This window comes from Dermochelys coriacea, chromosome 1 (genome assembly GCF_009764565.3).
Source record: "Dermochelys coriacea isolate rDerCor1 chromosome 1, rDerCor1.pri.v4, whole genome shotgun sequence".
Lineage (NCBI taxonomy): Eukaryota > Metazoa > Chordata > Testudines > Dermochelyidae > Dermochelys > Dermochelys coriacea.
The window spans coordinates 214,717,048-214,789,136 of NC_050068.2; the positions used below are offsets into that span (position 1 = coordinate 214,717,048).

Consider the following 72,089-nt stretch of genomic DNA (forward strand, 5'->3'; position numbering starts at 1 on the left):
TTTGTAACTCTCTTCTTCTTCTTTTTATTAGTATACCTTTAGTTTTTAGTTGCTAAAGGATTGGCATCAGCATGATTATTGGTTAAGATCTGAGTTATATATTGACCTTGCAAAGTGACTGATCTCTTGGGATCGAAAGACATGGTATACATGGTGAAATTGGTTCTCTATAACTACTCATCATAAAGTCCAGTGTCTGGTGATGAAGCAAGGCTGGGACGCCTAAGAAGATCACATTTTTGACTTCTGGTTAACCAGTGTGGTGAGACAGAAGTTTACTTTTGTTACCGGCTTGGTATAATAGAATCATAGAAGATGAGGGTTCAAAGAGACCTCAGGAGGTCATCTAGTCCAACCCCCTGCTCAAAACATGACCAACACCAACTAAATCATCCCAGCCAGGGCTTTGTCAAGCCGGGCCTTAAAAACCTCTAATGATGGAGATTCCACCACCTCCGTAGGTAACCCATTCCAGTGCTTCATCAACTTCCTAGTGAAATAATTTTCCTAATATCCAACCTACACCTCCCCCACTGCAATTTGAGACCATTGCTTCTTGTTCTGTCATCTGCCACCACCAGCCGAGCTCCATCCTCTTAGGAACCCCCCTTTGGGAAGTTGAAGGCTGCTATCAAATCCCCCCTCACTCTTCTCTTCTGAGGACAAAACAAGCCCAGTTCCCTCAGCCTCTCCTTGTAAATCATGTGCCCCAGACCCCTGATAATTTTCGTTGCCCTCCATTGGACTCTCTCCAATTTGTCCACATCTTTTCCGTAGTGAGGGGACCAAAACTGGATGCAATACTCCAGGTATGGCCTTATCAGTGCCGAATAGAGCGGAATAATCACTTCTCTCAATCTGCTGTGAATGCTCCTGCTAATACAGTCCAATATGCCGTTGGCTTTCTTGGCAACAAGGGCACACTGCTGACTCATATGCAGCTTCTCATGCACTGTAATTCCCCAGGTCCTTTTCTGCAGAACTGCTGCTTAGCCAGTCAGTCCTCAGCCTGTAGCAGTGCATGGGATTCTTCCTTCCTAAGTGCAGTACTCTGCACTTTTCCTTGTTGAAACTCATCAGATTTCTTTTGGTCCAAGCCTCCAATTTGTCTAGGTCACTCTGGACCCTATCCCTATGCTCCAGCGTATCTAGCTCTCTCCCCAGCTTAGTGTCATCTGCAAACTTGCTGAGGGTACAATTCATCCCATCATCCAGATCATTAATGAAGATGTTGAACAAAACTGGCCCCAGGACCAACCCCTGGGGTACTCCACTTGATACTGGCTGCCAGCTAGACATCGAGCTGCTGATCACGACCCGTTGAGCCTGACAGTCTAGCCAGCTTTCTTTCCACCATATAGTCCATTCATCCAATTCATACTTCTTTAACTTGTTGGCAAGAATACTGTAAGAGACCGTATCAAAAGATTTGCTAAAGTCAAGATATATCACATCCACCACTTTCCCCATATCCACAAAGCCAGTCATCTCATCATAGATGGCAATAAGGTTGGTCAGGCATGACTATCAGGTTGTAGAATAATCACCAGTTTGGGGTGAGTCTGCCCATCATAAATATAAAGGGAAGGGTAAACACCTTTAAAATCCCTCCTGGCTAGAGGAAAAACCCTTGCACCTGTAAAGGGTTAAGAAGCTAAGATAACCTTGCTGGCACCTGACCACAATGACCAATGAGGAGACAAGATACTTTCAAAGCTGGAGGGAGGGAGAAACAAAGAGTCTGTCTGTCTGTGTGATGCTTTTGCTGGGGACAGAACAGGAATGGAGACTTAGAACTTAGTAAGTAATCTAGATAGATATGCGTTAGATTATGATTTCTTTAAATGGCTGAGAAAATTAAGCTGTGCTGAACAGAATGGATATTCCTGTCTTTGTGTCTTTTTGTAACTTAAGATTTTGCCGAGAGGGATTCTCTATGTTTTGAATCTAATTACCCTATAAAGTATTTATCATCCTGATTTTACAGAGGAGATTCTTTTCACCTTTTCTTATATTAAAATTCTTCTTGTAAGAAATTGAATGCTTTTTTCATTGTTCTTAAGATCCAAGGATTTGGGTCTGTGGTCTATGCAAATTGGTGAGGATTTTTATCAAGCCTTCCCCAGGCAGGGGGGTGCAAGGTTTTGGTGAGGATTTTGGGGGGAAAGACGTTCCCAAACAACGTTTTCCCAGTAAACCCAGTCGAACGTTTGGTGGTGGCAGTGGAAGTCCAAGGGCAAAGGGTAAAATAGTTTGTACCTTGGGGAAGTTTTAACCTAAGCTGGTAAAAATAAGCTTAGGAGGTTTTCATGTAGGTCCCCACATCTGTACCCTAGAGTTCAGAGTGGGGAAGGAACTTTGACACTGCCCTATTTCTATTTCAGCAATTTGTCCTGAATTTGGCATCCTCAGCTGTGACCCACTGAGGCAATGGTAACACAGGTGTAAATACTGAAATGTAAGGAACTGTAGCCCAAATTAAGTCTTGGTGTAAACTCCACTGATGTCCCTGATCAGATGTGAATATAGTGTCCGATATCTGATTTGAAGCATTACAATTTTTCAAAGTAGCAATTATTTAAACAGACATTTAATAATGTCATGAGTGTAAATGCATGTAAAATAGTTGGTATTCACATTGAAGAGAGGAACTGCTATCAGCTTGCCATGAGTGGGTCCTAATCACCTGTGATTTTAGTTTTATAGAACCTGTAAAACATGAATCAGCCACAATATTTTAGTGTTAGTCAAAGTTAATTAGGATTAGTGTTTAAAATGTTGGTTATTTATCCAAACTCTAGTGCATGAACCCATGGATATTCAGCTGACTTTTCTTCCCTTTCTCCCACTCAGAGCTCTCCCTTCTCCTGACAGAGTCCAGATATTCCACCTGCTGCTGTATTGCTGAGAAAGGTCTAGTCACCTGCTAATACCTATTGAGTTTTTAAGGACAGACACTCTATCCTCTTTCCTCCTATCCCCCAATTCCTATCACTTCCTACCTATTTCCCACAGAAAGAAGCTGTTGTGTTGCTTTTCACCTTCCTCCCAAATGAAGAGCGGGATGGAAGACTGTGACAAACTCTTCCACTGTTCCCTGTCTCTGCTAATGGAAGATGAAGTTCTTCTTCTGCTTCCAATGTTTATGCTCTTCCACCAGAATGCTAGAAATAAGTCATTTACAGCTACATCTTTTGTCTCATATTAAGTTATTCTCATGTAAAAACATATTTATATTAAAAAAATTCAAAATATATAAAGTGTGTGATCACTGTGTATAGTCATGTCCCTTTCTAGTGTCTGTCTGCCCTATTTAAAAATTAGGAACCATCTACTTTCAAAGTCACTGGAATTACCTCATCAGCTCAACTTGTACTTTTGGTGTTTAAGATCTCATTTTATCCCTACAGATCATCTCTTGTGCCAATAACTAAGTGGCCACAAGTTCATTACCCAAATAGCAAATTATATTTTAAAGAAGTATTTAATGTTTCTTTTATTTCTTGCATCATCAAAGAGAATCCAAAACAACAGACGTGTTTCTCTTTGTGTTCCTATAATGAGTGGAAGAAAAGCCATAGTATTGTTTAGTTTGACAAAGCATATTTTAGCATAACCTTATGATGAATATAAGTTTTCTAGGTGTCCTCACTAGTGAGCAGATGGCTGGAATTGCTCACTTAGGAGTAGAAGATTCTGAAAGCTCAGAGTAAAAATTGCTCAGGGATTCACCATCCACAAACTAAAATATTCTGTCAGGAGCTATACCATACAACACTGAAGCTGAGGGTAGCTTTGTGGAAATAGCTGTTTCCTCTGGGCTGTTTTTTTTTAAGAACATTATACATACATTACATTGTATCATAAATAATTCCAACCCAACCTCTACTTTAGGATTTCTGATGTGTGCACATAAATGGTGTTAATGTGAGCAAATTGGGTAATTAGAATCAAACACTACTCAGCTTGCAAATGCAAAAGACCTTGTGCCTTTAAATCTGAGATAGGCAGATGATTAAATGGAACTAGCCATCCAACACTAGAAGCAGATTCTGATGGCCCTAAGCCGTCTGTTAACTAGCAAAGAAAAATGATTGGGTACAAAGGGGCAACATTAATTCTTGGCTGCAGTTGTGATGAGAGTTTAAAGAGAGGAGGGTTTTTTCAGTTTGGAAAAGAAAAAAGCAGGAAGAACTGTGATATATAGACAATAATTGATGATACAGCAAAGTCAGTCAGGTGCTCCTCTCCTGTATAACACATGTACATTCTCTAGAGTCTAGACACTGGACAGCAATAGGAATATGTAAATCTAATTCTAACCAAGAATTAGGATGATGGGGTATGAATGCCTCATGGCAGAGCAATGGTGGCTCACTCAGCAGGTAGTACATTACACCATATTCAGTATCAATCAGCATCAGCATATGCATTCTCTTTTCAAGGCCGCAAATGCAGTCTTTGCCCAGATAATTGGTTCTGGCATTGAAAAGTCTGTTACCACTTCTCTACTGAATGGCAAATATGACAAGGAAGTAAAGATTATTGTTCTTCTCATGGCTCCAGACTTCTTAAGATAGAAAACAAGGAAGAATTGGTAATATCTTTTCCTTCTTCACTTCCATAGATACCAAACCAGGAATGAACGCAACAATGAGTCTGGATTTTATATTGCATTTTTATACTGGCATTGATAAGATAACCCTCTAGCCCACATATGCATTGTATTCTTGGTCAGCATCAAAGGAAACTTGGCAGACAATGCATTAAATTAAAGAAGGAAATGAACAGATATTTAAAAACTAATAGAAGGAATCAGTGGCAATGCAATTTGAATGCAATGTGCACTGCCACATACAGACATGGGTACCTCACTTTCATATGACCAGCAAAGGCCAAGAATGCTATGGAGGTGCTATATCCTGCCTATCAAGCCCTATGGTTGGTTGCTATCATTAACCGGGGGAAACCCATCCAGTCTTCAAGTATGCATGAGTAGAAGGAGTGTAGCTGTAATTTGAGCTCTTCAGGAAGAAGGTGGGTCTTAAAAAGAGGGGAAGAAACTTGGTTTTTAGTAAATCTATTGGAAAATTTCTTGAGGAAAACAAGTGTGTTTGGTTGTTTAGACATTTTAACCCAGGAAATGGCATAGGATGGAATTGAAATGAAATAATTAATAGTTGTTCCCATACAGGGTTTCATAGTAACATTGTCATGTTGCTTATGGATTGGATTATCCCATAATGTAGCAAATAGGACCTAGATGTGAGAGAATGGTGCAGCACTTCCCACTCACTTGTAATCTCTAGAACATCTGCAAAGTTCATTTGTCTCTTTGTTTCTTATCCAATCTGGTACATAGATGGGGGAGGGGGGAGGAGGGAGGGAAGAGTAAAGAGGAAATTCTGCTGCCAAAGATCAGAAATTTCTAACCTTTCACAAGGAACAGTGAGTTTTGTGACCATTCATTCTAGTCCCAATTTATCCATATCAGAAAATAACTGCACCATTTAACATGACTTGGCGATTTGTGCACAAGAGGTACCATGGGATAGGAGTATAAGAAAGGTCTGCAGTTCAGAACTGATTTTCAGATGCCGAGCTCGGGGGGCTGGGAGGGAGAGCAGCCTTCACGACACTCTGTATTCTGTAGCTGACCCTATCTGTGCTATTATTTCCTCACTTTCATAAATGTCAACCTCACTCTCACATTGTTAAAGAGCTCCCAGCTCCAAATGATCCCAATGTTAACACTCTCTGATTTTAACTTATCAGCAAGTGATTTGCACAACTAAATGTAAACTGTGTCTTTTGGATTTCAAGTCAGTGAAAATTACCATGAAGGAGACTGTGTGATTTTGGAAGATGGCAGAGCTTAGAACCTAGAAATCATTAGAATCATCTTCTAGCAAGTACTTTGCAGAATGATTATTCCAAGATTTCTCTATGTCCCTAGACTTCAAGGAAATGACACTAATTTACACCAGCTGAGGATCTTGCCCTATGTTTACTATTAGTGTAATTTACCTTTAGTTCTTTTTTCTTTACTTTGGTCACAGAAAACTGCTGATGAGTTTGTTATAGAAGGGCATGGGACTTGGCCATTCCAAGTGGGGAGTAGTTTATGGGGATAAACCCCAACCATCTGGAATACTCATCAGTCAGGCAGGGTTCCTGTTCAAATGACTAAGGAAACTTTTTGATTAATGATAGTGTGTCTAGTTGTTAGAGCAGTGGAATGGGTTCCATTTCCTGCTCTGCCTCTTTCTCTCTGTGTGGTCTTTTGAAAAATTACTTAATTTTGTGCCTCATCTTTAAAATGGGGATAAAAATGAATTCCTATTTTATGGTGGTGTGATGAAGATTAATAAATTCATATTTGTAAAGAACTTTGAGGCTCTGGGATAAAAACACTGTGTATGTGTGGTTTTGTTAATATTACATAGTAAAAGCTATGCAAACTTCACAAATGATGCTGATGCTGATGAGGATGATTATTTAATATCTGCATTATGATAGCACCGAAAGGCTACAAGCAGGCAGAGCCCCATTGTGCTAAGCACTGTATAATTATACAAAAGGGATGGGCCCCAATGGTACAACAGGAGCAAAGTTCATTTGGTTACCCCTAGGATCTGGCTAACACTGGCTTTTCCATTCCAGGGAAAAAGGGAACAGGTAATGTGGGGTCACCTCTTCTTTAAACAGTCCCTCTGGAGAGGGGTGGGGCCAGCGCTGGAACAGATCTCTTGTTAGAGGGGAGGATGCAGATAGGTGGCTCCTAGCTGGAACAAATCTTTCCTGCTGTTACTCCTTGGCACAGGGTGTGTGGACATTCTAAAGGCAGATCGGTCTCAGCTGGTTTGCTGCCCCAAGTGGAGAGACTGAATTAAGTCATGTGACTTGGTCATGTGAAAAAGCCAGGCCTCTGGGAGGGTAGAAAAACTAGCCTGTGGACTGTCAAAGTGGGGCGGCCACAGAGTGAAGCTGCAGGCAAGAACTCCCATGTAGTTGTACCTGAGGAAGGGATACGGGGTTGGATAGAGAGTCCCAGCGTGATGCTCCGTACCTCAGGGGGACACCCTACATTCCCATGTTCATCTTTATAAAATGATTGTGTGGTATCCAGTGCAAAGTTTGTCATGTTGAGTGTCTTCAGAAAGCTTATGATTCATGACCATGGTTGTTATAGTGATGTTATAGTAAGTGTTATAGTAATGTATCAGAGGGGTAGCTGTGTTAGTCTGGATCTGTGAAAGCGGCAAAGAGTCCTGTGGCACCTTATAGACTAACAGACGTATTGGCGCATAAGCTTTTGTGGGTGAATGCATCTGAAGAAGTGGTGCCACAGGACTCTTTGCCGCTTGTTACAGTAATGTTATAGTAAGGGTGTAGGTTATAATTTCATGTATATAGTTATGAAGCTGAAAATGTATCCTCATGGCTTAAAGCAAGCCCATGAAAAACCTCTCCAAGAACAGAGAGGCAGTTCACCCCCTGTCAGGGCATGGATGGGACAAACCCAGCCCAGCCTCACAGGAACAATGAACACTGGCTTAGGCAGCAACAAAGGAATCTGTTAGACCCCCAAGGGAGTCGCCCCCTTTGGGACTGCGATGAGGTAATGCTCACCTGACTCTGAAGGGGGGGGAAGGCAAGAGGAAAGAAAGGACATGATAAAAGGGAGAAACATTTTGCCATGATCTCTCTCTTCCACCTACATCTACAGACATCACCACCACCAAGAGACTGAACCACTGATCAAAGTGGAGAGCCTGGCTGAAGAGCAACTAGCCAGCCTGTGTCAAGAAGCATCTAAGTTTTTAAGGACATTGAAAGTGTTAACATGAGCTTAGAATGCATTTTACTTTTATTTAATTTGACCAAATCTGACTTGTTATGCTTTGACTTATAATAACTTACATCTATCTGTATAGTTAATAAATCTGTTTGTTTATTCTACCTGAAGCCGTGCATTTGGTTTGCAGTGTGTCAGAAACTCCCCTTGGGAGAACAAGCCTGGTACATATCAATTTCTTTGTTAATTTGACAAACTTATATAAGCTTGCAGTGTCCAGCAGGCATAATTGGACACTGCAAGATGGAGGTTCCTAGGGTTGTTTCTGGGACTGGAGTTATTGGCTGGTGTCATTTGCTTGCAAGTAGCTGGGAGCAGCTTATATGCCAGAGGCTGTCTGTCAACAGCCCAGGAGTGGGGGTTCTCACAGTAGAGCAGGGTAAGAGTCAAGGATTGGAGAGGTCTAGCAGATCACCCGTCCGGATAACACAAGAGGGGCATGTCACACTAGGGTGACCAGATGTCCCACTTTTAAAGGGACAGTCCCAATTTTTGGGTCTTTTTCTTATATAGGCTTCTATTACCCCCCGCCCCAGTCCCGATTTTTCACATTTGCTGTCTGGTCACCTTACGTCACACCCAGCTAGAAGTTTTGTTTTCCTTTTTGGGAGAAGGCCAAGAAGGCAGGCCAGGCCATGCATCTTCTCCAATGGCTCAGAGAACAGAGGAAGGAACAGTCCCTTAGGGTGAAGGAGTTGTCCCCAGCTTAAGGCTGGGTGGAAGACTTTTGGGGTTTATTTGGAATTTTATGATAATAAAATCAGAGCATCAAAAGGCTGTTACTGGGCTTTTGAAAGCCTCTTTCTTGAATTACTGTGGAACCAGAGAGGAAACTGAGGCAGGGTGCCGCAGAGATGCCACTGATCATCAAATAGTGTGTGGAAGGAGGCCAACCCTGCTACACTCCTCCTATGGAAGGGGAAACTGGAAACTCCAGCAGCTCCCCCATTGGGGTAACAGCTCCTCCTGACACTTACAGTTCACATTGCCACGTTTGATGAGTCCTCATTTTACCACCCCAGGAGAAGGAAGAGCCCTGGGAAGCATCACTCTCTGAATCCAGTGCAATGTGAATCAAGCCCTCTGCTTTCAATACAATATCCCATGGGCCACCAGGAGAACTCACTGGCCCACACAGGAATGCATCCATTACTAATATCCTCCTCCTCCCCATCCCTCTGTGCTCCTTTCAGATTGACTTGTAACACAACCCCTCCCCAAAACCACGAGAGCCTGAAAAGGGAAAATAAAAGGAAGGAAAGACTAAAGCCCATCACAAAGGGGATCCAGGAAAATGCACATTTTTCCAAAGCAATATATGCTTGTGTGATGTGGTATACAAACCCCGCACCAGTAAAGAAGGAGCTAAACGGCTGCTCTGGGCCCAGACATCCACCACCCTCACCCCCTGCATCATATCTCCCAAGGAGGAGGATCTCAAAGGGAGAGCAGACCAACTCAGTTGGGGTGGAGAGTGGAAGGGAACAGGACTATGCTCTGAGCTCTTGGGAAGGAGAGCTGCAGGAGGGCCTGTTGCCTGAGTTCTGGCAACAATGACCTAACCAAGCCTACCCCCAAGGGGAAACCAAGTTGGGAGAAGGCCCTGAACACAGAAGGGTCCAGACCACAATTGCCTGACCTAAGGAGAAAGCCCCAAAGCCTTTATAGGCATCTGAAGACTTCCTCATTATTGCATTTTCTTTCGTATATCCCACAAGGTGTGGAGTAGAACACATGACCTTGCCTCAGGGCCTAATCATGGAAGGGCTGTATCATCACAAGGCCAGAGCAGCTGTCTGATCAGTGTGTGGTGCCAGAGGTGAATGATCCCTTTCAGACCTTGCCATATATCATTTCATTTAGATCAATTTAACACCAGTCATTAGTGGAAGGATAAAAATCAGGCCAATGATGGGAAGTTAGCTCTAACTATGGAGCAGCAATGTGTCTCCCCTTAACAGCAAGATATTCAGTCAAATTAGTACAGCTCTAGTTCTCTGGCGAGGCCAATGATCTAGGCTGCTCAGATGATGTGCTTTCTAACCCAGCACACATTTTATAGGTGGGTTTCCTGTTCTTCAGCCAGGTCACCTGGCCAGTCTCTTTCCTTAACAATTGTCTGTGCCTGGAGACAGAATTCCCTCTTCTTGAAAAGCCTCCTGTTCCTCCTCTCCAGCCTCTAATCTGAAGGTAAGTGACATAACCAAGAGCTCTGACCAGCGTCCTCTCCTCGGATTCCTAAATGAAGAGACCACTCTCTTACCTAGCCATCGCACCTAATTTAGTTCACATCTTGCCACAGATAAAGTATAAATGCACATAGTATTCTATTAGTCTTCTCCCATCAAGCTCCACTGGAAAATTTTAGGCTCAGATATTCATTTATCTCTTGATTAAGGTTACCTTTTCCCAACAGAATATAATAGTTGTAGGACCATCCCGAGCCAGATCTGATTACCATAATGGGAAACAACACAAAGAGAGCATCCAATCATTCATTTGCATTCTCCTCTCAGAACTGCTTCCTGGACCAAACACCAGCACTCACCCAGCCAGTGCAATAACTTTGTTATGAATGCTCTAGTACATGAATATATAAGGATGGCAATGTCTGAACCTCTTTTGCCTGGAAACATCCAAGGGAAAAGTTTGAGAGGAGCACATGGAAAAATGAGAGAGAAAAATTGGGAACAGGATATAGAAAAGAGATAATGGACAAATGTTTGATTATCATTCAGGCAAAGACTGGGGATTGTTCTTGTACCTAAACCTCTTCATCCCACCCCAGGTTCCAGAAAGGGGAAGTGGCTTGACTGTAGTCAGCAAATCCTTGGGAGAACCAGAAAGAGCAGTCAGGTCTCCACTGGAATAAATTTGCCTCCCTCGTAAGGCAAGTAGGGAACATGAACAGAGGCCATGGACTAGATTCTGATCTTATTTACATCAGTATAAATAGGGAGTGAATGTATTCACTTCAGTGGAGTTACTCTGAGTTTACACCAGTGTAACTGACAGACAAATCTCACCTGTGGTTTAAGAAGTGCTTAGACACTAGCTCATCAATTGTTGTTTAGGCAACCTTGTTTAATAAATTCAATATTTAACTGACCTCAAGCAGGTTAAATTTAACACCTTAGGCCTTGCCTACAACTACAAAGAGAGAAGATCCTGTGAGCGCTTTGTGCGGGCGCAGCGCACTTCAAACTAGCAGACTGAGAACTTCCTGTGCAGTTTCAAATGCAGCATTGCAGAGTGAATAATTCTTCCTCTCTCACCTCCTGTTGTCCATCTCCTTACAAGGCAGTGAGAGGGTGACCCCGGACTGTGTCTTTCCATCCTCAAGGGATTTTCATGAAGGACATTAGTGGCACTTCAAAGTCTAGTTCCTGCACTCCAGCCTCCTGTGAAAGAGCTACAAAGGTATAATCTCCACATTCTTCAGGGGCTGTCATTTGTAAAGTATATAGTTGTTATAAGAGGTATATACTTTATCGTTTTTGTATATTTCAAGAAATAAGTGATTAGTTCTCCTGAAATGGACATAGATCTGCAAACTTTACTATATTTTTCTTCTGATTAAAATTTAACAGAGACAGTATGGAATATAATTCTATTTTATCATTATTTTTAGTAAGAGATTCTGAAAGGATTTATTATCTCAGGCAAACCCAGTGTTAGAATTTGATATATTTGTATTTTATTCAGCTCTGGTCTAGTATGTAGACTTTATAACTGTATTCACCAAACCTGCAAGATCAACATAAACTGGAGAAGACAGGAAGTTGAAGTACTGTGAACCAAGAGTAATGATAATTAGAAATTGACTGAGTTTAGTGGCAGGATCTTTGTTATCTTCATAAATATTCTGGAAGCTGGACTAAATAGCCTGATAATGTAATGTAAATTAATGTAATGTAATTTTCAGATGGTACTAAATGGAGGGGTGTTGCAAACACAAACAAGATCAGATAGATAACCTGACGCAATTTGGAAAGTTTAGCAAAATGAGCAGAAAATAAAATTAAAACTATTACGTCTGGTGTAATAATCCAAAACTTTGCTACTCAGTGATAGTGAGAAATGGAAAACAGATTAAATATATGCTTGCAATGCAGTAGTTAGCAAAAAAGTAATAACATTTTGTGGATAGGTGGATGCATTGAATTATAGGACAGTCTCTTTCTCTATGGCACTGATGAGAGCCTACCTAGAATTCTACACTCTGTTCTGTTCACTTCCATTTTGATACACTATTATTAGTATTTTATTACTTATTTGTTGAACACCTACTATGTAGCTTGCTGTATGGAACACTGGGAAACTGGGCCAAGATTTTAAAAAATGGATGCCTAAACTTAGCCTCTTATATCCATATGTACTCACCTGAAAAACTGATTTATGTTAAAAAATATTGAGCATCCCTCAGCCCCCTCTGAAATCTATAAGACCTACTGGCTGCTCTGTGCTTTTTAAAATCAGGCTGCTTAGAATGAGAAGCCTAAGTTTTAGCACCCGTTTTTGAATATTTTGGACCATGGACCCAGTCCCAAGGGTTTATATAAACATGACTTATAAAAAATTAAAAAGCAGAAAGTGGTGGGCAGTTTTGAACCAATTCAGAGAAAAGACATACACTTTATTAATGGGGCTGAAGGGATTGATTTATAAAGAAAGACTTAAGATTTAAAAGTGTGTAAGAAACTTTGTTCAAACCATGACTAAAAGGGAACACACAATAACTGTCTAGAAATATAGAAAGTGTATCAACATCAAGGAGGGAAATGGGTGATTGGGGTGGTGTGAAGTTGTAGATTTAGGTGTACAGGGAGGGAGTTAAGACAAACAAAATTTTCCCAAGGTCAGGGGTGGAAATCCTTCTGCAAGAAACATTTAAAATTAGACGGGATAAAGCATGAGGTAAGTGGGGTAGTGGGATGGGAGGAAACAAGGAGGAGGGTACAAGATGGGAAGCCTCCTGATTCATACTGAGAAAGAAGGGCCATCGGCTAGTTATCTTAGGTGCATATACATGAATGCAAGAAGCCTGTGAAACAAGCAGGAAGAATTGGAAGTCCTGGCACAATCAAGGAACTATGACATGATTGGAATAACACAAACTTGGTGAGGCAGTTCACATGACTGGAGCACTGTCATGATTGGGTATAAACTGTTCAGGAAGGACAGGTACGAGAGGAAAGGTGGAGGAGTTGAATTTGTTAGTCTCTAAGGTGCCACAAGTACTCCTTTTCTTTTTGCGAATACAGACTAACATGGCTGCTACTCTGAAACCTGTCATTTTATGTAAGAGAGCATTATGATTGCTCAGAGCTCCAGTTTGAAACTGGAGAAAAGCCTGTTGAGAGTCTTTGGCTTAAGTTTAGAGGCAAGAGCAACAAGGGTGATATTGTGGTGGGTGTTTGCTATAGAGCACCGGATCAGAAAGATGAGGTAGACAAGGCTTTCTTGGGACAACTAACTGAAGTTTCCAGATCACAGGCCCTGGTACTAAGGGGGGACTTCAATCACCCTGACATCCGCTAGGAGAGCAATACAGCAATGCACAGACAATCCAGGAAGATTTTGGAAAGTGTTGGGGACAAATTCCTGGTGGAACTACTGGAGGAACCAACCAGGGGTTGTTCTCCTCTTGACCTGCTGCTTACAAACAGGGAAAAATTGGTAGGGGAAGTAGAAGTGGGTGGCAACCTGGGCAGCAGTAACCTTCAGATGATTGAGTTCAGGATCTTGACAAAAGGAAGAAAGGAGAGTAGCAAAATACAGACCCTGGACTTCAGAAAAGCAGACTTTTACTCCCTTAGGGAACTGATGGGCAGGATCCCCTGGGAAGCTAATATGAGGGGGAAAGGAGTCCAGGAGAGCTGGCTGTATTTTAAAGAAGCCTTATTGAAGGTGCTGGAACAAACCATCCGGAAGTGCAGAAAGACTAGCAAATATGGCAGGCGACCAGCTTGGTTTAACAGTGAAATCTTTGGTGAGCTTAAACTCAAAAAGGAAGCTTACAAAAAGTGGAACTTTGGACAGATGACTAGGGAGGAGTATAAAAATATTGCTCAAACATGCAGGGGTGTAATCAGAAAGGCCAAGGCACAACTGGAATTGCAGCTAGCAAGGGATGTGAAGAGTAACAAGAAGTGTTTCTATTGATATGTTAGCAACAAAAAGAAGGTCAGGAAAAATGTGGGACCCTTACCTAATAGGGGAGGCAACCTAGTGACAGATGATGTGGAAAAAGCTGAAATACTCAATCCTTTTTTTGCCTCGGTCTTCACAGACAAGGTCAGCTCCCAGACTGCTGCACTGGTCAACACAGTATGGGGAGGACGTGAGCAGCCCTCCGTGGTGAAAGAACAGGTTAGGACTATTTAGAAAAGCTGGATGTGCACAAGTCCATGGGTCCAGATCTAATGCATCTTAGGGTGCTGAGGGAGTTGGCTGATGTGACTTCTGAGCCATTGGCCATTATCTTTGAAAATTCGTGGTGATTGGGGGAGGTCCCAGATGATTAGAGAAAGGCAAAAAAGTGCCCATATTTTAAAAAGGGAAGAAAGAGAACCCAGGGAACTACAGATTGGAGGCAGGGGATTGGACTACATGACCTCCTTAGGTCTCTTCCAGCCCTAATATTCTATGATTCTATGATTCTATTATTAGACAGAATCCTACATTAAACGTATGAAAGTATAAACCTCAGCCTGTGACTGATATAACCCATCTCCATTGACAATGTGTGTGGTGTGGGGGGAGGTGTCTATTTTACCAGCCTGGGAAGGCAAGTAATCTCCAGGCCCAAGTCCCTTTTCATGCCCTTCTTTATTATTTACAATAATGTGAACAAACAAAATGGGAACAAAAAAAAAGAAAAGAAAACACACTCAACTGAAAATATTGGTCATAGTCCCCAGAGGCCTTTCTGCCTCAGCCAGTCAGGAAGAGAGAGACCCCCTGGCCCTGTGACTTCTCTGAACTAAGCTTCCTCTTTCTGACCTGTCATGTGATAGTCATGGATCCCTTTAACCACTCCACACTGCTGTTTTACCCTTGTCACAGACTCCCGCAAGATGAATTAAATAACATAAAGTTGGGAAAGACGCCTTGACTTCTATGATTTTCTGCACCATGGCCACATTCTGACTTCATTTGGAAAATGTAAATTTGAAGTAACACCCACTGACTTCCATGGAATTAGTCCAAATGTACACAAGAGTGTCTCTGAACAGAATATGACCCCATGATTCTGTCTATACTGAAACTCAATGTATATTATGCTAAAGTATAAAGAAAAGGAGTACTTGTGGCACCTTAGAGACTAACAAATTTATTAGAGCATAAGCTTTAGTGAGCTACAGCTCAAAGGGAGGAGCAAGTGGAGGAGGTGCATCACTCAAGTGGCAGTACTTGGAGGCACCGGAGACTAAAGTTCTCCAAAATCTATATTTAGGCACCTGGGGTGGTGTTTTCAAAAGTCCCTGAATTATTTAGGAGCAAAAGCCCTATTAAAGTCAATGGTGTTACAGTGGTATAAAACAAGTGGAGAATCAGACCCAGAGTCTCTAGAAACCTAAAGGGGAGAGCAGAGAGGATCACCCCTTGTAATGTTGCACATTTGACATGTGCTGTAAGCATTTCCCCCAGCACAGCCATCCCTGTCAGCAGGAGGAGAAGGTCACCATCCAGTCCTCTCATTACCCCCAAATTGACTCACCGGGGATTCTTTTGCTACTGGCAGAGCTAACGCTTCCCGATACTATCGAGTTCTCCAGTATTAGGAGCCAGATTGTGTCCAGCCTCCCTCCACTGCCAGGGCACATGAAATTGTAGCTTTGTCTTTTAAACTCTTCTCCTGAATCTGTCCTGCCAGGATTTTATTTGTTTGTTTGTTTTTCTTTTCTGAATCCTTCTATTTTGCTGGTGTGTATTAAGGTGTCCCGCACCCAGAACTATGTGCCACATTCAAGGTGCAGTGAGAGGGAAGCTTGGTTCTTCCAACCCACACCCTACAGTTTATTCTGCTGTGAAATCATTACAGTTGCTGTAGTTCCTTAACATAAGTATCAGTTTCCAACAGATCCCATTGTACATCTCAGCCTACTCAATCCAACCTTTCTATCCCAGAATGCACCAGAAATGAGTGAGCAGGCAGTGACCTATGTAGACCTAAAACTTCAAACTCCTTCCAAGCAGCAGAGGAAAAAGATACCTAAGAACACCAGGGACAAAGGTGCGGTATGTTTGTAAGCATATGAGAACATATCTGCTATTACTGATAGTCTATATTCCATGTTAAATCTCTTCCTTGAGCTGTACATATTGTATCTGACTTTATCAACTTATATTTTTACCTTTTTCTTCAGTGCCAGGAACAGTTATTTTAGGTAATTTGTTAATATCTATGAAGCATTGAAATGCCCCTACAATGGTACACAGTATTCTGGGCATGGGAAGCAAAAGTTATTGTATCTCTGGAGCCCTGGAACACAATTCTTTTATTTATAGAATCATAGAATATTAGTGTTGGAAGGGACCTCAGGAGGTCATCTAGTCCAACCTCCTGCTCAAAGCAGGACCTAATCCTCAACTAAATCATCCCAGCCAGGGCTTTGTCAAGCCTGACCTTAAAAACCTCTAAGGAAGGAGATTCCACCACCTCCCTAGGTAACCCATTCCAGTGCTTCACCACCCTCCTAGTGAAATAATTTTTCTTAATATCCAACCTAAACCTCCCCCTCTGCAACTTGAGGCCATTACTACTTGTTCTGTCATCTGCTACCACTGAGAACAATCTAGATCCATCCTCTTTGGAACCCTCTTTCAGGTAGCTATCAAATCCCCCCTCATTCTTCTCTTCTGTAGACTAAATAATTCCAGTTTCTCAGCCTCTCCTCATAAGTCAGGTGCTCCAGTCCCCTTATCATTTTTGTTGCCCTTCACTGGATGCTTTCCAATTTTTCCACATCCTTCTTGTAGTGTGGGGCCCAAAACTGGACACAGTACTCCAGATAAGGCCTCACCAATGTTGAGTAGAGGGGAATGATCATGTCCCTCTATCTGCTGAGAATGCTCCTACTTATACAACCCAAAATGACGTTAGTCTTCTTGGCAACAAGGGCACACTGTTGACTCATATCCAGCTTCTTGTCCACTGTAACCCCTAGGTACTTTTCTGCAGAACTGGTGCCTAGCAGTTGTGTTATCGCAAACCATTCCTTGAAAATGGATGTTGTTGATTTGCCCCGTATTCAAGAGACATTGTCTATTTATCATGCCTTGTTGTGGGAAGATTAAAGGAGGTGATAGCTGAATTCTACTCTCCCTTCTGAAACCTACTCATACCCAAATAAAATACCATTTTCTTTCTGCTTTGACTGATTGTAATAGTCAACATCATGAAGTCATTGCTGATCCTTAATTGCCCACATTTATTTACCGTCCCAGAGCCTTAAAATCATTTCTGTCCAGCAGAGGATTTCCTGAGCTTCCAAGAAGTTGAGCATTAGTTTTAGAGAAGATGACATTTTAAAATGCTCTTTAAAAAAAAAACAGAAAGAAAACATGATCTCCATCTAAAAGAGCATAATACCTAGTGGCTTATTTCCACTGAAGTTAATTAGCGTACAGCTATCGACTTCAATGGGAGCAGGAGCAGGCTTTAAATCAAGAAAATAGTCCTGGATATGTTGAATGAGTTTATAAATATGTTTTGTAGATCACGCTGTAAAAATCAGGATAGTAAGTACCTTACAGATCAGATTCAAAACATAGAGAATCCCTCTAGGCAAAACCTTAAGTTACAAAAAGACACAAAAACAGGAATATACATTCCATTCAACACAGTGTATTTTACCAGCCATTAAACAAAAGGAAATCTAATGGATTTCTAGCTAGATTACTTACTAACTTACTTCACAGAGTTTCTGAGACTGCATTCCTGATCTGTTCCCAGCAAAAAGCATCACACAGACAGACAGACCCTTTGTTTCTCCCCCTCCAGCTTTGAAAGTATCTTGTCTCCTCATTGGTCATTTTGGTCAGGTGCCAGTGAGGTCATCTTAGCTTCTTTTGCCTCTGACCAGGAGGGATTTTATAGCACTGTATACAGAAAGGTGGTTACCCTTCCCTTTATTTTTATGACAAGATGCATGTGCTGAATTCACAGATGTTGGTTGATCCCAGTACACTGACAGCGTACTGTAGACCATTGTACTGTGGGACTAAACCTTTTCAGACAAAAGTCCTGCCATGCCCTACGTACTGCAGTGGTAGTCTCATAGCTCCATTGGATTTTAATAAGATCCATCTACCTTGTCAGTGCATTGAATGGAATTCACTATTTCTATACCATAACTCACTAGAAGGAAATGAGGAGGTGGTGACCTATACAGGACGGAAATGCAACAATGCTTCTGAGCAGGAGAGGAGAGAAAGGACTATGAACTCCCAGAGCAAAGGTACGTATGCTACATTCTGCTGACTCCATATTTACTGCTGTTTAACTGTCTAAAGTCTACCTTGAATTGTATGAGAACATTAAAAGCAAAACTCTGCATAAAGATTCAAGACTTAAATATCCAACATCAAGACATTCAATGGCTGAGATGCCCACAAGCATTATCCACCTGGCTTCCTTGCACATTCTTCATATTAAGATATAAAGATAATTCTGAAAGTATGTAGTATGGAAGAATTGGGGCCAGATGGATCTCAGCCACTATATGAATGTTTGAGGGGAGGAGAGTGGTGTGTGCCAGGACTTCCCTGCCTTCTACCCCAACCGCAGTGGCCAGGCATTTTCTTCCTAGTTGCAGGGTCTGCTCCCCCATAGAATGCACGGAGGCATTGGCCACCCCATGGTGAGGGAGACAGAGCTGTGGCTTTATCTAGCATCCTCCTGTACTATGTAATTCGGGCGGAACAGCTACACTACCCTATAAGATGGTGTAGTGTGTGCTCTCCCTTTGCACACTTGAGAGTTTAGGGAGGGACTGTTCCCCAGGGGAGACAATCCCCACCTAGGGGGAGGTTCCACACTGGCCGAACATAGGACAGTTCCTAAAAGGCACAGCTGAGCCCTTAATGCTGTTTTAAGGTGCCCTGGATGGTGAGACTTCCAAGAGGGAAGGGGGAGCCCTTTAAATTCTTCCTAGAACTCTTTGTTTTGAGCTTCCTTTTCCTTACCCTACCTTCATGAGTGTACATGGTACTAGCAGTGAATGAATATAATGCTTCCCCTCTTTTACAAATTGCTGCATAGATGCAGTTTGGGCCACTGCACAGGGCTTCAAGCTAACAGCCCGGATCATTGGGTTTTATTCACTCCCTTGATAAGTCTGGGCAAAGCACTTCACCTCTCTCTGTTTCAATTCCTCCATCTTTAGAATGAGGATAAAACTTTCCCACCTTTTTTTAGTGCTACAGTTGAAAAGCTCCATATAAGTGCTAAGGTGGAAGAAATAGACCTTAATGGTGTTCTGCTAGGACTCCAGGACACTGTTTTGTTGCCAGCAGGTCCCATGTAATACAGTCCGCCTCCTTACTATGGCCTCTTTAAAACTAGATCCTGCTATTCAGACATCCTGGCTTGTAAAACCTTGAGCATGGAAAGAGTTTTCATTCCATAGTTTGAGAGTTCTGATGACCCTGTTCTGACACAGCTGAATTGGGGTGCGGGTATGGGGAGGTGAATAGATAGGTGTGTGGTCAAGCTGTGTTTCATTAACAAGGAGAATAGGACCGAAAAGCAGAACAGGCCACTCTTGTGGATAAATCTGATACAATTTAAGAGAAAATAAGAACATTTGTCCTGTTTGTTTTTTTTAACACCATTCTACAGAACGTAATTGGTAGAGAATTGTATTTTTGCTATAAGATGGCTAAAATTTTTTAGTGAAGATCTCATTCTCTATTAAATTCAATAGACTTATAAGGTATTGTTTTAATAAACCCTAGTCAAATTCTATACAACTCTATTGTTATCTTCATTCTTAAATTCCATAGGACTTTACAATAAGAGCAGAGACAAAAAAGGAGCATTGTTGCAAAAGTAAGAAAAAATACTTCCAGGGCTTATGCCTGGTTTAGGGCTTAAAAACATTTCCCCCCATAATTCTGTACTTCTCCCTTTTCTCTCTCTCAGATTCTTCTGCTCCAGCTCCTGCATGGGGGCTCATAGCAGGGATTTTGGGGATGTTCTGCTTGGCTTTGGTGATAGCAGAGGGTGTCTTGGCTGCCAATGGTAAGCATGAGCAAAGTAGATATTGAGAGACAGGCTCTGTGTTGGCATACTCCTTGTGTAACTGCTGGAAAGTAAATCTCATGGGGTGTAAGTCAGTGAAGAGCTGCAAATGATTAGCACCTCTGAAAATCAGGCCACTTATTCAGATGCCTAATTATGGCTTTAGGGGGCAGGGGCACCAGCTGGGTTCTTTCATATTCTCTCTCCCACACTCCCAAACCCATGGTGATAGCTGCACTTCCACCCGCTTGTCCTCTGTGCTCTGAAACCACCCCCTTTGCAGGGTTTCCAGGGACAACTGCAACTGACAACCCCTTAGAATAACAGCTCCAATTGGCCACATGACTCAAGAGCCAGAAGGGCCACAGGGGTGTTTTTCTGCTTAGTGGTCACTTCAAACACTACCTGTGTTCAACATAGATGTTGGAAATCAGGATGTTTTCAATTCTATATTCTGTGACTTTTTAGAGAGTCAAGATTTTCAACCCCACAGGTTTTAATGGGTTTTTTTAAGTTCACAATGTTAATTTTTAAGATTATTTTTAAAAAAGAAAAAGTATCTGACATGTTACATATAACATAACATGTTGTTATTACAATATAACAGACTTTCTGCCCGATGGCATAACTGAGGGTAGAACTTGGCCCTTTGTGTTCCTATAAGGCACAATATATTGATCTGTAAAACCGTGCTGCAATTTACCTTTAAGGGATACATCATATCGTTATATTATTTTGGCTTTAAGTTTTTCAGATCTCCCAAATACCATGTAGACAGGAGGAAAACCTGAACCAGTTTCAGGAAATTATCCCAGGTAAGAACGGAAACCTGCCAAAGGTTTTGAACAGGAAAGATTGCCTTCAAAAGGGCAACATTTTTTCTTGTATGTGCTGTAACTTTAGACTGAAATCATTTCAAATTAAATCCCCAGCATTGTTGCTAGACTGATGAATAGCAGATTATGACATTTTGGGTTAACTAGATTTCAATTCTTTTGATTCTTGTATACCAAATGTTTTCACTCATTGTAAAAGTCAGAAGTGAGTCTTGAGGAAATGTAAAGGAGGCGAAGTAGATTCAACTCACATGCTAAAAGGCAACCGGAAAGGAGTATAGCAAGAAAAATAGTTAACATGAGGAAACAATAATAATAATAGGATCATAGAAATGTAGAGCTGGAAGGGACTTTGAGAGGTCATTTAGTCCAGCCACCTGCACGGAGGCAGGATCAAATGAACTTAGATCATCCCCCCAACAAAGGTTGTCTAACCTGTTCTTAAGAACCTCCAAAGACAGGGAGTCCACAACCTCCCTTGGAAGCATATTCCAGAGCTAACCTTAGAGTTGTTTCAGAGTAGCAGCCGTGTTAGTCTGCATTCGCAAAAAGAAAAGGAGTACTTGTGGCACCTTAGAGACTAACAAATTTATTAGAGCATAAGCTTTCGTGAGCTACAGCTCACTTCATCGGATGCATTTGGTGGAAAAAACAGAGGAGAGATTTATATACACACACACAGAGAACATGAAACAATGGGTTTATCATACACACCGTAAGGAGAGTGATCACTTAAGATAAGCCATCACCCACAGCAGGGGGGGAAAGGAGGAAAACCTTCCATGGTGACAAGCAGGTAGGCTAATTCCAGCAGTTAACAAGAATATCAGAGGAACAGTGGGGGGTGGGGTGGGGGGGAGAAATACCATGGGGAAATAGTTTTACTTTGTGTAATGACTCATCCATTCCCAGTCTCTATTCAAGCCTAAGTTAATTGTATCCAGTTTGCAAATTAATTCCAATTCAGCAGTCTCTTGTTGGAGTCTGTTTTTGAAGCTTTTTTGTTGAAGTATAGCCACTCTTAGGTCTGTGATCGAGTGACCAGAGAGATTGAAGTGTTCTCCAACTGGTTTTTGAATGTTATAATTCTTGACGTCTGATTTGTGTCCATTCATTCTTTTAAATGAATGAACTGTGGGGCCTGACCCATAACTATTTCACATTTGGTGACAATGTATACCTTCAAATCAGCGGCACTGCGATGGGTACCCGCATGGCCCCACAGTATGCCAACATTTTTATGGCTGACTTAGAACAACGCTTCCTCAGCTCTCGTCCCCTAATGCCCCTACTCTACTTGCGCTACATTGATGACATCTTCATCATCTGGACCCATGGAAAAGAAGCTCTTGAGGAATTCCACCATGATTTCAACAATTTCCATCCCACCATCAACCTCAGCCTGGACCAGTCCACACAAGAGATCCACTTCCTGGACACTACGGTGCTAATAAGCGATGGTCACATAAACACCACCCTATATCGGAAACCTACTGACCGCTTTTCCTACCTACATGCCTCTAGCTTTCATCCAGATCATACCACTCGATCCATTGTCTACAGCCAAGCGCTACGATATAACCGCATTTGCTCCAACCCCTCAGACAGAGACAAACACCTACAAGATCTCTATCATGCATTCCTACAACTACAATACCCACCTGCTGAAGTGAAGAAACAGATTGACAGAGCCAGAAGAGTACCCAGAAGTCACCTACTACAGGACAGGCCCAACAAAGAAAACAACAGAACGCCACTAGCCATCACCTTCAGCCCCCAACTAAAACCTCTCCAACGCATCATCAAGGATCTACAACCTATCCTGAAGGACGAGCCATCACTCTCTCAGATCTTGGGAGATAGACCAGTCCTTGCTTACAGACAGCCCCCCAATCTGAAGCAAATACTCACCAGCAACCACACACCACACAACAGAACCACTAACCCAGGAACCTATCCTTGCAACAAAGCCCGTTGCCAACTCTGTCCACATATCTATTCAGGGGATACCATCATAGGGCCTAATCACATCAGCCACACTATCAGAGGCTCGTTCACCTGCGCATCTACCAATGTGATATATGCCATCATGTGCCAGCAATGCCCCTCTGCCATGTACATTGGCGAAACTGGACAGTCTCTACGTAAAAGAATGAATGGACACAAATCAGACGTCAAGAATTATAACATTCAAAAACCAGTTGGAGAACACTTCAATCTCTCTGGTCACTCGATCACAGACCTAAGAGTGGCTATACTTCAACAAAAAAGCTTCAAAAACAGACTCCAACGAGAGACTGCTGAATTGGAATTAATTTGCAAACTGGATACAATTAACTTAGGCTTAAATAGAGACTGGGAATGGATGAGTCATTACACAAAGTAAAACTATTTCCCCATGGTATTTCTCCCCCCCACCCCACCCCCCACTGTTCCTCTGATATTCTTGTTAACTGCTGGAATTACCCTACCTGCTTGTCACCATGGAAGGTTTTCCTCCTTTCTCCCCCCTGCTGTGGGTGATGGCTTATCTTAAGTGATCACTCTCCTTACAGTGTGTATGATAAACCCATTGTTTCATGTTCTCTGTGTGTGTGTATATAAATCTCTCCTCTGTTTTTTCCACCAAATGCATCCGATGAAGTGAGCTGTAGCTCACGAAAGCTTATGCTCTAATAAATTTGTTAGTCTCTAAGGTGCCACAAGTACTCCTTTTCTTTTTGCGAACCTTAGAGTTGGAAAGTTTTTCCTAATATGTAACCTAAATCTCCCTTACTGCAGACTAAATTGATGAGTCCTTGCCCTATCTTCAATGATCATGGAAATCAGTTGATCACAACCCTTTTCATAACAGCCCTTAGCATATCTCAAGACTGTTATGAGGTGCCCACTCAGTTTTCCTTTCTCTAGGTTTAACATGCCCAGTCTTTCAATCTTTTCTAAACCTTTGATCATTTTTCTTGCTCTCCTCTGGACTCTCTTCAATATGTCCACATCCTTTTTTAAAGGGTGGCACCCTGAAATGGACTCAGGACTCCAGCTGAAGGCTCACCAGTGCTAAGTAAATCAGCACAGTTACTTCCTGTGTCTTACATACAACACTCCTGTTAATATGTCCAAGAATGATATTACCCTTTTTCATAACTGTATCACACTGTTGACTCTGATTCAGTTTGTGATCTACTATAACCCCCTCCAGATCCTTTTCAGCAGTACTACTTCCTGGTCAGTTATTCTCCATTTTGAAGTTGCACATTTGATTATTTGATTTTTTTTCTTCCTAAGTGTAGAACTTTGCACTTGTCATTATTGAATTTCATCTTCTTGATTTCAGTCTAGGTCTCCAATTTGTTAAGGTTAATTTGAATTCTAATCTTGTCCTCCAGTGTGTTTGCAAGTCTTCCCAGCTTGGAGTCATCTACAAATTTAGTCATCTACAAATCTACTCTCCACTTCATTATCTAATTCACTAATGAAAATATTGAATAATGCTAGACCCAGAACACTGAGCCAATGATAACTACTGTCTTGCAACCAGTTTTGCACCCACCTATATTAATTTCATATAGACCACATTACCCTAGTTTGCTTTTGACACAGTCTCACAGGACATTCTCATAAGCCTCACTAAAACAAGATATAGAAAATCTATAGAATCCTTCCTATCCACTGGGCCAGTAACATTTGCAACCAGTTCCTCCTTGTTAGTCAGAATCAAATCTAAAATGGCTGCCACCCAGTTGCTGCTTCCACCTTCTGAAATAAAAAGTTGCCCCTAATACATTCCAAGGACAGTTTGTGTTTTGCTATACTACTTTTCCAGTGGATGTCTGGGTAGTTAAAATTCCCCATTTCCACCAGGTTATTTGTTTTGGATATTTCTGTTATTTGTTCTAGAAATGCCTTATCCACTCCTCTTCCTTAGCTGGTGGTTTATAGTAGACGCCTACTGTGAGATTCTTGTGTTTTTTCACCTTTTATCGTCACCCAGAGACTTTCAACTTATCTACCTCTCACCTTCTTCTGGACCTCAGAACAAGTGTATATACTCTTGATGTATAATGAGACACCTCTTTCCTTTTTTTCCTGCCTGTCTTTCCTGAACAAGCTGTTACCCTCTATACCAATATTCCAGTCATGAGATTTATCCCACCAAGTCTCTGTGATACCAATTTAGCTTTAATACTAATACATACTAATATTTCCTGTTCTCATTAGTTATTCCCCATACTCCTTACATTTATAGACTCACAGACTTTGAGGTCAGAAGAGACCTTCATAATCATCTAGTCTGACATCCTGCACATTGCAGGCCACAGAATTTCACCCATCCATTCATGTACATTTGTGTACAGATATCTAAAATGTTGATCCAATTTCCCCATTGTTCTACCTTTTATTGCTCCAATAGTATGATGATACTATTGTAACTTTCCATCCCTCCCTTTCCAAATATTTAGCCTTATGTTAAGGTCACCCTTTTTTATACCTACCTGTGGCTTTTGTCACCTGCCCCCTTTGAACCTAGTTTGAAGCCCTCCTCATTTTGTTGGCTAGTACCGGTACAAAGATGCTCTTCCCCTTCTTGGTCAGGTGGACCCCAACTCTTCCCAGGAGACATTCTCTGTGGAACAGCATCCCATAGTTGAGGAAGTCGAAGCCTTCCGTTTGAGTTTCACAGCCATTCATTTATCTCCAGGATGCATGCATCCCTGCCTGTCCCCTTTCCCTCAACAGGGAGGATGGACAAGAATACAACCTCCACCCCTCACTCCTTCACCCTTTCTCCCAGAGCCCTGTGGTCACTGCAGATCTGCCCAGGGTCATACCTGTCAGTATCATTAGTGCCCATGTGGATGAAGCAGCATGGGGAAGTGGTCAGAAAGATGAATGAGCCTTGGCAACCTTTCCGTAACATCTTGGACATGAGCTCCAGGAAGGCAGAACATTTCCCAGGACATCATGTCAGATCGGCACATGGATGCCTCTGTTCCCATGAAAAGAGAGTCCCTGGTCACCACCATCCAATGCCTCCTCCCTTTGCATGTGTTGGCCATGAATTTCTCAGCCTTGAGGGCAGGTGTTTTTTCTTCAGAAGCCATTGGGGTCTGCTCTTCACCTCCTGCTGCCAGTACCTCATATTGGTTCTTGACCATGATGGATGGGGGACCTGGCTCGGGGGCTGAGCACTGTCTACTGTCTGAGGGGGCCAACAGCAAGTCTTCTCCTCGCAGACCAGCTGGTTTTTCTTCCTCATCTGTTGCCACTCTAGTCATCTGTTAAGAAGCTGTAAGATAAACTAGTCAACCTCCCACTTTAACGCGTTCCATCTCTGGTGTTTCTCAGCATGTAGGTTTCACCATCTTAGATTTCCTAACACCTGCGCATCAGTTACTCTGTGTGAAGAAGCCTCACATGCATATCATCACTGAATTTTATCCATTGTGCAAGAATCCTGCTCAATAATTACTGACAGAGAAACAGCCAATCAATTACAATAGCAGACACACTTGATGTATAGAATCCAAAAAATTCCCCTGGGGGAAAAACAAACAAACATGATTTGTGTATAAAAGGAAAGTGATACTGGTACAATAACAATTAGACTATTTGCTATGGCACAAGAATCCTCATGCCAGTTTCAAAATGCCAGCAACCATGTCAGTGCTTGTGAGTCTCCAGATAGTTTGTGAAGCACTTGACTGAAAATCAAACTACAACACAAAATCTATTATTACAATTTTAACTTAATACTTCTAATAAAGGAATATCTAGAGGCCTCAACCAGGTATAAGCCTTCATTATATTAGATGTTGTACAAGCACACTATAAGAGACAGTTCCTAGCTGAGAGAGATGACAAACTTAATACAGACAAAACACAATAAGTGGATGAAACAGTCAAGCAGAGGGAATTGGGGAGGGAAGACAAGGGTAACAGCGATAAAGGGAACATAAATTGTATTTTCTTTTTAAGGATGGAAGTTTGCTCTTTGCCCAGCAAATTGGTTTCCCCATGGAGAGAAATGTTACCACTTTTCTACTGAATACAAACCATGGCTGGAGAGTCAAAAAGCCTGCTCTTCTCATGGTTCCAGACTCCTTCAGATAGAAAGCAAACAAGAGCTGGTAGAGTATCTTCCTCTTTTGGAGAGTGGCATGGTCAGAACTGCCAATAAAGATTTGTCCGTGAAAAGAAGATTGCAGAAAATTAAATTAGGCTTCATTTGGCATTTTAAGATTTTTTTTTCTTGAAGGCTAATTACCTTGCTCCTCCTCTTCTCTCCCCAGCATTACAGCCATATCTGAACTCTAAATTCAATTAAAATGTCCTTGTTGAAAGGCAAAACCCCAATGTCCTCTGTACTTCTCATATGCAAGGTACAGTTATTCCTGTGGTTAAAAAACCCCCATAAATTGCTTCGGGCAATCTAGAGGAGGTATTGTCCTCCAGACAAGAGAACGATAGAGAGTAATCCACAGAGAATTCTTTCACAATTTCTAGAAAATCTACAACAAACATTCTTGGAGATGATGAGGAATGTGATCGATCTAGCCAGTAGAGTTATATCCCCCAATATATCCAGTAGAGTTGCTCAACCATGAGGCTGCCTCAGCCTATAGGGACCTGTTAACCACATCACTGTAACTGATATTCATACACAAATGAAATGAGCAGATATCTGATATGCACACAACGATGAAAGGGGCAGGGAAAGGAATGTAAGTGCATGAATTGGCTTTGTCCTCCTACAGGATTTCATAAACCCTCTGGCAACTTCACACTGGATAGGATTATTACGTGACAAGACCGACAGACCCTGGATGTGGGGGAATGGCACAGCTTTCTCCACTGAGCAGTAAGTTCCAGACACAACTAGAAACTTCTCATTTCCAAGAAATGCATTCACAGTGTTATAAGGGAGAAAAACCCAGAATGAAATAGTAAGGAACAATATGTCATCACTGAAGTATATTTTTAGAATGCTTTGAAGGCTCAAGTCAGCAGAAGATGTTGCCAGTGAAGTTGAGAAATATTGCCCAAACTCCATAGGTGGTGAAACACCAAAAGTTGAAGGGAAGGGGGTGCTACAGGTAAACAATAAAGTGCATTGGAACTCCTGAGCGGAGTAGGACCAAAAAAAAGAAGAAGATGTAGAGAAGAGGTTGTGTGTCATGTCTAAGGTGCACTGGCAGTTAAGTGAAAACTTTGCACAGCATGTGATGCACTACTCCTGACTCTATTCAACGTAGTTATTCATTCCATTCATAAATGCCAAATTTCATAATCTATTTTAATAATGTCCCCTTTGCTTCTCTACAATTGTTTCATTATTATTAAAATTATTTGTTGATGCCATCTACCACGGTGTTCAGATTAGACATTTTTGCCCTTGAAAAAATAAGGTAGTGATATACATATAACTAGAGTGCCTGGAAATAACATTTTTTCTGTCATAGGTTTGCAGTAAAGAAAGGATACATTGATGGTGACTGTGCAGTCATCAGAGGCAGAGAACTCTTCTCTGATGACTGCAAAGATACAAAGCGCTACATTTGTGAACTGCCAGTTCATGAGCCAGAGTCTGATGTATCCAGACAAGATAGATCATGAAAATCATAAAAAGTGGGCATTCCAAACCCAGAGAAAAATATCCCCCAATAAATACTAACCCTGTCAACTTTTCCTCTTCAAAGGCTGGGTTTAAATTGTAAAGTTATAATATGCTTTGCTGAGATCATATGTTGTTCATGAGTCTGTGTCAAAAGGAGCTGGGATTGGCCTCTTATAACAAAAAGAAATCTGATAAACCACACGTCTCTTGGATACCCACAGCCAATCAGAGCCCTCCCAACAGGCAAAGCTGCTCTCTTTTTTTTCCAGTTCAGTGATAATATATTGTAAAATGGTAATTAGTCCATTATCTGATTAAAATAGGTATTTTTTTCAATACATTGTTGAAAATTGAAAAAATCTGATTTAGTTGCCACATTATATGATTTCTTTTTATTTTATTTTATTTCATTCAATTACAGAAAAAAAAGCCATGATGAATAAATTCAGATATGAAGATAACATTGGTCAGACTAAAAATTCCTTTTGGGGAAAATAGCCTGAAGGTGTTCTTTAAAAGTATGTGGAATGGACTGAAATAGATATCCTGTGGAATCAATATCCATGTCCTTGGGGCCAAAACAGCAAAGGCAAAACCACCTCTCCCACCCACTTGTCCCCCCAGCTTCTCAAGGAGTAAGCAAACCTACAAGTAAATCATGAACAAGATGATAGCAACAGTGAAACCCTGCTATGAGCTGTTATAGGTACAGGGTAGAAGTTCTCATTCACATCACTGGATAATTGAAGATGATGTTACACAGAGTGCACAATTGGAAGATGTGATCCCACCTTTGTATTCCATGGACTGGGCATGGTCAAAAGTGATTCTCTATCACTTCACCTCCCCAACTCCAGTACATTGTGCTTGGGCACAAGCTGTCCTTGTGCCTCATGACACAGTCAGTTTCCTTTTGTCCCCATTAGAGAAATGTACCATGCCAAGAACACTATGGTCTTCCTAGCACGCAAGATACACACCTCATGTCCACTTACCAAAGTGATCCCAATGATTCACATTTATGTCAGATGCTTTGGAAATAGGCTTCCTTCCAACAGAGGTAAATACTGTGGGGTCCCAACCATATCAGTCTGGATCATTTTAGAATGACTGTGGGCAGGACTGGCTGAAATGGATCAAGGAGCCCTCCCAGTAATAACAACTGTACAACAGGTTTCAGAGTAGCAGCCGTGTTAGTCTGTATTCGCAAAAAGAAAAGGAGTACTTGTGGCACCTTAGAGACTAACAAATTTATTAGAGCATAAGCTTTCGTGAGCTACAGCTCACTTCATCGGATGCATTTGGTGGAAAAAACAGAGGAGAGATTTATATACACACACACAGAGAACATGAAACAATGGGTTTATCATACACACTGTAAGGAGAGTGAAAAGAAAAGGAGTACTTGTGGCACCTTAGAGACTAACAAATTTATTAGAGCATAAGCTTTCGTGAGCTACAGCTCAAGTGAGCTGTAGCTCACGAAAGCTTATGCTCTAATAAATTTGTTAGTCTCTAAGGTGCCACAAGTACTCCTTTTCTTTTTGCGAATACAGACTAACACGGCTGCTACTCTGAAACCTGTAAGGAGAGTGATCACTTAAGATAAGCCATCACAAACAGCAGGGGGGGGAAGGAGGAAAACCTTCCATGGTGACAAGCAGGTAGGCTAATTCCAGCAGTTAACAAGAATATCAGAGGAACAACCATGGGGAAATAGTTTTACTTTGTGTAATGACTCATCCATTCCCATTCCATACTGTCACGGCTAACCTGGTGGCAGAACTTTGTGACTTTGTCCTGACCCATAACTATTTCGCATTTGGTGACAATGTATACCTTCAAATCAGCGGCACTGCGATGGGTACCCGCATGGCCCCACAGTATGCCAACATTTTTATGGCTGACTTAGAACAACGCTTCCTCAGCTCTCGTCCCCTAATGCCCCTACTCTACTTGCGCTACATTGATGACATCTTCATCATCTGGACCCATGGAAAAGAAGCTCTTGAGGAATTCCACCATGATTTCAACAATTTCCATCCCACCATCAACCTCAGCCTGGACCAGTCCACACAAGAGATCCACTTCCTGGACACTACGGTGCTAATAAGCGATGGTCACATAAACACCACCCTATATCGGAAACCTACTGACCGCTATTCCTACCTACATGCCTCTAGCTTTCATCCAGGTCATACCACTCGATCCATTGTCTACAGCCAAGCGCTACGATATAACCGCATTTGCTCCAACCCCTCAGACAGAGACAAACACCTACAAGATCTCTATCATGCATTCCTACAACTACAATACCCACCTGCTGAAGTGAAGAAACAGATTGACAGAGCCAGAAGAGTACCCAGAAGTCACCTACTACAGGACAGGCCCAACAAAGAAAACAACAGAACGCCACTAGCCATCACCTTCAGCCCCCAACTAAAACCTCTCCAACGCATCATCAAGGATCTACAACCTATCCTGAAGGACGAGCCATCGCTCTCTCAGATCTTGGGAGACAGACCAGTCCTTGCTTACAGACAGCCCCCCAATCTGAAGCAAATACTCACCAGCAACCACACACCACACAACAGAACCACTAACCCAGGAACCTATCCTTGCAACAAAGCCCGTTGCCAACTCTGTCCACATATCTATTCAGGGGATACCATCATAGGGCCTAATCACATCAGCCACACTATCAGAGGCTCGTTCACCTGCGCATCTACCAATGTGATATATGCCATCATGTGCCAGCAATGCCCCTCTGCCATGTACATTGACCAAAGATCGCATGCCCTGATTCTCATGGGTGACTTTAATTTTCCTGATATCTGCTGGGAGAGCAATACAGCGGTGCATAGACAATCCAGGAAGTTTTTGGAAAGCGTAGGGGACAATTTCCTGGTGCAAGTGCTAGGGGAGCCAACTAGGGGGAGCGCTTTTCTCGACCTGCTGCTCACAAACCGGGTAGAATTAGTGGGGGAAGTAAAAGTGGATGGGAATCTGGGAGGCAGTGACCATGAGTTGGTTGAGTTCAGGATCCTGACGCAGGGAAGAAAGGTAAGCAGCAGGATACGGACCCTGGACTTCAGGAAAGCAGACTTTGACTCCCTCAGGGAACAGATGGCCAGGATCCCCTGGGGGACTAACATGAAAGGGAAGGGAGTCCAGGAGAGCTGGCTGTATTTCAAGGAATCCCTGTTGAGGTTACAGGGACAAACCATCCCGATGAGTCGAAAGAATAGTAAATATGGCAGGCGACCAGCTTGGCTTAAGGTGAAATCCTAGCGGATCTTAAACATAAAAAAGAAGCTTACAAGAAGTGGAAGGTTGGACATATGACCAGGGAAGAGTATAAAAATATTGCTCGGGCATGTAGGAAAGATATCAGGAGGGCCAAATCGCACCTGGAGCTGCAGCTAGCAAGAGATGTCAAGAGTAACAAGAAGGGTTTCTTCAGGTATGTTGGCAACAAGAAGAAAGCCAAGGAAAGTGTGGGCCCCTTACTGAATGAGGGAGGCAAGCTAGTGACAGAGGATGTGGAAAAAGCTAATGTACTCAATGCTTTTTTTGCCTCTGTTTTCACTAACAAGGTCAGCTCCCAGACTGCTGTGCTGGGCAACACAAAATGGGGAAGAGATGGCCAGCCCTCTGTAGAGATAGAGGTGGTTAGGGACTATTTAGAAAAGCTGGACGTGCACAAGTCCATGGGGCCGGACGAATTGCATCCGAGAGTGCTGAAGGAATTGGCAGCTGTGATTGCAGAGCCCTTGGCCATTATCTTTGAAAACTCGTGGCGAACGGGGGAAGTCCCGGATGACTGGAAAAAGGCTAATGTAGTGCCCATCTTTAAAAAAGGGAAGAAGGAGGATCCTGGGAACTACAGGCCAGTCAGCCTCACCTCAGTCCCTGGAAAAATCATGGAGCAGGTCCTCAAAGAATCAATCCTGAAGCACTTAGAGGAGAGGAAAGTGATCAGGAACAGTCAGCATGGATTCACCAAGGGAAGGTCATGCCTGACTAATCTAATCGCCTTTTATGATGAGATTACTGGTTCTGTGGATGAAGGGAAAGCAGTGGATGTATTGTTTCTTGACTTTAGCAAAGCTTTTGACACGGTCTCCCACAGCATTCTTGTCAGCAAGTTAAGGAAGTATGGGCTGGATGAATGCACTATAAGGTGGGTAGAAAGCTGGCTAGATTGTCGGGCTCAACGGGTAGTGATCAATGGCTCCATGTCTAGTTGGCAGCCGGTGTCAAGTGGAGTGCCCCAGGGGTCGGTCCTGGGGCCCGTTTTGTTCAATATCTTCATAAATGATCTGGAGGATGGTGTGGATTGCACTCTCAGCAAATTTGCGGATGATACTAAACTGGGAGGAGTGGTAGATACGCTGGAGGGGAGGGATAGGATACAGAAGGACCTAGACAAATTGGAGGATTGGGCCAAAAGAAATCTAATGAGGTTCAATAAGGATAAGTGCAGGGTCCTGCACTTAGGATGGAAGAATCCAATGCACCGCTACAGACTAGGGACCGAATGGCTCGGCAGCAGTTCTGCGGAAAAGGACCTAGGGGTGACAGTGGACGAGAAGCTGGATATGAGTCAGCAGTGTGCCCTTGTTGCCAAGAAGGCCAATGGCATTTTGGGATGTATAAGTAGGGGCATAGCGAGCAGATCGAGGGACGTGATCGTTCCCCTCTATTCGACACTGGTGAGGCCTCATCTGGAGTACTGTGTCCAGTTTTGGGCCCCACACTACAGGAAGGATGTGGATAAATTGGAAAGAGTACAACGAAGGGCAACGAAAATGATTAGGGGTCTAGAGCACATGACTTATGAGGAGAGGCTGAGGGAGCTGGGATTGTTTAGTCTGCAGAAGAGAAGAATGAGGGGGGATTTGATAGCTGCTTTCAACTACCTGAAAGGGGGTTTCAAAGAGGATGGCTCTAGACTGTTCTCAATGGTAGCAGATGACAGAACGAGGAGTAATGGTCTCAAGTTGCAATGGGGGAGGTTTAGATTGGATATTAGGAAAAACTTTTTCACTAAGAGGGTGGTGAAACACTGGAATGCGTTACCTAGGGAGGTGGTAGAATCTCCTTCCTTAGAGGTTTTTAAGGTCAGGCTTGACAAAGCCCTGGCTGGGATGATTTAACTGGGACTTGGTCCTGCTTTGAGCAGGGGGTTGGACTAGATGACCTTCTGGGGTCCCTTCCAACCCTGATATTCTATGATTCTATGATTCTATGATTCAAACTGGACAGTCTCTACGTAAAAGAATGAATGGACACAAATCAGACGTCAAGAATTATAACATTCAAAAACCAGTTGGAGAACACTTCAATCTCTCTGGTCACTCGATCACAGACCTAAGAGTGGCTATACTTCAACAAAAAAGCTTCAAAAACAGACTCCAACGAGAGACTGCTGAATTGGAATTAATTTGCAAACTGGATACAATTAACTTAGGCTTAAATAGAGACTGGGAATGGATGAGTCATTACACAAAGTAAAACTATTTCCCCATGGTATTTCTCCCCCCCACCCCACCCCCCACTGTTCCTCTGATATTCTTGTTAACTGCTGGAATTAGCCTACCTGCTTGTCACCATGGAAGGTTTTCCTCCTTCCCCCCCCGCTGTTGGTGATGGCTTATCTTAAGTGATCACTCTCCTTACAGTGTGTATGATAAACCCATTGTTTCATGTTCTCTGTGTGTGTGTATATAAATCTCTCCTCTGTTTTTTCCACCAAATGCATCCGATGAAGTGAGCTGTAGCTCACGAAAGCTTATGCTCTAATAAATTTGTTAGTCTCTAAGGTGCCACAAGTACTCCTTTTCTTTTTGCGAACTGTACAACAGTGGCCTTTCATAATCTCCCAGAACCCACTATTTCTCACACTTGTGCTGGGAATGATGGGATAGGTGCCCACAGGGCACTGCAACTTACAGAATTTAGAAGAGTGGTTGTGAAGATGCAGGACAAACCTGCAAACCAGCATCAGCAGCCTGACTGGAGTGGAGACACTGAACCATTTGTGTTTAAACCATTTCTACACTACCTATTTGCTAACTAGTGGCTCAGTTCTAAAATGTGTATTTAAACTATTTATGAAATGTTTTGTACACATAACGGAGCTGATCCTCTCAGTTATTGCTGCTGGGTTGCTGCCAGTTTCCTGTAAGGTGACCAGATTAGCAGCATCAGTTACACTGTGAAGCTCTGCACAGTGGAAATCGCTATAACTACTGTGTTAGAAGTCTTGGTTGGTTGGGTTTTTTTTTCTTGCATAAGAAAACTCAGAATCTGAGGAATGCAGAAAACACTACAGAAGGGCTCTCCAAACTGATTTTTGTACCTGCAGCTTTCTAATGTTTCACTGGTACACAAACACACTGTGACAGAGCTCTGTCCTTGCCTCCATGTGTCCCACGTTTCCTGGCAGATTTCGCTAGCCTCAGAGGCTCACTGTGACCCTCCACATATCCCTTCTTTCTCTAGAGACAAGGGTCACAGTCTACTGAGCCATTTTCATCATAAGCCAGAGAGGTTGGTGAGGAGAAGTTATCCTTCCTTGCACAGTCTCTGTTGTCTCCCAGTCTCAGTGATTAATCAGGGGGCAAAGGTGGGGGAAGAGGGAGCCCAGGCCCACCCTCTACTCCAGGCTCCAGCCCAGGGACCCTAATAGTATCAGCTATGGTAGCTGACCTTTTAGAAACATGACATGTACAATTCCCTGGGCTACTTCCCCCACAGGAGCCCTCACTTCCTCAAGCTCCACTTCACCCTTACCTCAGGGCCTCCTTCCTTGTGCCTGATATGGTGTGTACTACTCAGCCTCTCCAACCGCACAACTTCTTCCCACAGCTCCTGACATGCACCCCCACTTGACTGACTGGGAGGCTTTTAACTAGTTTCAGCCAGCCCCTGATTGGCTTCAGGTGTCCCAATCAACATAGCCTTCTCCCTGCCTTCTGGAAAGTTCTTAATTGGCCCCAGATGTCTTAATTGACCTGGAGCAGCTTCCATTTCACTTAACCTGGTACCAGGGATTTGTTTAACTTGGAGCTAATATATCTATTTCCCACTACTTTTCTATAGCCATCTGGTCTTGCCCCGTCACAACACACACATTAAAACATTGAATTGATTTATTTGTAACTTGTTCTGAGTGTACTGGTTAGGGTGCAGGGCTTCTGACAAACACTTCCTCTGTGGGAGAAGCCAGATCCTTCAAATCACATTCTCATTTCTTCTGTTGGCTGCTGCTATCCCAACAAAAAGAGGACAGTCAGATGGTCTTTCTCCCCTGGGGATTTAAATACTAGGAAAGAGTAGCAGAGCAGAATCAGAATTGTTTGCAGCCAAGAGAGAGACATTGTTCCGTTTGACATTTTTCCTTTTTCAATTTTCTCACCAAAAATTAGCTCAAGTGACATGGTCCCCACTTTGTCACAGCGTTGCAGTATGATGAGGTGAATGTCCAGGCGCTGTTTAGAACTTCAGGCTGTATCTCTTGTTAAGATTCAGGAAAGGAATGTTGGTCTGAAGAGCGTTGTCTGTGAAGTGGATCTGCATCCCTCTTGAACAGTGAAAGCTAGTAGGAGTTTCCAGTTCTAATACAGAGGAAAGTTCTCAATGCCTCAATCTGAGAGGGAAGGACACCTACTCTGATGACGTGTGGGAAGGTTCATCCTAAAATAACCTCTTCATGCAAACAACTTGACTAAATACCAATTTGTCTTAAACTTTCCTTTTGTGGAGGTAGGCAATAAGACCTTCTGTCATGCTGTCTGGAGTGGTTCATGACCATGGGTGCCAGCCTCAGGGAAGACTGTCAAGAGAAGCAGGGCAGAGCCCCAAACTGGATGTATGTGCTATAATTAGATTTCACAAACCCAGTAACAAACACAAACCCCTAAAATACTATGACAGTCTTACCATGGACAGTCCCCTTGGGCCTTCCAGTCTATCTTCCCACCCAGGCAAGCTGGATTTAATGATGGTTGCTATGCATGAAAGATCACAAAAGTTTCAGGTTGCTTCCTCCCAAGAGACCAGTCACTTACCCCAGGTCAATTTGTACCTTTGATCTCACACCAAAGATGTGGGTGACGTTTTTCATAGGAGTGGGTGGGTGAGATTCTGTGGCCTGCACTGTGCAGGAGGTCGGACTAGATGATCAGAAGGGTCCCTTCTGACCTTAATATCTATGAATCTATGAATCTATGTTTGTAGCCAATCCTGTAATATACTAACTAAAAATGTATTAACATGAAAAAAGAAATGAGAGTTATTACAAGGTTAAAGCAGGCAAATATATATACACAAATAAGTTACAGGCTATGGTTTAAAAAGTGACAATGACAGTGTTACAGTAATCTGTCAGGTCTGAATGTCTTTTAGGGCTAGCCCAGGTTGACCCTCGGTATCTCTGCCTCTGTTTCATAGCTCTGTGAGACAGCAAAAGAGATGAAAACATTTCTTGTCGGCTGTTTCTATTTTGTTCTTCCAGAATTCAAGCTGAATTCGTTGGAACTATATAGAGCTAGTTTTTTATCCCAGTGTTATGGGGTAGTAAATAAAACACCTTAAAAAAGCCTTTTCCAGATCCTCAAAGAGAGTTAGGCACCTAAATACCTTTGAGACGCTGGGCCTAAGTTCCTAAATCGCTTAGGTGCTTTTGAAAATTTTACCTACTGTGTTTAAATATATAATCATCTCTGATTTATTATGCATGTCTACAACCTCACTGAGACAAAAAGCATAAAGACGACAAAGAATAAGGACAACCTGCCTTCCAGCAAGAATTCCATTTTTCCAGTGGTGAAAACAAAGTTTCTCTGACATAAGTATCTGGGAAGTCCCCCAGGTCTAAGGCTGAGCTCTCAGGATTCACTGTGAGGAATTTGTCTGATACTCTAATTCCAGCACCCTGTGTTTGGGAGAAAGATCTCCTTGCTCTACAAGATGGTCCTGCTGCTCATGACCCATTTACCTTACCTTGTCTATACTGGGGAAAAGTACCATGGTAGGAACCCTGTGCTCCCCCAGTAAGTTTATTACCCTGTGTCCACTCAAGTACTGCAAAGGCATGAGAAATACCTTTTGGAGGAGACTTGCTTTCAGTAGTGTTAAAAATGTAAGTAGTTATCTTAACCCATTTTAGTTTGAATTGCGTTAGTGTCTGTGACCTGGAATGATTCAACCAGTCCTCAATGGTGGCATTTAAAAATCTCCAAAAATCCACCTCTTCTGGATTTTGTTGGGTGATGTGCCAAGAAACCATTGTAATTGAAAAGGTTTATAATAGAGCTATTGTGGATGCAGGGCAAATCTGAAATGGTTCTTAACATGAATTAGCATGTCTAGAGAGGATGTACTTAAAGCAGCCTAGCCTAGTCATTCAGTAACAAACAGTTCAGTTCTCTAGTCTGGAAACAGCCTGATGCAAGTTAAAACAGCCTGAAGTTTGTGAGATGTTGTATATGCATAACTGAGCTGTTACTCTCAGTTGCTGATGTTTGACCACAGCCGGTTTCCTGCAAGGTGAGATAAACAGGTTAGCAGCATCATTTGTTCTGTGAAAGTGCTGCACTATGGAAAAAGGTATGAACTACGTTAGTGGGGTTCCTTGTGAGTTTGTTTGCTGTGTGTTTCTCAATGAAGGCTGAGAATCTAAGGAAGTAGAGAAAAAACTGCACAAAGGCCCTAGAAATTGAGCGATTTTGACCTTTTTTTTACTTTTCTAGTATCTGTATATGTTCACACAAATTAACTTTGCAAACATAAATTAATCTGGAAGAAAAACATTAGAAATTTACTCTTCTTAGCTGACTTGTCTTTAACTCTAAATGTTTCTATGCTCTGAGTTCTCTGGTCAGGTGCATGGTTTCTCACTAGCAATGTGAGCCTGATGCTTCCTGTGTGGTATAAGCTGCTGCCTTCAGTAGACACTCATATTGCCTCTGCTCACTGCTATTGACCCTTTAATATGAGGATAGCGAGAGAGACTCACATAACAGGAAAAAGTACCAAGGTGTAACCAAATTGTTTGCAACCTGAAACGGAGCTATCATTTGCTGCCTGTTGTTGCTAGTGCTGTAGAATGTTGTTACGACTGCCAGTGTTGCTATTTTTGGAGCTCTGATGTCAGCTGCACTGGCAGACATTGCAGCATGTTAATTCATCAGACTTTGATGTTATTCATAAGACAGACCACAGGCTCAGTTTGGTTGCAAAGGCACTTGGCTAGGTTTATTGTTGACAAATTGATGATTACCGGTTCTGTTCATTCCCTCTGGGGCATCTCGCATTGGCCACTGTCAGAAGACAGGATACTGGGCTAGATGGATCTTTGGTCTGACCCAGTATGGCCGTTCTTATCTTCTTAACCTGGTACTAGCACTCTGTAGGAGATACAGCTACACTAACACATGTATGCCCATGACAAGTTACCTGCTCAGTCAGAGCACCAGGAGGCTGTGACATTTTTCTTTGTTCAATCGTCTCATCCAAGATCAGTTTGCAGAGTGTAGTGCTGACCTTCGCAACAGTGTTGCTATGTTGTGGGGTAAACACTCGGCCCTCTTAGTTGAATTTAATGTTGTTTCATCAGAAAGCCCACAGAAGTATTTCTAGCTCTCAAACTCACAGCAGTACCTATGCAGTGCCACATCCCTCCTGCCTGGTAAAAGCCAGTGGGGAGATCCTAGCTCTAATTCTGAGAAAAGTACTCAGTGTGAGAGGACAGAATGCTGTCCACACTCAAGTGTGTGGAGGTTTTTCAACTACTTAAAACAACCTTCACTTAATATGAATACACACACACACACACATTTCTAGCAATAAATAAGTCAAAAATTGAACATTTTGTTTTTGAGAGTTTTTAACCTTTTAATTTTTTTTGTTTTCTTGTTTGTTTTTGTTTTAATAAAATTGAAGGAAATTCTTAAACAAAATGCCTTCCTAAATCAAAAAGTGAAAACATGTGGTCGAACCAGGAGTCACCCAATGAAGTTAATTGGCTGGAGTTTTGAAACAAACATAAGGAAACACACAGAACAACACAGTCAACCTGTGGAATTCATTGCCAGGGGATGTTGTGAAGGCCAAAAGTATGACTGGGTTCAAAAAGAACTGAATAAGTTCATGGAGGGTAGGTCCATCAATGACTATTGGTCAAGATGGTCAGAGACGCAATTCCATGTTCCGTGCATCCTTAAACTTCTAACTGCCAGAAGCTGGGACTGGACGACATTGTGTGGATCATTAGGTAATCACCCTGCTCTGTTCATTCCCTCTGAAGTATCTGGTACAGTCCACTATCAGCAGTCAGGATACTGTGCTAGGTGGACCATTGCACTGATCCAGTATGGCTGTTCTTATATTTGTATGTATCATTTCATTTCAGAAATGTCAAAATGAACCATTTAAAGTTTCTGAAATTTATTTTTTATTCAATCAAAACAATTAGCTGAAAATGACTCTAAATTCACTAATTGTTTCAGTTAACCTGAATGCATTTTCTGTTAAAAAAATGGTTTCCATGAAAATTTTTGCCCAGCTCTAATAATAATGAACTCTCATTTCTCTTTAATATACTGGACCAGAAAAACCTGTCAGTGAACTCAAAGATAGATGAAACCAGAATTTAAATTAAAAAAATGAATGTAGAATTGACTATCCGTGCTGGAAAGATTTGACTGTTTTTTTTTAATATTCCTGTGTACAGCCTAGACACTCTGATGTTAGACATTTGGGAAATATCACTAGATGGGTAGGAATATAGGAACAATGATGGACCCAACAAGACCCCCTGACTGTGAACTTCTCTCTGAACAAAGTATGGGTTCACCAGAGGTAACAGTCATAGTCTCTGTCAAACCCATGATTATTTCCTTTATTTCATAAAGTTATGCCTGGTCAGAACTTGGACTGGAGACTTCCAAGTAAAACCTGGTGATGCAGGAATTGTTGCTGGTCATTCAGGAGTGGGACCTTTCCCTCTGCACCAGTTCTGAACTTCATTGCTCAGTGAGAAGTTCTGTGCTGGATTAGATGGAGGCAGTATAGCCATATGTCTTGGGATGGTTCAGACACAACAAATCCTGTATCTTGGCAGGAGGTTAGACTAGATGACACTTGCAGTTTTTCTCAGCCCACTGGATATTGCAGTCCTTAATATACAGGTTTGTTCCTTAAACCTGGCCCAATCTCCTGTGTTGGAGTTTTGTCTTCTTCTCAGTGTCTTGGTTGCTTGCAGCATAGGTGGGGGCAGGAGAATGGCACAGTATGTGTCCACTCTGTCTGTTTTATACCTTCAGTCCATTTGCTTGGGGAGCATAAGTCCAGGCATGTCTAGGGGGGCATTGCTGAGTCTTTCCAAGCAAGGTTGAGCAATTCCTCTGGTGTGGCCTCATGCAGATGAGTCATTGCATTGTAGCTCCCTTGCTGGACAATGGCTGTTGATGGGTTGTTTGATACCCTGCCCGAGTGTTGGTTACTTTCCTTGCTGTTGCCTCTGGGGAGTTAATATCTGGCTGATTCCCTAATTTGAGCAAGTTTTAGTGACCACCATACAACAGAATTCTTATAAATTCACATGCATTAATGATACACATATATGGATAGAGAAATGATTTTCAGCAGATCACCTTTCCCCTGATACCTTACAAGGCATGCTTTATATGTAAGATCACGATCATATGAAAATGAGGAATATGGGGGTTACGGTATACTCCCCCAAGGTATAGAATGTCACACCAAGCTCCTCCACTTTTATTATATAAATCCATAGTACCCCCATATCTTGAATACTGCATGCAGTTCTGGTCACCCCATCTCAAAAAAGATATGTTGGAGTTGGAAAGGGTACAGAGAAGGGCAACTCAAATGATTAGGGATATGGAACAGATTCCATAGGAGGAAAGATTTAAAAGACTGGGATTTTTCAGCTTTGAAAAGAGACGACTAAGAGACTTCACTTATTATTCTGTGATTCTATAATTACATCTTCCGTATATCTGCCCAAATGCCAGGCATTTCCTATACGCATGCTAGTTGAACATCACTGGCATTGTTTCCTGCTTTCCATGATTTTGTCCTTGATCAATTTAATTTAATTTCTGTGAACTTTTCCCTCACTGATTTAGCTATTATACTCTCAGTTATATGCTCTGTGCTTTTCTCAGGGCTTTTTATTTGTGTTCCTGTTTGTTTTGCTATTTGGCATATACATATTGCCCTTTCTAGTGTCAGCTCCATCTCCCTTAGTAGCCATTCATGGACTTCTTTATTATTGCACCCAAGGACAATTTGGTCTTAAATTAGAGTTTCTTTTCATATTCCATATTCACAGGACTGACCTTTAATTTTAAGTCTTCTTTATTATTATAATTATAGTGCCTTGTGGCCAAGATGAGAATATATTTATTTACAGAGGGATGAATGGAGAAGAATGATAGAGAGAGCGGTAAAATAGGATTATATCTCACACAAGGACCTACAGTCGTAACACAATACAGAAGGAGAGACACTAAGCACTGTGTCTAGATCCAGAGTTCAGGAATCCTGGGCAGAGTTGTAGTCCTGCAGTGAGTCTTGGTTCCTCCTGGTCATCTTTGGTGCAGAAAACCTTCCTCAACAAACCCCTCCCATGCCCTCTTCCGCTGCTCTTTGCAAACCCACAAAGAGTGGCAATCTCCACACTTAAATAACTACAGCCTCCCTCCTCATTCCCAGTGCAAAGTCACAAGGCCCAGTACTTATGGCACTATACAGTTTTGGGTAACAGTGATACTGGATCTGGCTCTAGTTTCTCCTTCATAGGTCTTTAGTCTGTGATTACCAGAAGCTGGGAAATGGGTGACAGGGAATGGATCACTTGATGATTACCTTTTCTGTTCATTCCCTCTGGGGCACCTGGCATTGGCCAATGTCGGAAGACAGGATACTGGGCTAGGTGGACCATTAGCCTGACCCAGTATGGCTGTTCTCATGTTCCCAGCATGGTGTTCCTACTTGCTCCTGTCTTGAAACGTCGCCGGCAGCAGCTATGTTTCATTTGGGCATTGGGCTGGTTCTCGGCTGCTTTGCTATATCAGGGCTTACTTTCTGTAGTTCCTCTTGTCTGGAGCTACAGTCATACACACAACCCTGTTGTTCTCCTTCTCTCCACTCCTTCCCCTTGGAACAACAAGCTCTTCCTCTGCCTCAGAATGAGATTTGAAAGGTGCCATGATCTCTGATCCCCAAGAGGGTTATGTCATAGAATGACAGAATATCATGGTAGGAAGGGACCTCAGGAGGTCATCTAGTCCAACCCCCTGCTCAAAGCAGGACCAATCCCCAACTAAATCATCCCAGCCAGGGCTTTGTCAAGCCTGACCTTAAAAACTTCTAAGGAAGGAGATTCCACCACCTCCCTAGGTAACCCATTCCAGTGCTTCACCACCCTCATAGTGAAAATGTTTTCCTTAATATCCAACCTAAACCTCCCCCACTGCAACTTGAGACCATTACTCCTCGTTCTGTCATCTGCTACCACTGAGAACAGTCTAGATCCATCCTCTTTGGAACCTCCTTTCAGGTAGTTCAAAGCAGCTATCAAATCCCCCCTCATTCTTCTCTTCTGCAGACTAAATAATCCCAGTTCCCTCAGCCTCTCCTCATAAGTCATGTGCTCCAGCCCCTTTATCATTTTTGTTGCCCTCTGCTGGACTCTTTCCAATTTTTCCACATCCTTCTTGTAGTGTGGGGCCCAAAACTGCACACAGTACTCCAGATGAGGCCTAACCAATGTTCAGTAGAGGGGAATGATCACGTCCCTTGATCTGCTGGCAATGCTCCTACTTATACAGCCCAAAATGCTGTTAGCCTCCTTGGAACAAGGGCACACAATTGACTCATATCCAGCTTCCCATCCACTGTAACCCCTAGGTCCTTTTCTGCAGCACTGCTGCCTAGCCACTCGGTCCCTAATCTGTAGCAGTGCATGGGATTCTTCCGTCCTAAGTGTAGGACTCTGCACTTCTCCTTGTTGAACCTCATCAGATTTCTTTTGGCCCAATCTTCTAATTTGTCTAGGTCCCTCTGTATCCTATCCCTCCAGCATATCTACCACTCCTCCCAGTTTAGTGTCATCTGTAAACTTGCTGAGGGTGCAATCCACACCATTCTCCAGATCATTAATGAAGATATTGAACAAAACCAGCCCTAGGACTGACCCTTGGGGCACTCCACTTCATATCGGCTGCCAACTAGACATGGAGCCATTGATCACTACCCGTTGAGCCTGACAATCTAGCCAGCTTTCTATCCACCTTATAGTCCATTCATCCAGCCCATACTTCTTTAACTTGCTGGCAAGAATACTGTGGGAGACCGTATCAAAAGCTTTGCTAAAGTCAAGGAATAACACAACCACTGCTTTCCCCTCATCCACAGAGCCAGTTATCTCATCATAGAAGGCAATTAGGTTAGTCAGGCATGACTTGCCCTTGGTGAATCCATGCTGAGTGTTTCTGATCACTTTTCTCTCCTCAAAGTGCTTAAAAATTGATTCCTTGAGCACCTGCTCCATGATTTTTCCAGGGACTGAGGTGAGGCTGACTGGCCTGTAGTTCCCCAGATCCTCCTTCTTCCCTTTTTTAAAGATGGGCACTACATTAGCCTTTTTTCAGTCATCTGGGACCTCCCCCGATTGCCATCAGTTTTCAAAGATAATGGCCAATGGCTCTGCAATCACATCTGCCAACTCCTTTAGCACCCTCGGATTCAGTGCATTGAGTCCCATGGATTTGTGCTCATCCAGCTTTTCTAAATAGTCCCGAACCACTTCTTTCTGCACAGCGGGCTGGTCACCTCCTCCCCATATTGTGCTGCCCAGTGCAGTGGTCTGGGAACTGACCTTGTTCATGAAGAGAGACACAAAAAAAGCATTGAGTACATTAGGTTTTCCCACATCCTCTGTCACTAGATTGCCTACCCCATTGAGTAAGGAGCCCCCACTTTCCCTGACCTTCTTCTTGTTGCTAACATACCTGTAGAAACCCTTTTTGTTACTCTTAACATCATTTGCTAGCTGCAACTCCAGGTGTGATTTGGCCTTCTTGATTTCACTCCTGCATGCCTGAGCAATAATTTTATACTCCTCCCTTGTCATTTGTCCAAGCTGCTACTTCTTGTAAGCTTCTTGTTTGTGTTTAAGATCAGCAAGGATTTCACTGTTAAGCCAAGCTGGTCGCGTACCATATTTACTATTCTTTCTACACCTCGGGATGGTTTGTTCGTGCAACCTCAATAAGGATTCTTTAAAATACAGCCAGCTCTCCTGGACTCCTTTCCCCCTCATGTTATTCTCCAAGGGGATCCTGCCCATCAGTTCCCTGAGGGAGCCAAAGTCTGCTTTTCTGAAGTCCAGGGTCCGTATTCTGCTGCTCTCCTTTCTTCCTTGTGTCAGGATTCTGAACTAGACCACCTCATGGTCACTGCCTCCCAGGTTCCCATCCACTTTTGCTTCCCCTAATAATTCTTCCCTGTTTGTGAGCAGCAGGTCAAGATGAGCTCTGTCCCTAGTTGGTTCCTCCAGCACTTGCACCAGGAAATTGTCCCCTACATTCCAAAAACTTCCTGGATTGTCTGTGCAGCACTTTATTGCTCTCCCAGCAGATATCAGGGTGATTGAAGTCCCCCATGAGAACCAGGGCCTGTGATCTAGTAACTTCTGTTAGTTGCCTGAAGAAAGGCTTGTCCACCTCATTCCCCGGTCTGGTGGTCTATAGCAGACTGCCACCATGACATCACCCTTGTTGCTCACACTTCTAAACTTAATTCAGTGACTCCCAAGTTTTTCTGCAGTTTCATACTGGAGCTCTGAGCAGTCATACTGCTCTCTTACGTAGCATGCAACTCCCCCACCTTTTCTGCCCTGCCTGTCCTTCCTGAACAGTTTATATCCATCCATGACAGTACTCCAGTCATGTAAGTTATCTCACCAAATCTCTGTTATTCCAATCACATCATAATTCCTTGACTGTGCCAGGACTCCCAATTCATAGAATATCAGGGTTGGAAGGGACCTCAGGAGGTCATCTAGTCCAACCCCCTTCTCAATTTTTGCCCCAGATCCCTAAATGGCCCCCTCAAGGATCGAACGCACAACCTTGGGTATAGCAGGCCAATGCTCAAACCACTGAGCCATCCCTCCCCCCCGCTTGTCTCCCTGCTTGTTTCCCAGGTTTCTTGCATTTGTGTATTGGCACTTAAGATCACTTGCTGATCATCCTGCTTTCTCAGTATGAGGCAGGAGTCCTCCCCTCTTGCACTCTCCTGCTCATGCTTCCTCCTGGTATCCCACTTCCCCACTTACTTCAGGACTTTAGTCTCCTTCCCCCGGAGAACCTAGTTTAAAGTCCTCCTCACTAGGTGAGCCAGCCTGCTTGCTAAGATGCTCTTCCCTCTCTTCGTTAGGTGGAGCCCGTCTCTGCATAGCAATCCTTCTTCTTGGAACACCATCCCATGGTCAAAGAATCCTAAGCCTTGTCTCTTACACCACATGCATAACCATTCGTTGACTTCCACAATTCAACGGTCTCTAACTGGGCCTTTTCCTTCCACAGGGAGGATGGACGAGGACACCTCTTGCGCCTCAAACTCCTTTATCTTTTTTCCCAGAGCCATGTAGTCTGCAGTGATCCGCTTAAGGCCATTCTTGGCAGTATCATTGGTGCCCATGTGGAGAAGCAGGAAGGGGTAGCGATCTGAGGGCTTGACGCATCTCAGCAGTCTCTCTGTCACATCGTGAATTCTAGCTCTTGGCAAGCAGCAGACTTCTTAGTTTTCCCGGTCAGGACAGCAGAGAGATGACTCAGTCCCCCTTAGGAGGGAATCCCCGAACACCACCACCCATCTCCTTCTCTTGGGAGTGGTGGTCGTGGAATCCCCATCCCTAGGACAGTGCATCTCATGCCTTCCAATCGGTGGAGTCTCCTTCTGCTCCCTTCCCTCAGATGTATCATTTAGTCTGCTCTCTACTTTAGAGGACATGAAAAGGTTGAAAAATTTTGATTTTTCATCAGAAAACATAACAACAAAACCCCAAATATTTTCATCTGAAAACCAAGAATTTTTGCATTTTTGTCCGTTTTGCTTCTGACACACAGATGCTTAAAATAGTGATTCAAGTATTTGATTTTCCTAAACATCAGACTTTGAAAATAACACTTTAGGCCTCATTAGTTTCACTTTAACCCATCAAAATGAAAGATCAATTGCTCAGAGTGCTTTGTGCAGGGGTAGTGCACTTTTAACACAAGAACTTCCTGTGTGATTTCAGCCAGAATATTACAGAGTGAATCATTGCTTCTCAGCTCCCATTTATCCTCTAACAGGTGAGTCAGACTATTTATTTCTCTCTCCATCTCCCTCCTGCTAAGAATTTTTATACAGAAGAAGGTTCATAAGAATGGCCACACTGGATCAGAACAATAGTCCATCTAGCCCAGCATCCAGTTTTCTGACAGTGGCTAGTGCCAGGCGCTTCACAGGGAATAAACAGAACAGAGCAATTATGCACCTATTTCATTGCTCCAGCTCATGGACCTCAAGACACCTGCACAGACGTCATCACTTGTTGGGACTTTGATAATTACTGTACATTGTTTACCTCCATTGTCCAAATCAGAAAAGGAGTCACTAAATTATCAGTTTATATACGATTTTAGCTCTTGTATTTTTTGTTTATTTTGTATAATGTATATATTTGCAATCAATTATTTAGTGTCGATGCTGTAGCATATGGTTCTGCATTTTTAATTGTGTGTGGTTTTCATCATGATATGCTAGATCTAACAAGATCATCACTTATAAGCGAAGGCAGAAGATAGGATACATCTTGATATTACTAAAGTGGTGTGTGTCTGAGTTACTGGTGATTCAAGATTGTCAAATATCAGGCTCAATTTTCAATCAAAGATTAGCACAATACTATACAGCATACAGAAAGAATAGATACACTACTACCCTTTGTTGTAAGATCAAGAGTTGGGTCTGGGTCTTTTCATTGAAGCTGGTGGAATGCACAGTTTCATTCCCAATTAAATTCCCACATCAGTGTCATTATACAGGGTTTTGAAACAAAGGAACCTCTCTGGCCAAAAGAAACATGTTTGGATGTCATTTCTTATACATTCTCAGTTTATCTGATATATATGTGAAGGCATGATTATTTACATCTCAGAGGACTAATAATTCTTCAAGATAGTATATTTCAGTGAGTCTTTCTTCCCTCATAACTATTCTTTCCCATTGATTCCCCAACAGAAAGTATCTGCTGTAACGATCATCCCATATCAGTTTCCCAGGTTTGTGTATGCTTACATAAGCATTATATGTATCTATGTATATGCTAAGGGGATGGTTCTCAAGATTATGTGGAGTTTTATAGACATGGAGACTCCATGGATTATTAGATACAGTCTAACTCAGATAATTCTTCAATAGGGTTAATTATTGGTCAATGACCAGTGTTCTGGGTCTTAGAATACAACATAATCTTTGTTAATATCCTAAAGATTCTAAATAATAATTAATAGATAAATGAATCAAATATACATAAAGAAAAGGACTTAAAGGGTTAATATTTACTACCGGTACTAACAAAAGTCTCAGGAGATCTTATTTGAAAATTTGATTCTAATTGGCTTAAAAGTGAGTTCTTGTGACTGAAAATCAGCTGAAGAGCAATAAAAAAAGGTAATGATAAGCATCAACATATTGAATCAAAGATTTGTATATGGTCAGGTACTGCAGGGATTCAGGTTCTTTCTTAGAGTGGGTCCATACGTAAAGTTTTTCTTCCATTTTCAAATATCCTACTTCTTTGAGTGACTATATTTCCAAATACAAGACTATCTTTAAATATGAACTCTGTACTTAACATCTCCACTAATGATCTGGAAGACAGTGTATACAACATGATAATAAAATTTTGACATGATTCATAATTGTTTGGAATCCTAGAAAAGTGGGGGTAACAATGCAAAATGATAGAGACCTTAGCAATATCCATGGGCAGTAACCAAATGAAATCTAGACAAATGCATCACCTTTATGTAACATATGCATAGCTCAGATCTGCTGCATTCAATCAATTAATGAGACCTAGATATAATCTCCTAGGGACTCTGGGCTGGCCAATTTCGGTAGTGGGTCCTCAGCTCTAAGCTGTTTCCCTTGTTCTGCTAGAGCCTGAGTTTATTGACCACTGGGAAATGGTTGTGCAGACCTAATTTATTTAATTTTATCTTGTTTTAGCTTGAGGAAAGTCTATTACAATAAAGGTCCTCAGACAGTGTTTCTGAATTATTTCTCTTTGTCACACCCTTGTAAGGAATAATGCTGGTAAATCTGTCTTAAAATGGGAAATACTTTGCTTAAACTTTCATGATAAATTCATTAGTTTTGGTTGACAAATGTGAACATTTGCAACCACATTTCTAGCTGTTTTTTAAGCACAAATATTATAAGTACACATTCTTTTTTTTTGTCACAGAAAAATTGCAAGATTTGTTTTTTTGGGACCAGCTCTAGAAATTAATTAGTTGAGGGAGGAATTGTCTATTGGTAATGACAGCTGCAAGAAGGATATTTTTATGATTTTTGTCTTTATTGGGTTTGCAGTTTATTTTAGCCAGTAAAGTTAACAGTTAAGATTTTTAATATCGGCGAGGATCATTTATGCTGCATAGGAAGTCATTTTTCATAGTTCAACTATACTTAAGTTGTCTGGAGAATCTTCTCTCTGCAGTTGAAATTGTTTGTTTGTTATTTTAAATCTTTCCCTAAAGTTACAAATTATTAATGCCTAATTATAATTTTACTTCTAATTTAGCTAAGGCTCAGACTGGCTTTTTTAGTTCAACCTATTATGCCATAAAACAGGTCACGATGCCCTTTGCTTGTTATGATAAATACATATCTCAGTCATGTCAGTTATTTATTTGACCTTATCATCCACCTTGATCCACGAAGGCAGAATATAAACTATGTATCCTTGCACACCAGCATGGAGCAAGCAGAAGTTGACTCAGAAATTGAATTTCCTGTTCCTTCTAAGCAGCAGGAAAGATGAAGAGCTAAAAGTACTGAGAGAAAAGGTACTGTAGAATACACACTGCTGACTGAGCACATGCAATTGTTTTTTTACTGTCCAATATCAAACCTCTACTTCTACTAACTTTCCACTGTCACTGGTGTCATATCTGGCAAATCAGAATGCGCTTATTTTTCTGTAGTCTGTTTGCCGTGTCATGTAACTGGAAGCTGATAACAAGCCTGGGTACCTCCTAAAGACAATGATCATGCAGGGCGCAGGGATCACCAAACTGGCAGCAAACAAGAATGGCTCTCTGGTCCAATTTTTGCTAGAAGTTATTGCAAAAACAGTCATTGGCTACTCTGATGCTGCTAGGCTTTTTCTACATCCAGCATTATGCTGCAGGGCATAAGCCTTCAGGACAAGAAATATCTTCCACTATGGCATGGTACTGCATTATTGTCCATTAGAGCATTTCTTGACCCTTCCTCTGAAGCTTCTGATACTGCCTCCTCTTGGATGCCTGATTCACGATTAGGTGGACCTTGGTCTCATCTGCTATGGCAATTGCTATATTCCTGTTTTCAGTTCTGGTTGTGTGGGTTTGGGTTTTGGGAGCCTGGACCTATCAAGATTAATCCCAGCATGACTCAGTTCCCTGGATGAGGGCTCATTATGACTGACTTTGTCTCTTGTCCTTCTATTAAAGTCTCCATTTCCTCCACTGTGGAGCATTGTAGTGATTCTTGGGATCCTCTGCCTGGCTTCGCTGGTGACTGCAGGGTCTTGGGTTCCCAGAGTAAGTATTTACAGAGAAGACACTAAGACTCAGTATAATAGTTTGAAGTAATTACCTATATACAAATCCCCCACCAAAAACATAAAAGCCTTGTATAGTGAATGTTTGTGGTATTCCAAACATACTGAAAGCTTGTGGTCCTGCAAAAAGGAGTCATATTTCACTGCAGTTTTGTAGAGTTAGAAAACAGAGGAAGGTCACAAATTGTCCCAGAATGCAAGTGTCATGGCAAGCAGAGCCCAGCTGCTGATCTTTCAGTGATTCTATGCCTGATGAAGGTATTGCACAAAGGGAGTTCCTCTACGCATCTGGACAAGATCCACTGAGTTCAGAGCACTTACTTTCACTTATACCAAAATTGCACTGATCTTTAGGATCCAACACCTTGCAAGGCAGCACCCCACCTTGTTCATAATTAGTTCAAATCCAGTGAAACCACTACAGTTTTTGTATTAATTTTGCCCCTCTATGCACTCCTGGACAGTAGGTGAGCATATGTATGATTATTGCCCTGTCAATTTCTTTGGGCCAGGCCTTGCACCATTGAAGACAATGGGAGCTTTGTTCTTCACTTGAATGATATAAAGGATGGACTGACTCTCTTATTCCTCTTTATCAGCCATCACTCACTGATGGAAGAATTCAGAGGAAAAAACATGAGTTGAAATTTAAAGTGTTTACTCTCCCTTGTGCAGTTAATTCAGTTTTTTTCTGCATCTTTACAGCATCAAAAGATTTATTCACAAAGTTTTTTTTATTTTAAAATGTTTATTGTTACAAGTACTTTTTACTTATTAAAGTGCCAGAATTTGCAGGGCCAACTGGAGTTGACAGGCCTCTGGCATAACAACTCCAACTGGCCACATCACGCAAGAGCCAGAAGGGTTACAGGGCCTCCAGAACCAATCTGAAGCACAAACTTTCTCGTGGAACCCTGCAGAATAATGAATTTGGGGTCTAAACCACTGACTTCAGCCTCTTGGGCCAATGCATATCCCCTGATGTAAGAATTCCTCTGAAACTCCAGGGGCTGAAACTCTCATCAAATTTCCTAATCACAGTGTAGGGTCTTCCTTGTCTTCCTTCCAAAGTTTCCAGGGCTTTCTACTTACCGCTTTCTTCCTAAGAATCAGATTTTTTTGGATCTAACTTGGAAAATGGGATTTTTCTGTTTGTGGTCACTGAAAACATTACCAGTGTTCAACCTAGATGTTGGAAATCAGGATGTTTTCAATTCTATATTCTGTGACTCTTTGGAGAGTCAAGATTTTCAACCCCACAGGTTTTAATGAGATTTTTTAAGTTCACAATGTTAATTTTTAAGATTATTTTTAAAAAAGAAAAAGTATCTGACATGTTACATATAACATAACATGTTTTTATTACAATATAACAGACATTCTACCCGATGGCATAACTGAGGATAGAACTTGGCCCTTTGTGTTCCTATAAGGCACAATATATTGATCTGTAAAACTGTGCTGCAATTTACCTTTAAGGGGTACATCATATTGTTATATTATTTTGGCTTTAAGTTTTTCAGATCTCCCAAATACTGTGTAGACAGGAGGAAAACCTGAACCAGTTTCAGGAAATTATCCCAGGTAAGAACGGAAACCTGCCAAAGGTTTTGAACAGGAAAGATTGCCTTCAAAAGGGCAACATTTTTTCTTGTATGTGCTGTAACTTTAGACTGAAATCATTTCAAATTCAATCCCCAATATTGTTGCTAGACTGATGAATAGCAGATTATGACATTTTGGGTTAACTAGATTTCAATTCTTTTGATTCTTATATACCAAATGTTTTCACTCACTGCAAAAGTCAGAAGTGAGTCTTGAGGAAATGTAAAGGAGGCGAAGTTGTTTTAACTCACATGCTGAAAGGCAACCGGAAAGGAGTATAGCAAGAAAAATAGTTAACATGAGGGAACAATAATAATAATAGAATAATAGAAATGTAGAGCTGGAAGGGACTTTGAGAGGTCATTTAGTCCAGCCACCTGCGCTGAGGCAGGATCAAATAAACTTAGACCATCCCCCCTGAAAAGCATTTGTCCAACCTGCTCTTAAGAACCTCCAAAGACAGGGGGTCCACAACCTCCCTTGGAAGCATATTCCAGAGCTAACCTTAGAGTTGGAAAGTTTTTCCTAATGTCTAACCTAAATCTCCCTTAGTACAGACTAAATTGATGAGTTCTTGCCCTATCTTCAGTGAACACGGAAATCAGTTGATCACAACCCTTTTTATAACAGCCCTTAGCATATCTGAGGACAGTTATCAGGTCCCCACTCAGTTTTTCTTTCTCTAGGTTTAACATGCCCAGTCTTTTCAATCTTTTCTAAACCTTTGATCATTTTTCTTGCTCTCTCCTGGACTCTCTTCAATATGTCCACATCCTTTTTTAAAGGGTGGCACCCTGAAATGGACTCAGGACTCCAATTGAAGGCTCACCAGTGCTAAATAAAGCAGCACAGTTACTTCCTGTGTCTTACATACAACACTCCTGTTAATATGTCCAAGAATGATATTACCCTTTTTCACAACTGCATCACATGGTTGACTCAGATTCAGTTTGTGATCCACTATAACCCCAGATCCTTTTCAGCAGTACTACTTCCTGGTCAGTTATTCTCCATTTTACAGTTGCACATTTGATTTTTTTCCTTCCTAAGTGTTGTACTTTGCACTTGTCATTATTGAATCTCATCTTCTCGATTTCAGTCTAGGTCTCCAATTTGTTAAGGTCAATTTGAATTCTAATCCTGTCCTTCAGTATTTTTGCAACCCTTCCCAGCTTGGAGTCATCTACAAATTTAGAAGCATACTCTCCACTCCATTACCTAATTCACTAATGAAAATATTGAATAATGCTAGACCCAGGACAGTGTACCATTGATAACTACTGTGTGAGTACTGTCTTGCAGCCAGTTTCGCATCCACCTATATTAATTTCATATAGACCACATTACCCTAGTTTGCTTATGAGAATGTCCTGTGGGATTGTGTCAAAAGCCTTACTAAAATCAAGATATAGCAAATCTATAGCGTCCTTCCTATCCACTGGGCCAGTAACATTTGCAACCACTTCCTCTTTGTTAGTCAGAATCAAATCTAAAATGGCTGCCACCGAGTTGCTGCCTCCACATTCTGAAATAAAAAGTTGTCCATAATACATTTAAAGGACAGTCTGTGTTTTGCCATATTACTTTTCCAGTGGATGCCGAGTAGTTAAAGTTCCCCATTACCACCAGGTTATTTGTTTTGGATATTTCTGTTATTTGTTCTAGAAATGCCTTCTCCTCTCCTCTTCCTTAGCTAGTGGTCTATAGTAAAACCCTACTGTGAGATTCTTGAGTTTTTTCCCCTTTTATCTTCACTCAGAGACTTTCAACTTATCTACCTCTCACCTTCTTCTGGACCTCAGAACAAGTATATATACTCTTGATGTATAATGAGACACCTCCTTCCTTTTTTTTCCTGCCTGTCTTTCCTGAACAAGCTGTTACCCTCTATACCAATATTCCAATCATGAGATTTATCCCACTAAGTCTCTGTGATGCCAATTTCGGTATAATACTAATAAATACTAATTCTTCCTGTTCTCATTGGTTATTCCCCATAGTCCTTACATTTATAGACTCACAGACTTTGAGGTCAGAAGCAACCATCATAATCATCTCGTCAGACTTCCTGCACATTGTAGGCCACAGAACCTCACCCATCCATTCATGTATATTTGTGTACAGATATCTGAAATGTTGATCCAATTCCCCCATTGTTCTACCTTTTATTGCTCCTATGATGATACTATTATAACTTTCCATCCCTCCCCTTCCAAATATTTAGCCTTATGTTAAGGTCACCCTTTTTTATACCTACCTGTGGGCTTTTGTCACCTGCCCCCTTTGAACCTAGTTTGAAGCCTTCCTCATTTTGTTGGCTAGTCCCTGTACAAGGATGCTTGTCCCCTTCTTGGTCAGGTGGACCCTGTCTCTTCCCAGGAGACATTCTCTGTGGAACAGCATCCTTTGGTCAAGGAAGTCGAAGCCTTCCCATTGAGTTTCACAGCCATTCATTTATCTCCAGGATTCATGCATCCCTGCCTGTCCTCTTACCCTCAACAGGGAGGATGGACAAGAACACAACCTGCACCCCTCACTCCTTCACCCTTTCTCCTAGATCCCAGTAGTCATTGCTGATCTTTTCAGAATCATAACTGTCAGTATTATTAGTGCCCATGTGGATGAAGCAGCATGGGGAAGTTGTCAGAAAGATGAATGAGCCTTGGCAACCTTTCTGTAACATCTTGGACATGAGCTCCAGGAAGGCAGAACATTTCCAAGAACAGCATGTCAGATCGGCACATGGATGCCTCTTTTCCCATGAGAAGAGAGTCCCTGGTCATGACCATCCAATGCCTCCTCCTCTTGCATGTCTTGGCCATGAGTTTCGTGGCCTTAAGGGCAGGTGTTTTTTCTTCCTAAATTATTGGGGTCTGCTCCTCACCTCCTGTTGTCAGTACCTCATGCTGGTTCTTGACCATGATGGATGGAGGACATGGATGGGAGGGCTGAGCACTGTCTACTGCCTGTGGGGGCCAGCAGCCAGTCTTCTCCCTGCAGACCAGCTGGTTTTTCTTTCTCCTCTGTGGCCACTGTAGTCATCTGTTAAGAAGCTGTAAGATAATCTCCCACTGTAACGTGTTCCATTTCTGGTACTTCTCAGCATGTAGATTTCACCATCTTAGATTTCCTGACACTTGCACATCAGTAACTGAGTGATTAATGGAGTCTAACTCTTTGTGTAGAAGCCTCACTTGCACATTATCACTGAATTTTATCCATTGTGCAAGAATCCTGCTCAATAATTACTGACAAAGAAACAGCCTATCAATTACAATAGCAGACACACTTGAAATCCAAAAAATTCCCTTGGGGGACAAACAAACAAACAAACATGATTTGTGTATAAAAGGAAAGTGATACTGGTACAATAACAATTAGACTATTTGCTATGGCACAAGAATCCTCATGCCAGTTTCAAAATGCCAGCAACCATGTCAGTACTTGTGAGTCTCCAGACGGTTTGTGAAGCACTTGGCTCAAAATCAAATTACAACAGAAAATCTATTATTACAGTTTTAACTTAATGCTTCTAATAAAGGAACATCTAGAGATCACAATCAGGTATGGGCCTTTATTATATTAGATGTTGTACAAGCACACCATAGTTGTGACAGTTCCTACATGAGAGAGATGACAAACTTAATACAGACAAGACACAATAAGTGGTTGAAACAGTCAAGCAGAGGGAATTGGGGAGGGAAGACAAGGGTAATTGCGATAGAGGAAACATAAATTGTATTTTCTTTTTAAGGATGGAAATTTGCTTTTTGCCCAGCAAATTGGTTTCCCCATTGAGAGAAATGTTACCACTTTTATACTGAATACAAACCATGGCTGGAGAGTGAAAACGCCTGCTCTTCTCATGGCTCCAGACTCTTCAGATAGAAAGCAAACGAGCTGGTAGAGTATCTTCCTCTTTTGGAGAGTGGCATAGTAAGAACTGCCAATTAAGATTTGTCTGTGAAAAGAAGATGGCAGAAAATTAGATTAGGCTTCATTTGGCATTTTAAGATTTTTTTTCTTGAAGGTTAATTACCTTACTCCTCCTCTTCTCTTCCCAGCATTAGAACCATATCTGAACCCTAAATTAATGAAAAGGTCCCTGTTGAAAGGCAAAACCCCAATGTCCCCTGTACTTCTCATATGCAAGGTACAATTATTCCTGTGGTAAAAAAACCCCATAAATCACTCCGGGCAATCTAGGGGAGGTATTGTCCTCCAGACAAGATTGTTAATAGAGATAAATCCACAGAGAATTCCTTCACAATTTCTAGAAAATCTATAGCAAACATTCTTGGAGATGACGAGGAATGTGATTGGTCTGGCCAGTAGAGTTGCTCAACCATGAGGCTGCCTCAGCCTATAGGGACCTGTTAACCACATCACTGTACCTGATATCCATACACTAATGAAATGAGCAGATATCTGATATGCATACAACCATGAAATGAGCTGGGAAAGGAATGTAAGTGCATGAATTGGCTTTGTCCTCCTACAGGATTTCATAAACCCCCTGGCAACTTCTCACTGGATAGGATTATTACGTGAGAAAACCGACAGACCCTGGATGTGGGGAAATGGCACAGCTTTCTCCACTGAGCAGTAAGTTCCAAACACAAATAGAAACTTCTCATTTCCAATAAGTGTGTTCACAGTGCTATATGGGAGAGAAACCCAGAATGAAATAGGAAAGAGAAACACGTAATTACTGAAATATATTTTTAGAATGCTTTGAAGGCCCAAGTCAGCAGAAGATGTTGCCAGTGAAATTCAGATGTATTGACCAAACTCCATAGGTGATGAAATACCAAAAGTTGAGGCGAAGGGGGTGCTGCAGGTAAACAATAAAGTGCATAGGAACTCCTGAGCAGAGGAGGACCAACAAAAAAAAAAAAAGAAGATGTAGAGAAGAGGTTGTATGTCATGTCTAAGGTGCACTGGCAATTAAGTGAAAAGTTTGCACAGTATGTGATGCACTACTCCTGACTCTAATAAATACAGTTATTCATTGCATTCATAAATGCCAAATTTAATAATTGATTTTAATAATGTCTCCTTTGCTTCTCCACAATTGTTTCATTATTATTAAAATTATTTGTTGATGCCATCTACCATGGTGTTCAGATTAGACATTTTTGCCCTTGAAAAAATAAGATTGTGATATAGATATAACAAGAATGGCTGGAAATAACATTTTTTCTGTCATAGGTTTGCAGTAAAGAAAGGATATGTTAATGGTGACTGTGCAGTCATCAGAGGCAGAGAACTCTTCTCTGATGACTGCAAAGATACAAAGCACTACATTTGTGAGCTGCCAGTTCATGTGCCAGAGTATGATGCATCCGGACAAGATAGATCATGAAAATCATAAAAACTGGGCATTCCAAACCCAGAGAAAAATATCCCCCAATAAATACTAACCCTGTCAACTTTTTCTCTTCAAAGGCTGTGTTTAAATTGTAAAGTTATAATATGCTTTGCTGAGATCATATGTTGTTCATGAGTCTGTGTCAAAAGGAGCTGGGATTGGCCTCTCATAACAAAAATAAATCTGATCAACCACACGTCTTTTAGATACCCACAGACAATCAGAGCCCTCCCAACAGGCAAAGCTGCTCTCTTTTTTCTTTTTCCAGTTCAGTGATAATTTATTGTAAAATGGTAATTAAACCATTATCTGATTAAAATAGTTTTTTAAATAAACAGTTGAAAATTGAAACAAATCTGATTTCGTTTTATGATTTCTTTTTTACTGTATTGCATTTCATTCAATCACAGAAAAAAAGCCATGATGGATAAATTCAGATATGAAGATAACATTGGTCAGACTAAAAATACGTTTTGGGGAAAATAGTTTGAAGGTGTTCTTTAAAAGTATGTGGAATGGACTGAAATGGATATCCTGTGGAATCAATATCCATGTCCTTGGGGCCAAAACAGCAAAGGCAAAACCACCTCTCCCACCCACTCATCCCCACAGCTTCTCAAATGAGTAAGCAAACCTACAAGTGCATCATGAACAAGACGAGATCAACGGAGAGACCCTTCTGTGAGCTGTTGTAGCCACAGGGTAGAAGTTCTCATTGACATCACTGGATAATTAAAGATAATGTTACACAGAGTGCACAATTGGAAGGTGTGATCCCACCTTTGTATTCCATGGACTGGGCATGGTCAAAAGTGATTCTCTATCACTTCAAAAAGAAAAGGAGTACTTGTGGCACCTTAGAGACTAACAAATTTATTTGAGCATAAGCTTTCGTGAGCTACAGCTTACTTCATCGGATGTAGCTCATGAAAGCTTATACTCAAATAAATTGGTTAGTCTCTAAGGTGCCACAAGTACTCCTTTTCTTTTTGCAAATACAGACTAACACGGCTGCTACTCTGAAATCTATGACTACACCTCCTCAACTCCAGTACACTGTGCTTGGGGACAAGCTGTCCTTGTTCCTCATGACACAGTCAGTTTCCTTTTGTCCCCATTAGAGAAAAGTTCAATGCCAAGAACACTATGGTCTTCCTAGCTCACTAGATGTACACCTCATGTCCACTTACCAATGTGATCCCAATGATTTACATTTATGTCAAATGCTGTTAGTAATAGGCTTCCTTCCAACAGATGTAAATACTGTGTGGTCCCAACCAGTTCAGTCTGGATCATTTTAGAATGACTGTGGACAGGACTGCCTGACATGGATCAAGGATCCCTCACAATAATTACAAATGTACAACAGTGGCCTTTCAAAATCTCCAGAACCCACTATTTCTCAGTCTTGTGCTAGGAATGATGGGATAGGTACCCACAGGGCACTGCAACTTACAGAATTTAGGAGAGTGGGGTTACACTGGATCACAGACTGAATATGAGGAAACAATGTGATGCAGCTGAAAAAAAGGCTGGTGTATGTGTACTTTGTCCTGTCTTGGTATAGGGGGATGACTTCTTGAGGTCACCTCCAGCACTACATTTCTGTGATTCTATTATTCTGTGATTTAGCCTTGGTCCAGGAAAGCTGTGCTGTGTAGGATCCAAGGATCTGACCGTGAATTCTTTTCTTACCTCATCTGCTGACTGGTTTTATTAATAAAGCCATGCACTTCAGAGCTTTTATTATTCTGCAAAGACTCCCACTCAACCTTAGAAGAAAAACAAATATCATTCCCTCAAGAGGGTGGTAGACCTGGAATTAAAATATCTGGAGGATTGGAATATAAAGCTATAGGGAATATATTTAAGTGTTAGGGTTTGCTTCATACCACATAGATGACCAAGAGAGACGCTTGAACTGTCCTAAAATGACAGGCAATCATCACCAGCAACTTCAGATTCAGAAGAGTAGATAGAGAATCAAACCCTGTAGAATCCCATTGGAACCATTCTTGTTAAGGGAAATTATTCCCCATTGACAATTACTTTTTGAGAAACATCAGTTAGCCTTGTCTTCATCCCACTGTTATGGGTAGTAAATCAAAAACCTTAAAAAAGCCTCATCCAGATCCTCAAAGAGAGTTAGGCATCTAAGTACCTTTGAGGCTCTTGGCCTAAGTGCCTAAATCTCTTAGGTGCTTTTGAAAATTTTACCTACAGTGTTTAAATATATAATCACCTATGATTTATTCTGCATGTCTATAACCTCACTAAGACAAAAAGCATAAAGACAACAAAGACTAAGGACAACCTGCCTACCAGCAAGAATTCCATCTTTCTAGTGGTGAAGACACAGTTTCTCTGACAAAAGTATGTGGGAAGGCCCATAGGCCTAAGGTGAGCTTTCAGGATCCACTGTGAGGAATTTGTTCGATACTCTAATTCCAGCACCCTGTGCTTGGGACAAAGATCTCCTTGCTCTACAACATGGCCGTGCTGCTCATGACCCACTCATCTTATCTTGTCTATATTGGGGGAAAGTACTATGGTAGGAACCCTGTGCTCCTCCAGTATGTTTACTACCCTGTGTCCACTCACAAAAGCACTGCAAAAGCATGACAAATACCTTTTGGAGTAGACTTGCTTTCAGCAGTGTTAAATGTAAGTAGTTCTCTTAACCCAATTTAGTTTGAACTGTGTTAGTGTCAGCGTGACCTGGAATGATTTAACCAGTCCCCAATGGCGGCATTTCAAAAATCTCCAAAAATCCACTTATTCTGGGTGTTTTGTTGGATGAGGTGCCAAGAAACCATTGTAATTGAAAATATTTATAACAGAGCTATTGTGGATGCAGGGCAAATCTGAAATGGTTCTTAACATGAATTAGCATGTCTAGAGAGGATGTACTTAAATCAGTCCTAGCCTACTCATTCAGTAACAAACAGTTCAGTTCTCTAGTGTGGAAACATCCTGATGCTAGTTAAAACAGCATGAAAGTTGTGAGATGTTGTATGTGCATAACTGAGCTGTTACTCTCGGTTGTTGATGTTTGACCACAGCCGGTTTCCTGCAAGGTGAGCTAAACAGGTTAGCAGCATAATTTGTTCTGTGAAAGCGCTGCACCATGGAAAAAGATATGAATTACGCTAGTGGGGCTTCCTTGTGAGTTTGTTTACTGTGTGTTTCTCTGTGAAGGCTGAGAATCTAAGGAAGCAGAAAAAAAACTGCACAAAGACTCTAGAAATTGAGGGAGCTTGATCTTTTTTTTTTTTTACTTTTCTAGCATCTCTAGAGTTCTCTGGTCATGTGCAGGATTTCTCACTAGCAATGTGAACCTGAGGCTTCCTGTGTGGTATAAACCATTGCCTTCAGTAGACATTCATATTGCTTCTGCTCACTGCTATTGACCCTTTAATATGAGGATAGCCAGAGAGACTCACATAACAGGAAAGGGTATCAAAGTGTAATCTAGTTGTTTGCAACCTGAAACGGAGCTATCATTTGCTGCCTGTTGTTGCTAGTGCTGTGGAATGTTGTTACGAGTGCCAGTGTTGCTGTTTTTGGAGCTCTGATGTCAGCTGCACTAGCAGACACTGTAGCATGTTAATTCATCAGACTTTGATGTTGTTCATAAGAAAGACCACAGGCTCAGTTCGGTGGCGAAGGCACTTGGCCAGGTTTATTGTTGACAAAAAATGATGATTGATTCTGTTTGATGATTACCTGTTCTGTTCATTCCCTCTGGGGCGCTTGGCATTGGCCACTGTCAGAAGATAGGATACTGGGCTACAAGGACCTTTGGTCTGACCCAGTGTGGCTGTTCTTATGTTCTTAACCTGGTACTAGCACCCCATAGGAGCTACAGGTACACTAACACATGTACACCCATGACAAAGTACCTGGTCAGTCAGCGCACCAGGAGGCTGTCCCCTTGGCCGGACAAAGATGCCCTTCCTATGTATTACACTCCAGACATGGTTAGTCACCACCCCTACACCTGATAGTTTGAACAAAACATCCTCATTAATTATCCTGTCATTCCCTCCATGTCTTATGAGGGATATGTCTGCCAGACCATCTCCTAGGAATGTGTTTAGGCAATAACTTGAGAACTGGTTTCAGAGTAGCAGCCGTGTTAGTCTGTATTCGCAAAAAAGAAAAGGAGTACTTGTGGCAGCTTAGAGACTAACAAATTTATTTGAGCATAAGCTTTCGTGAGCTACAGCTCACTTCATCGGATGAAGTTCTTGTTCTTGTACCATCCTCTCCATTCAGGATTGTGCTTGGTTCGTGTTAGCTACTACCTGGTGCACCGCTATTTTGCCACGGCCAGACCTCGTATTTCTAGCTCTCAAACCCACAGCAGTACCTATGCAGTGCCACATCCCTCCTGCATGGTAAAAGCCAGTGGGGAGACCCTAGCTCTAATTCTGAGGAAAGTACTCAGTGTGAGAGGAGAGAATGCTGTCCACACTTAAGTGTGTAGAGGTTTTTCCATTGCTTAAAACAGCCTGGTATGGAAGAGGCACACACACTGTTGTGGTGGGGGCATCCCAGGTTCACTAAGTGGGTCCCAATTCCCAAGCCACATGCCTAAGAGAACTCTACTTGCCTCACACAAGGCCCAACTCCAGTTTCCTTCCTCAGCCTTTGATAAGGCAGGAATTAATCCCAGAAACAAATGCTGCATTCAGATAAAACCAACACTTGTATCTGGGCAGAGACAAAACCTGGATTACAACAAAGGAGCCATTCAGGAGCCCTCATAGGGAGGTCGGGGGCACACCTACCTCCATCCATAGCAATGGTCCAGCATGCTGAATCCCTAATGCCCAAATGTAGAGAGGGATGCTCTGTAACCCAATTAAGAGTGAAGCTAGGCAGGGAACCTTTTCCTGTCTTGTGAGAATTTTCAATATTTCCCACCCCAATCAGAATGAAAAGTCAAAATCTCTATTATTATGCAAACCAAAAACCTTAAAAAAATCAGGTCAATGGAAATCTTTCATTTAAACATTTAAGATGTTTATTTTTTATTTTTACTACAATTAACTTAAACTTCAAAACAAAAAGTCATTTTGAACCCAAAAGAGAAAGTATTACTGAAAGGGACCTTGATGGGTCATCTAGTTCAGTCCCGTGCACCAAGTCAGGAATAAGTATTATCTAGACCATCCCTGGCAGGTGTTTGTCTGACCTGTTCTTAAAAATTTCCAAAGACAAAGATTCCACAACCTCCCTAGGTAACTTGTTCCTGTGCTTAACTACCCTTACAGTTAAGAAGATTTTCCTAATGTCTAACCTAAATCTTCCTTTTTGCAACTTAAGCCCATTGTTTCTTGCATTATCCTCAGTCGTTAAGGAGAACAATTTATCACCCTTCTATTTATAAAACCTTTTATGTACTTGAAGACTTATGATACCTTCTCTTCTGAAGACTAAACAAAACCAATTTTTTTCAATCTTTCCTCATAGGTCATGTTTTCTAGATCTTTAATCATTTTTGTTGCCCTGTATAAGGAAGGGTGCATGTCTCTCCCCTTCTGACAGGGCGGGAGGCCACGCCTCCTCGCTGTTTCTCAGGCAGGGCGCCCTCATAGCTAGTGAACCCACCTGGTGATTAATCCAAGTAGGGTGCTGGTTTTGTGGACAGATGTTCTCGCAATCAGCAGCAGGAGCTTCAGGCTCATCACAGCAGATGTAGATCTTGAAAAGGGTTTGAAGGAGAAGAGGGTACTGTGCCTTTATGGATCAGTTCAGATAACACAAGAGGGACGACATAGTTTTAAGTATGAAGAAGACAGTGGACGAATGGGAGACTGAGGCTAGCATTGCTGGTGAAGAACAGAGACCAGGTTTGGCAAGAGAATATATGTATGAAAGACCAGAGATGTGAATGGCCTTGAAGTCTGAACTTTATGGAATGAGAAAGGTGGAACCAGTGAAGGGATTGAAAGAAGGATTGATGAGGTCAGAAGGACTGGCTGGGATGTTGCTCTTAGTATTACTGTTATTTCCAGCACTCACTGCAGCATACATTTGTCTCTAAAACCATGCTAAATGTAATTTTGAAACATTTCTATCACTTAAACCTCATGCTGTGTGGGAAATACTGAGTATCAGATGTTTTAGAAATGTGTACCAAATAGTGGAAAAGAGCAGAACAAGAGGCGGGGCTGCGGGTAACAAGAGATAAAGGACAAGGCCAGAAAACTTTGGCTGAACTGAGGACTGATGATCTAAGCAGTGTCTGAGAGTCTTCACTACAACAAGATAATGGAACCCAAAGATAAGAACGTTGGGAACATTGGGTGATAAACAACAGAAAAGGAATAAACAAGTGCTGTATATATATGGCTGTGGGAAGGGAAATAAAGTGCTTTTTACCAGCAACTGTTTCAGTTGTCCTGTAAGCCAGCCTGCTAGCAGCAACAAATGGTGACCCCGACGTGATTGAATTCTGTGAATTTGGTACCACGGACGGAGGAAGAAATAGCAGGGACCGCCGCTGCCGGTGTCCTCCATTCAGGTGAGGGACCGGGACGCCCTATAGAGGCGGGGGAGCTCCCACTGAAAGGTGAGCGGCGGGGAATATCTCTCATAATGGGAGTGGCAGCATTGGCAGATGAGCAGGCCGTGTTTAAGGTCTTAAGCAATCTGCTTAATAACCAGGGAGAAAAATTTTCCCCAGAAGCTCTTCAAAAATTGCTTCGGTGGGGAAGGCGACGGGGTTTCCTGATTACTGCAAAGAATGTGTTTGATTTTTCTGTATGGAAAGCATTGGGGGAAGACATGTGGGACTCGGTGGGGGCCGGAAATAAAGAAGCTACTGCCTTGAGCCCTACCTGGTGGACTGTTCATCGAGCTGTTACCACCGCAGCAGCTCAGGCAGGGGCGCGTATTGCATTACGCGAGGCATTAGAATCATCAACGAAAGAGGTCTTCACGGTAGGAGCGAGAGACTTTTTTGGTAAAACAATGCCTACGATTCCTTTGGCGCCATTGGAACCCAGTGAGGTACCGTTGCCCGTGGAGGCTGACGACTCAGATCAGGACGAACCGATGGCCGTGGATCGGCCGTTGTCGGGGGAATCGTCATCGGGCAATGTAGAGAACCTGTTACAAGGGACGTCAGGACTGCCGCCCGCGGTTGTGCCATCAGCCCCTCCCCGACAAGTGCGGATTATCGACTTACCTGAAAATGGAGAGTTTGATAACTTGACGCAGGAGCAGATAATTCGGCGGCTCTATAAGGAAGGTATTGCGGCTCAACAGATGATGGACGAGCTGGATAGAAGGGAGAACAGACCGCAAGGATCGTCACAATCGCATTTGCTGCAACAGCTTCAAGAGCAGGGCATACCTGACCCCTCACAATGGTCCCGTGGTTGCCAGCTGTGTGGGTTTTATGATTGTACAGCGCACCTCACTCCTGAGGGAGAGTTGCGACCGACAGCGGAAGAAGAATATCGTAAAATTCATGCCCCCGCTACGCAACTGGTTTGACCAAAAGTGAAACCTCCGCTGCCTACGTATTCTTCAATTAAACGAGGACAAGAAGAACGGGGGACGGGGGTGATTTGGAGGGATGGGGGAGGGGGAGCGGGACCTCCTGACCCAATTAAGCGCTGGCATGGATTGTTAAAGGATGCTATAATTGAAGGGGAATTTTTGGATGCTATGCCAGCTTCGTTCCCAGTTTCAGTATCACAGACCGGGGCTAGAACATGGGTACCGTTAGATTGGAAACTGATGAGGGAGGCTCAGAAAGCTATTATGGCATACGGCTTGAAAAATCCGTATGTACAAACGTTATTAGAACAAATATTCTCAGGGCAAGCGATGTGTCCCTTTGACGCCCAGAAATTTGCAGATATGTTGTTAACACCCACGCAAAGATTATTATGGAAGGATTCATGGAGAAAGAAGGCTGAGCACGCGGCAGTGCTTAATTTAGATAGACCCCGGGACGACCCTCTCCAGGTAGCATCAATAGACATGTTGTTGGGACAGGAACAATTTGGAGATCCTCAGTTACAGGCGCGATTGGTACCCCAAATATTACAACAGTCTCAACTTTTAGCATTGGAGGCATTTAAGGAGCTCCCTGATTTGGGCACCCCTTCACCCCCATATTTAAAAATCACGCAGGATATGGGCGAATCCTTTGCCCTCTTCTTGGATCATCTAAGAACGGCATTGGATAGGGCCCCTAATTTAACACCAGAAGCCCGATCGGCGCTAGGATTAGATTTAGCCCTTCAAAATGCTAATCCCACGTGTAAGAAGATTTTGGTGACTTTACCAAAATCGGCCTCCTTAGTCGAAATGATTGAAGCCTGCATTCGTGCCCCCTCGGTGGAGGAGGAGGATAAAGCAAAGATTCATGCACGCGCCTTGACGGTAGCCTTGAATACCTCCAAGCCGAATTGGCGAAAGGGAAGGGAGGGGGCATGTTATCAGTGTGGGAAGATGGGTCATTTAAAACGGGATTGCCCAAAGAAAAGAGGTCAGCCACAAAACAATGCACTTCCCTCTCTGTTTCCCGGGACGTGTAATCGATGTGAAAAATTCGGTCATAAAGCTACTGAGTGTCACTCCTGGTTTAAAAAGGATGGGACCCCTTTGTCGGGGTTGGGAAACGCCTCGCGGAGCGCCAACCGGCAGGGCGTGAGGACAAACAATACTCCGGCTGCTTGGATGGCCTCTGTGGGGCAACTTCCGGCAGTGCCGGAATTGATTTGGCCACCGCCACCGACTTTACATTAGAGAATGATGAGGTAAAACTTGTCCCTTCCGTGGCCTCTGGAAGTGCGTTGTTGATTGGCAGATCATCTTATTCCCTTAGGGGGCTCTTTGTGATTCCTGGGCTAATTGATGCTGATTATAAAGGGAACATACGGATTATGGTACGAGCTATATGCCCGCCTATTACAATAATGGCCGGAACTAAAATTGCACAATTAATACCCTTTCGTGCGATTGTTCCTGTAAAGTCATCCCAGATAAGAGGAACAGGGGGCTTCGGGTCGTCCAGTCAGGTAGACCCCACACCACTCACAACGGCATTTGTTTTGTCAGTGGGACGGGATCGTCCCACTAGATTAGTTCAATTTAAAGGCCCGGATGGTGCTTCTTTTGAGCATCAGGTCCTTGTCGATACTGGGGCAGATGTGACAGTGTTGCCCCTGCAAGGTTGGCCGGCGACATGGCCACTGCGACCGGTAACCACACCTCTTCAGGCATTGGCGGACAGCGCGAGCCCATGCTGAGTGAATTTTTTATTGACATTACTGATGCAATCGATAACACGTTAAGGGGGTCAGTCCACCCTTACCTTGTCGATACAAGTATTTGGTTGTTGGGGAGGGATTGTTTGAGTCAATGGGGGGTGGTGATTAGCTCCCCCCCTTTCTACTAGCAGCCGCTGAGGAGCGGCCAACCCTGGCATTGGAATGGAAATCCGATGAGCCAATTTGGGTTGCTCAGTGGCCGCTGCCAACAGAAAAACTTGCCACATTAACAAAACTAGTAGAGGAGCAAGTACGTCTTGACCATCTAGAACCCTCGGTTAGTCCATGGAATACACCTGTATTTACTATCCTAAAGAAATCAGGAAAATGGCGCTTGCTCCAAGATTTGCGTGCCATTAATGCTATTATGGTCGATATGGGTGCTTTACAGCCCGGTTTACCTGCCCCATCCATGCTCCCCTCGGGGTGGCCATTACTAATCATTGACTTGAAGGATTGTTATTTTACTATTCCATTACACCCGCGAGACATAGAGCGCTTTGCTTTCTCTATTCCGATGGTAAATCGTGAAGCACCTTCCGTACGGTATCAATGGAAGGTTTTGCCCCAAGGAATGAAAAATTCCCCTACCATCTGCCAGCTCTTCGTGGCATGGGCAATACACCCAATCCGAATGAAGTATCCCCAATGGAAAATATATCATTACATGGATGATCTTTTATTTGCGGCACCCGTAGCTTTTGAACCCATAGTTATAACGCAGATCACCTTTACGTTAGCAGAAGCTGGTCTGTTTGTGGCACCAGAAAAGGTTCAGACTAAAGCCCCTTTTTTGTATTTGGGACTTCGGGTCACTGACTGCACCGTACGCCCCCAACAATTGAAAATCTCTCCTCATGTTCGCACACTGTATGATGCACAGAAACTGCTAGGTGAACTGCAATGGCTTCGCCCCCTTTGTGGCATCACAAATCAGGATATAATTCCTCTTCTTCCTTTATTAGAAGGGGGGAGAGCCCCGGGAGATAAACGACAACTGTCGGTATTACAGAAGCAAGCATTACAACGAATAGGGCAGAAGGTGGGGGATGGTTATTCCGGGAGATATCAGGAAAACTTACCCCTCGTGGTAGCGGTCTTTAGCCTAGATGCAGTATTGGAAGTGCTATTATTTCAATGGGATACAAGGGATAAAGACCCCCTAGTTGGTTTAGAATGGATATTTCCACCGTGTAAAAATGTGCGTTCGGTAACTTCCAGAATTGAGGCAATAGCCATGCTAATAGTGCAAGCACGGAAAAGAGTAACTGTAATGACAGGACTTGATCCGCATCAGATTTTGTTGCCATTTTCAAAAACGATGATTACACATCTGTTGATGTATAACACTGTGTTTGCTGTTGCCCTAGCAAATTATCAGGGACAATTGAGTTGTCATTACCCTCCCCACCGCCTGTTTTCTTCCCTGTTGCAGTTGGAAAAACACCTTGTGAGACAGGAGAATCCAATGACAGGAATAACAGTATTTACCGATGCGGCGGGGCGAACAGGGAGAGCAGGGGTAGTCTGGTGGGATGGACATACTTGGGCCCATAAGAAGGTTATTAGCGAGGGGTCGGTACAGATATTAGAACTCCTAGCTATACTTTTGGCATTTGACCACTGGAACCAAGAATCGCTCAATGTGATGAGCGATTCTAAGTATGCCGTGGGGTTAGTAAACAGGTTGGAGAGAGCTATGCTGGGAAGGGTTCATAATCCAACATTGCAACAGATACTCTTGCGCCTTTGGCATCGACTTAATGAAAGAAAGTATCCATACTTTGTAGGCCATATCAGGAGCCATACTGGCTTGCCTGGATACTTAAGCATGGGCAACGATCAGGCGGATGCACTGGTGGGATCCGTGGTAGTACCCAATCGGTTTGAGCAAGCTCGCCTGTCTCATGGATTTTTCCATCAATCTGCGAAAGCCCTAGTGCGACAATTCTCCCTACCTATATCCCAAACCCGAAGTATTGTAGCCTCTTGCTCAGAATGTAATAGGTTGACACCTACCTTTCCCGCCGGAGTCAATCCCCGAGGTCTAGAGGCTTTAACATTATGGCAGTTAGATGTCACCCAATATAACCAATTCGGAAAGCAAAAATACATCCACGTGTCAGTGGACACCTTCTCTGGAGTTATCTGGGCTACACCCCACGTGTCCACAGGCAGCAAGGATGTGATAAAACATTGGCAGGCATGTTTTGCTGCATTAGGGGTGTCCCGATCGATAAAGACAGACAATGGAGCTGGGTATGTGGCCAGGCGCACCGCAACCTTTTTACAAATGTGGGGGGTAACACACAAAACAGGGGTGCCAGGCAATTCGACAGGCCAGGCCATTATTGAACGATTTCATGGTACTTTGAAAGGAATGTTGGATAAGCAGGCACAAACTGGACAGGATGCAGTAGTTCAGACACCAGCTGGGCGATTAGCTGAAGTGGTATATGTCCTTAATTGGTTGCAACCTAGTAGTGCTGATAACAATCATGTTCCAATGCAAAGACATCTAGGAAGTATTGGGATAGAACACGAGCAGAAGAAACCTAAGGTGAAATGGTTTGACTATGCCTCTCAACAATGGAAGGGGCCAGCACAATTGCTAACCTGGGGACAGGGTTATGCTTGTGTCTCCCTTGATGTAGGTCCTCGGTGGATACCTGCGAAGTGGGTGCGGCCCTGGATCGAGATCCTGGGAAAAGATGAAACTGCAGTTCCTGTTGATAGCCCTATGGCTGCTTTGGCCAGCCTCTTCTCTCCCTACTCGAATTGATCCACGCCAGAATGTGTGGGTAACATGGGCAAATCAGACGGGGCAGTCGTCATTTTGTTTGTCAATGGCAACACCAACAGACCCCTTTAGCACATGCCTTATTGGTTACCCTAGTATAAATTTGGAAAGGTTTCGAGGTTATGTAAATAATAACACTATTTTACAATCAAGTAATTATAATAATATTAACATTAATGCTACTTGTTATAAAATGTATAATGGAGCACGAGGAGCATTATGCCCGGGAGTGGCTTGGGAACTTCTACAGGGAACTATTATAAACTCATTAAACCGATCTTTGTACAATCCCCCGCAAGAGTTAACCTTATTGGGGTCCCTACCAGCTACAATTAATAATACTAATAATTATTCGATAGGTTGCATTGAGTTTGGAGGGCAATTTCCTGTATTATATTACAAGTATGGATGGAAGATGAATATGTCAATGTATCATAATATGCAAAATCTCACTCCTGTGGCTTCGTTTGTGGTAGGCAATTACTGTCACGCTGGTGGGGCTAATATAGGTATTCAACTACCCGCTAAAGGAATTTGGAATAATGGGTCTGCAAAGGCCCTACCGCCGGGTATCTTCCTTATTTGCGGGAATTGTGCCTGGCAAGGTGTTCCTAGTTACCCTGTAGGCGAACCATGTTATTTGGGCAGGCTTACACTTTATGCCCCTAGTCATAGAATACTTAGCCAACAATCAAATCGTACAAAAAGGGCACTGGAAGATTTTACCCCGGATTGTAAGGATACGGTGAATTTTTGGGACACTCCTTCAAAAGTATTTGCAGCGTTTCTTGCCCCTGGTGTTGCTACTACGGAAAATGCTTTTAATTTAGAGAAATTAGCTTGTTGGAGTATTAAACAGTTTAATTTAACATCTGAAATATTAACTGCGTTATTAACCAATGTAGATAGTATTCGCCATGCCGTTTTACAAAATCGTGCTGCAATTGATTTTTTGTTATTAGCACATGGACACGGATGTGAAGATTTTGAGGGTATGTGTTGTTTTAATTTGTCAGATCATTCTCACTCTGTTCATGAATTACTTGCAAAATTAGAACAAAATATTCATAAGCTGACAAAGGAGACGAACCCTATTTGGGATTGGTTGTCGGGATTTGGATGGCCTGTTTGGATAACATCGCTGTTGCACACCCTTTTGTTAATTGGTATCTGTATTTGTATAATTTGTTTGTGTGGTCCATGTATAGTTCAATGTATGCATTGGGGAATGTCACGGATGATTCAAGCTGCTTTTAAACAAAGAGGGGGAGATGTGGAAAATACTGAGTATCAGATGTTTTAGAAATGTGTACCAAATAGTGGAAAAGAGCAGAACAAGAGGCGGGGCTGCGGGTAACAAGAGATAAAGGACAAGGCCAGAAAACTTTGGCTGAACTGAGGACTGATGATCTAAGCAGTGTCTGAGAGTCTTCACTACAACAAGATAATGGAACCCAAAGATAAGAACGTTGGGAACATTGGGTGATAAACAACAGAAAAGGAATAAACAAGTGCTGTATATATATGGCTGTGGGAAGGGAAATAAAGTGCTTTTTACCAGCAACTGTTTCAGTTGTCCTGTAAGCCAGCCTGCTAGCAGCAACAATGCTGCTCTCCAGGAGCTGGGATTGGCCTGTCTACAGGAGTAATTTTGAAAGCCTAAAATGTTCTTCTTGGCCTCTCCTATTCCTAGGACACCTCCACCCAATAATATCTGACATCAGATAGATTACTTGTTCTCTTCATTAGGAAAATAAGATATGCCTTAGTTTCAGGGGAAAAGGGCCACAGTGGGTCTCAAGAATTGTTTCTCTGTATCTTTTCCCCTGATTATTCTATTTTCAACTTAATCGTCATCACTTTCATGATTCTGAAGTCTAAGGAGATAGAATCATAGAATCATAGAATATTAGGGTTGGAAGAGACCTCAGGAGGTTAGATAGTCCAACCCCCTGCTCAAAGCAGGACCAACACCAACTAAATCATCCCAGCCAGGGCTTTGTCAAGTGAAGAGTGAGGGGGGATTTGCAGCCTACAACTACCTGAAGGGGGGTTCCAAAGAGGATGAAGCTTGGCTGTTCTCAGTGGTGGCAGATGATAGAATAAGGAGCAATGGTTTCAAGTTGCAGTGGGGAAGGTCTAGGCTGGATATTAGAAAACACTATTTCACTAGAAAGGTGGTGAAGTGCAGGAATGGGTTGCCTAGGGAGGTGGTGGAATCTCTATCCTTAGAGGTTTTTAAGGCCCGGCTTGACAAAGCCCTGGCTGGAATGATTTAGTTGGTGTTGGTCCTGCTTTGAGCAGGGGACTGGACTAGATGACCTCCTGAGGTCTCTTCCAACCCTAATCTTCCATGATTCTATGATGAACAAAACCAGCCCTGGGACTGACCCCTGGGGTACTCCGCTTGATACTGGCTGCAAACTAGGCATCGAGCCGTTGATCACTCCCCATTGAGACCAACAATCTAGCCAGCTTTTTATCCACCTTATAGTCCATTCATCCAATCCATACTTGTTTAACTTGCTGGCAAGAA

At 42.4% G+C, this 72,089-nt stretch overlaps 1 protein-coding gene across 2 annotated transcripts; it reads left to right on the plus strand.

Annotated features, from left to right (window-relative positions):
- Positions 1-11,147: 11,147 nt before the first annotated feature.
- Positions 11,148-56,751, plus strand: LOC119854612 (natural killer cells antigen CD94-like). 2 transcript variants are annotated; one of them, XM_043513762.1, is made up of 8 exons: positions 11,148-11,278; positions 15,992-16,097; positions 18,229-18,324; positions 20,010-20,108; positions 20,855-20,923; positions 26,921-27,072; positions 27,700-27,803; positions 28,405-28,805. In XM_043513762.1, the coding sequence occupies exons 1-8, from the start codon at positions 11,210-11,212 to the stop codon at positions 28,556-28,558; spliced, it is 849 nt and encodes a 282-aa protein (XP_043369697.1). In that variant the 5' UTR covers positions 11,148-11,209; the 3' UTR covers positions 28,559-28,805. The 2 variants fall into 2 exon arrangements, with proteins under 2 accessions (XP_043369697.1, XP_043369700.1); XM_043513765.1 differs by lacking the exons at positions 27,700-27,803; positions 28,405-28,805 and adding an exon at positions 56,588-56,751.
- Positions 56,752-72,089: the final 15,338 nt, after the last annotated feature.

Excerpts from the sequence above, each read along its gene's own strand:
- LOC119854612 (XM_043513762.1), top strand. The coding sequence starts at position 11,210 with ATGAAGGACATTAGTGGCACTTCAAAGTCTAGTTCCTGCACTCCAGCC. Across the intron at positions 27,073-27,699 it reads TAGAAAGCAAACAAGAGCTG|GATTTCATAAACCCTCTGGC; the intron begins GTAGAGTATCTT and ends GTCCTCCTACAG. Across the intron at positions 27,804-28,404 it reads ACAGCTTTCTCCACTGAGCA|GTTTGCAGTAAAGAAAGGAT; the intron begins GTAAGTTCCAGA and ends TTTCTGTCATAG.